The sequence below is a fragment of the Podarcis filfolensis genome, assembly GCF_964270895.1.
Source record: "Podarcis filfolensis genome assembly, chromosome: 10".
Lineage (NCBI taxonomy): Eukaryota > Metazoa > Chordata > Lepidosauria > Squamata > Lacertidae > Podarcis > Podarcis filfolensis.
The window spans coordinates 44,617,714-44,689,047 of NC_139612.1; the positions used below are offsets into that span (position 1 = coordinate 44,617,714).

A 71,334-nucleotide genomic window follows, 5' to 3' on the forward strand; every position below is an offset into this window, starting at 1 on the left:
TTTATTCCTTTTAAAACCAGATATTGAAGAAAGTATCAAAATAAGAAAGCATGAGAAAGAGCAGACATATGTAGAACAAGGATAGGTATGGAAATTCCTGCCAAATGGGAGTAAAATCTCCTGGAATTGGGAAATCTTAATACTGTATTGGTTCAATATTGCAACAGGTGCTGCGCCCTATATCAATATATTTACTGAAACCTTTAAGACAAACAAAATTCTAACTAAACTGAAGATTCCACAAAAGCTACTTGATTCTACATAGAGGCCACATTCTAGGATTTATAGTATGCTTCCTGATGGGACTCCTCAACCACATATTACAGCCTATATCCACTACGAAGCTGAGCAGAGTGCTAGTAGGAATACTAAATGAAAACTAGATGAGTCAGTCACAATCTTTATTTTGTTTTCCACAAGAACAATCATCTTCTAATGTTTTATCCTTTTGCCATCACTGAAATGATTGGGCAGAAAAATCATCAGGAAATATAAATACAAAGCAATATGGGACAACTGAAATGCACCAAACATTGGCAGCTATGGAAGCCAGAACCTGATAATGCAAAAATGAGTACTCTCATTAATGTGAGCAAGTGAGTACTGTAATAAAGGGGAAGCTAAGTTAACATTTGATCACAGACATTAATTGTCAAGAATCGTAGTGGAATTGCACTTTTATAGAGACAGTCATCAGGTCCACTGGATGTGTGTACTTGTCTAGGTTCAGTGCTTCTGCAGCTCTTTCATTCTGTTGAGTGCGCTACCAGCTTGGAACCACTCAATCTGAGTCTCGTTGAAGGTGTGATTCAGAACAATTGTTTCTTGGCTCCCGTTAGGATGCTTAATGATGCATTTCAGGGGCTATGAAGGAAAGGAGAGAAATTAGAAGTCTAGGACTAGGTTAAGCATCTCAGTTTGTTCCGTCAGACTGCTAAAGGCATCATTTATCAGTTACTCTGGTCAAAAAATGCATTTGATTTTTCTTCCAGTTTTTTTGCAAGCCGAATTGAGTCTAAGAGGTGAGATACTCAGATCTTTTGTTTTAAAGGACTTTCCATTTAGTTAACATAATTCACAACTGTCTACGTAAAACATGACTTGCCTACTTATTTGTACAGTGGTACCTTGGGTTAGGACTTAATTCGTTCTGGAAGTCTGTTCTTAACCTGAAACACCACTTTAGCTAACGGGGCCTGCTGCTGCTGTGCCGCTGCACGATTTCTGTTCTCATCCTGAAGCAAAGTTCTTAACCCGAGGTACTGTTTCTGGGTTAGCGGAGTCTGTAACCTGAAGCGTATGTAACCCGAGGTACCACTGTATTGCAGATCATGTATCCACTTAACGTCAGCTAGACGTTATGGGTAAGGATCAGAGCTCAAATGCAAGAATTCTATGCAAAAGACCCAAAAATCTGTCCCAAAATAAATTATGCATTTTCCAGATAATTTTAAAGCATTTATGAACTGCTGGATATTTCAAATCTCTAAGTGGTATACAAAACTACAATAGCGAAACAGTGTCAATAAAACAAACAGCAAAACAGCAAACATAGCATTATAAATACATAATTCGGCAATATAAGGGTCCAGTCTTATGACCCTTGCCCAGAGAAAGTCTGGGCAAAAAGGTCTGCCTTTACAAGATTTTACACTTCGATCGGCAGCAAAATATTTGCACCATTTTATGGGAAAAGAAGAAGCTGGAACCATAAGCACAGAAAAGCACTTGGATACTGTACAAAGTAAAGAAGTCCATCCATTCAATCTAGCCAAGATTCTAGATTTCTAATACAGTCGTACCTTGTTTTGCGGCCAGGATCGGTTCCGGAGCCCTGGCTGCTAGCCGAAAAGGACGCAGGGCAAAGTGCCGCGTCTGTGCACGCACATGGAGCGGTCTGTGCTTCTGTGCATGCGCAAGCGGCAAACCCGGAAGTAACCCGTTCCGGTACTTCTGGGTTTGCCATGGATGTTCACCGGAATGGACGCTAGACAAGGCGGACATTCGCAAAGGTATTACTGTATATTGCTTGTTCGGGTGCCTCTGAGAAATCCAGGATATCTGAACTGCATTGTTTTTAAAAATTAAGACCTCCTTTAGGAGTTGATCTACTCAAATGGAACAACAGCCCTGATATATACAGCTGTCTACTACAAATATGCAGCAGAAAAGCAGGGAGATGAAGGACTATTGCTGAGAAACTGTGGCCATTACCTTTCCAGGAGCAAAATCTTTCAGACCCACAATACTGAGCTTGTCCACAGGGTGGATCTTGTCGTAATCAGCTGGATCAGCAAAGGTTAGTGGCAGGAGGCCTTGCTTCTTCAGATTGGTTTCTGTTAAGAACATCGGACTTAAACAGTCAGCAGAACACTTTCAAGACACATTCTAGCAGCCTGTTGCAAGAAGTAACTGAATGATTTGTCAATGTAGTCTATATTTCATCTACAGAAGCAACAACAGATATCCTAGCAAGCAAAACTATTAAATGTGACTGAAGAAACAAAGAGAAGCAAGTCTCTATATCCCAAAGGCAAATCATTTAAGATTTTCAACTGGAACTGTTAACCCGCTTGCATGCACTACTGCAGCTTTCTAAATGTGCAGCCAATAGAAATAGTTTTGTTACTTTAACATGCCACTGAACATGTGAGCAGTTTTTCAGGGAGAAAGTATATAGAAGGAATTTAAGTCTAAAGGCCTAGGATTATAGTTTGAGGAGTTTACACCAGAATTAGGAACTCCCTGAATTGGGGACCATTTCTTTACAACAAAATAATTATGGAAGGGTCCTCTTTCATCTTAATACGTGTACACAATTATCTGCAATAAGAGTTCAACAAACTAGAGAGAAGATAAAAATATTAACTTCCTTATTGTTGGATTCCATACATGAGATCAGTGAACACAGACGGTACCATTAGCCATTTGGATATAAGCATTTAGAGGTCTAAATCTGTTACCAAATGCCATAAAAAGTAGATGACTCAGAGCATGATTAAAACAGAATCACACTGTTGCAGCATCCAACATTTTGCACTTCAACTGTAATAATAAACTACAGCAAGCTGCAAAAGAGATAAAATGCTACTACTTATAATTTAACTCAATATTTCAACACAAAATTAGTAACCCCCTATTATCTGGCACTCTTTATCCACTTTCAGTGTTCTGAATTGTGCTGGCAGTCCACCCTATGGGATTCATCCCATTCCTTTTTAGACAAAACCACAACTAGAAAATTAGCTAGATCACACATAATCCTATGGGTCTGGTTTGTCAGCAAGAAGTCCAGTACATCCCATCCTCACAGTCCGTTTCTCCCCCAACCACTTTGCTATTAAATTTTGTTTAGGGCAACTACAAAGACAGATGCCACACTACATGCGCCAGGCTTTCCACAGCTGGCTGTTCACAGTGACACCACCTCTCCTCCAGGGAATCCCTCTGAACCGTCCTGATGTAACTTAAGCACAAAAACTAAGCTGATTACTCTCCACTTTGGACATGTAAGTTTTGATATATATGGTGGAAGGATCTTGAGTACAACGGAGGTGATACACATTTACAGAAAACCACTAGTGCATAGCTGTGGATCTAAGCATGTATTCACCCACAAGTTCCTAAGGGAGCAAATGTTTGGATTTGGATAAAAACCCAACTGTAGGTATAACCTCCGTATCACTTCAGTTGGCTCTACAAAAAGTGGGGTTCTCACCATGAATCCTGGCAAAGCTCTTGACAATGATGGCTCTTCCTCCAAGATGTCGTGGTTCCAGTGCTGCATGCTCCCGACTTGAGCCTTCACCATAGTTTTCATCCCCAACCACTACCCAGTTAATACCTTCTTTCTGTGAACAAAGCAAATGCACACACACAAAACATTTAGTACTCAGAAAGAGAGAGACTGCTGTGGCAAAGCAGGAATGAAGGTTTATCCCAAGGGTTATCAGACACTCGAACTCAGGACAAAAGGGAGAAACATGCTAAGAGGAAGGCACGCTTGGTAAACCTTCACCATGATCAACTCCTGCCTGGAAACCTATGTCCCCACTGTGGAAGAATGTGTGGATCCAGAACTGGCCTCCACAGACACTTACAGACTCACTGTTAAGACCACGTTCATGAAAGACAATCTTATTCTGCTATGAGTGATCGCCGGAGAATAAGATGTCATGAAACCTTTTGAAGGAAAAGAAGACTGAAGGCCATGAATCATAGCAGCAAGTTACATGAAGGCAATCAGAATAGATAACTACTGGACAGAGTTAAGAAAGAAGAGAAGAGCTAAACATGCTTCCTTAGTTCTTGTGGTTAAAACTGGGGGCATCCAAGGACTTATAACCCCCCTTTCCTACCCAGACCTTTCCCTATGTTGCATTTATTTAATTTGGTTAATTTATTCTACTATAGTTAATTAGTTGAATTGTAACAAACAATATTTCATTAAAGAATGCTGTTGCACTCATGTCTTGCTTGCAGGCTGCCCACACACGCATCTAAGTGGCCACTGAGAACAGGATGCTGAACTAGGTGGGACCCTGGTCTGATCCAAGCAGAACTCTTCTCAGGTTCTTATTTTAATATCCCAGTTTTCAGGGTACAATGCTTCCAATAAAACGTACAAATAATTTCAGTACATTAAACACACACAAAATGAGTAAAACCAACATGTGACAAGCCATATGGAGCCATCACACAGGGCAGCAAGTAGCAGATAGCCCTGTCGAGGGGACAGTCCAGCTGGAATCTTTAATACTACTTACATTCCTATACCCTATACCCTCCCCCTCTTAAAGGAGACTCCTCTCCTTCCTCTCATGGGATCCTTCTTACAGGACAGTTGATGGTAGTTTGGCCCCGGATATAAGTTCTGACCAAACCGACTGGAGTCCTTGGCTCCAGAGCATCCTCTAGTGTCTAGAAGTGGAACAGCAGCCTTTTTTGCAGGACATTGTGCCTGAAGCACAGTAGCTACAGTATATGGTGGCTTTTATACAATTGCAGGACAGTCGAGAGGAGATTTTATTCCTGCTTTATGGTGTTTAAGTGCAGAAATGAGTTTTGAGAAGGAAGCAATGCTATTTGTGAGAATGTGGCTAGGAACTATTCACATTCATACCCCTGTGGTGCTTAGAGAAGTCTCACCTTGTAGTAACGGGCTGTGTCAGGAACAGGTCCAAACTCCTGGGTTAATGCATTCCTCACTGTGTTGGCCTTATCGTTCTCAATATTTGTGGCTCCAATCAGCAGGTTGTTTGAAATATTGTCCAGATGGCCACGGAATTTGAGCCAGGGGCCTGCTGCTGAAATGTGGTCAGTGGTGCATTTACCTTTCACCTGGAATACAAGTTAAGAGAAACTCGGTATAAAGAATGAGCATTTTGACAACATGAGGTATGTTTCAGTTTCAAGGGCTTATTGTGTATTGTATTATTTAAATATTTTAAAACTGCACTTTCATATAAAATATTGCAAGGTGGTATGCAACTTAAGAACAGAACACAACAATAAAAAACACATCAGTACAAGCGGCTTGGGCAAAGAATCTCACATTTGAAAGGCGTGCCTGAATAATAGCTTTCAGAAGATGCCTGAAAGCAAGGATGACTCTTACTGAACCTCTACTGCTAGGGGTTTCCACAGGACAGGGTGTGCTGCACTATAGGTTTGGTCCCCGGCAGAGGCTAGCTGAACTTCAGGGATATGTGGGACCACCAAATTGCCCAATCGGAAGACCTTGGTCACCATCAGAAACCAGACGGTCCTTTAAGGTATTTGAAGGCAAAGTTGTTTAGGGCTTTGTGGGTTAACACAAGAACCTTGAACCTGGCCTGGCTGCAAATTGGTAACCAGTGCAGCTATCTCATCATCAAGCGACATGTTGCCAAATAGCCTGCTCCTGTCAGCAGTCTGGCTGCTGCCTTCTGTGCTAGTATCCAACTAAGTTCTAATTGGAACAGACTCATTGAAATTAAGGGACCTAATTCATGGTCATTATTTTCAATGGTTCAACTCTGAGTAGAACTAACACTGGATACAACCTTATATGACCAAAGGGAGATATGCTTTTTTATTCCGATTTGTTTTAAGTTATATAGAGGACCACCACAAGCTTTGGGTTTTCCAATTCCCCAATTTAGTATTCTTAGCACCCTTTGATTTTCATGCCAGTGTGGAGATTCCATATGTTTAATCCCGTCCATACCCAACTTACTAAACTTTTGCCTAGATCTTCCATTAAAAGCTACTGAATTGGCAAACGGTTAAACCTCATAATCACAAGAGATTAGCTGAAAATTATCAGTGGAACTAATCCTTGTATACTGTGGTTAGGGGTCGTAGCGCTTGTGATATAAAGTTCAAGGACCCACCTTATAAATTACGGGCTGTGAGTTGCCAAGAACATTTGGATATGTAACACAATTACATTTTAAAAAAATCTTCCAATAAAAGCTCTACTGTTTAAATCTACCCTGAAGACTGATTCCGCTGGTGGGAAATTTAGGCATCACACATTGTTGGCATCTGTCTGTCCCGAGAGACAAAGGTGTATGCCTCCTGGGGTGAAGCCAAACTGCTGCGATAGCAGCACCGAAGTGACCTCCCGGGGTGCAAACCTGGGCAGTGTGTATGGAGCTCTCTAGCAGAAGAATACCTCAGAACATCCCTGAAGTGTGTGACACTGGACCCTTGGAAGCAGGCATTCCCAATTCCAGCTGTGAGTGGACAATTAATAGTTCCCATCCCTACCCAGGCTCCCTCCCCTCCTTACTTTTATGAGAATTAACATGTCTTCAAGGTCCTTGCCATTCCACTTGTCAAAGGGCTCAAGGAGCTGCAAGCGCTGACTAGTGGGGCTCACATCCACATGCTGGCTGCTGCCATCCTTGGGGGGGTGCTGATAGGTGTCCTGCCCTGGATCAAATTCCTGAAGGAAATTATTATTAAAAGCAAAGGGATGTAAGGAGGAAGCCAACCTTTTCCAGAAGAGAAAAAAACCCAAATTCATAGTATTCATGCAAGGCCACATATTTTGTATTTCAGGATCACAAAGAAAGGGTATCTCAAGGAATTCCCCCATCAGTCATCTCTCTGCTCAGCCATCTTCAGGTGTTCCTTGAATCATGTGATCTTCCCTAGTTTCAACTCTTTTCTGCCATCACTGTTGACTGCCTGCTCCCACCTCCCACATCTATCTCACTCAGATAAGACAACGGTCTCTGTCCAGTGGGATTACTACTCATGTTCTGCACACCACCTTAAGAGCATTTTCATATTTAAACAGCTATACTGAGGCAAAAACATTGTTTCCAATGCTTCCAATCCTTTAATAATATTCCTACCAACTGGTGATGTAAGATGGGAAGCAAGTTTGACAAGAAGTGGGAAGATTACCAGTTTGGGCAGCTCGTCAGCATCAGGTGGCTCAAGTTTGAACTTCTTTCCATCAGAACCTGTCAGGAAGTCTACCTCCGGGTTAAATTTCAGAGTGCCGGCGAGTGATAGGGCTGTTACAATCTGAAAAAAGTATCTATGTTATGGGTGAGAGAGAAGCCCATTTCCTAAATTTCAATCTATTCTGTCACTCTAAAAATTCCAATCTAATTTTTTTTAACCATAATTCAGACGTCTCACAAGGAAATACTTGTTAGGGAAAGCCTACTATTAGCATGAAATGTGAGGGTACAAGGAAGATTTATCTGCTCAAGATTGAAACCAACCCTGACTGCATAATCTCCTCACCTTAATTTCAAGTGAACAACTATTTGTAGTCTCATTTCAAAAAGACTTGTGGGCCACTAGGTTTTAAAGCACAAGGAAGCTATCCACAATTCTTATATTTCCCCCACTTGAGCTCTGGAGCTTTCAAAGGCCCACTTATCCTTTTCCCAAAGGAAATGCAGCAGGTCCAGTTTCTGATGCCTACCTCTCCCCTTGTAGAATAAACCTGATGCATACTATACCTCTGGCGAAGTTACAAAAGCGTGTGTTTCTGGGTTGGCATCATTGCGACCAGTGAAATTTCTGTTGTAGGAGGTAACAATTGTATTCTTTTCTCCCTTTTTCGTATCCTTTCTGCAAAGTCAAGCAAAAGAGAAAGGCTTGTCAAGATCTACAGAAAATGTGAGACCTGAAGCTATGAACAGCTAGCTGTTCACTGCCCACGTGCAAAGCTTTGTATTGCTCTGCAATCAGCGTTCCCAAAGCTGTGCTGAAAAACAATTTAAAACATCTTCTTCCTGCTAACCAGTTAATTTGAGATCTGAGAGAACGATCTCTGCTTGCAAGTTTTTGCTTTATCTGCATTCATGCATTCATTTCATTTCCAATGTAAAAGGATTCGCTTCTTATGGGAAATCAGTTTAATGCATTCCTTCTTACCGGTCCCACTGGCCTATGCACGGCCCGCAAGCATTGGCGAGAACCAGTCCACCAACATCACGCAGAATTTTCGACTAAAGAAGGTAAAGAACAGAATTAGCCAATAGAAAACTACGTGGCGGTCTTCATCTTAACTCTTCAGGAGGCATATACTGGCCATGATGCGCCATCGCAAGAGTACTCACATAGCCATCCCTCTCAATGGTGGCCCGGACCTGCTCTGATCCAGGTGTGATGGTGAACTGAGACTTGCACTTCACCCCGTGAGCAAGTGCTTGCTTTGCCACAGCGGCAGAGCGCCCCATGTCCTCATAGCTGGAGTTGGTGCAGCTACCAATCAGACCTGTGCACATGAGATGGAAAAGTCAGTAACAGACCTCCAAATGTTTAACCTCACCCACGTCCTGTTAAAAAAAGAAAGAAATTAAAGAAACGTGTAACATATCAGCACTTATTTTGCCAGAGATTTCTAAGCTAGGCTCTCTGCTTAACCTCTAGTATCTTATAGCAACACTTACAGAGAAAAACAGCCGGCTTCCCCTTGGAATTAAATTTGAGAGTGAAATAGCTCAAGCATGCTCCTTAAAGGAAGAAAGGATAAAGACTCCTAGTGGGATACTGAATGTTCATGTTTACAGAACAGGTTTGTCACAAGAAGGTTCTGCATATTCTAGACCACAGCTAATGAGGACCTTCAAGCTCTGTTATAGTCCCAACATGCAAGACTGGAGCTACCTGTATACTTGATAGACAGAGCATTCCTTCCAGGAACTGGCTTGATAGTTATGAAGAGCACGCTTAGAGGCAGCTGAAGTAATGTTACCTCAGTTTTCTAGGTGGAGAGAAAAGCTAGCTGGAGAATCATCAGCAAGGGAAAAGTGCTACTCACCTACTCTGATATCTACTGGCCAGCCCTTCTTTTCTGCAACAGCACCAACTTCTTCTACAGTGTGTGCCAGATCTGGAGTGAAGGGTCCATTGATAAGGGGCTTCAGCTTGAGGAAGGGGGAAAAAATGTCACATGTAGTTGAGAAAGTTCTGAATAATCACCACTACATTGCAAGAACACGATTTTTATACACAATGGCAAGACAGGAATTTTTCATCAACAAGAAGCACTTTAAAATGTTTGTTCTTTAGTGTTCTTTAGTGTTAAGACCAATAGATGTTTTATTGTTTGCCAAGAAAATTATGTGTCTATGGTTATTTTTGTAATTTGTGTGTAATTTGGTATTTGTGTTTTTGTGTGTGTGTTTTTTCTTGTTGTATAAATAAATATTTTAAAAAAATGTTTGTTCTTAAATAGGCACTTTTAGTTGAGAAGAGAAATCTAAATCTAGGAAGAATGGACCATGAAGAGCAGGATAAATGAAAAATTTAAGTCTAGGCTAGATTTTAGGAGTGAAAAGGTCAGCAAGATATGCAGTTTCCTTATTTCAAGTTGCTACAATAACTTGTCTTCTTTCCAAGTCAATATTCCCTACTGATATATAGACTAAACTTTAGAAAGGAATTATGTCAAATCTCTTGAGCAATGTCATTTGAATATATCATCTAAATGCCCTTGTTAGGTCTCCTACATGAACTATTTCTTTAAAAATAGCAAGTGTATCCTACCTCGTTGAGGTTAATTTCAATCAACTGGTCATAAGGACATCCAGGATCCGGCTTCAAGTGCTCTTGGAATTCATCTGCCAAACTAGCAATCGCTGAAATCAGAGAGGGAGAAAGCTGAACGCAGAGGTCAAGAGGAGATAAACCAAAAGGCAGTCAGCAGTAAAGAACAGGTCCCTACACTGGGCTTTCCAGGACTGGACTGATATTAATTATTCACCATATTTTGTACATTTAACTTATGTAAAGAGATTAAAGTTATATACATTTATACACATTGCATATTAATTTGGAAATTTATATGCTCGTACCCAATTTTGCATTTTGGTTCATCATTTGAGTTGGGCTTTGTATTTCATTGTTTTGGGTACCTTGACTGAAACAAGCTTCATGGAGCTTTTCCACAACATGGAACTACAGTTTGATCTGAGATCCCCCATGTGGTTGTAACCCTTGGACACACCTTTCAGTAGCCAACAAAACTACTTTTTAAAATTTAAGTTGAGGGCTTTTCTGGAGCTATTTGGTTGGGAGAGGGTTGCCTATTTTGGGAGAGTGTTTCCCCTTTTTTAAATCTGTTTAGGAGACTGTAGATGTTGTGCTTGTTTGAGGGGAGGGGATTCTAAGCATTTTCCTTCTGTAAAATGTGCCTCCAGGCCCAAAAGGGTTGGGGACAAGGACATTTCCATTCTCCTCATGCCAGAGGAAGCACACAAACCAGGTATATGTTATGGCTGATTTCCAATAATCTGAACCAGACTTTTCCAACCTGGTGCCCTCCAGATGTTGTTGGGACTACAATTTCCATCATCCCTGATCATTGTTCATGCTGGCTGGGACTGGTGGGAGATTTAGTTCACGAACAGCTGGAAGGCATCAGGTTGGAGAATGTAGCTCTGAGTCGTGGTTTATAAAACTGGCACAGTTATGTTTTAATCAACAATAAAGTTAATTCATTCCAGCTACATTTACTTAAGAGGATTGGAATTGCATAGCATAAGTTACGTTCTACAAGAGCCCTGACCAGTTGATGTTTGCCTAAAACAAACATGAATTGAGGAAAGCTGCAACTCTGCACCAGGTTAAACGACATGACACAGTTCCATTCTCCTTCTCTCCACCCCCCATTCCATTCTCAATAGCCTACCATCTCTGTTCAGTTAAACAATTTAAGGGAGCAACCCTTTGAATTCATGATTTGCTTTATCCCATTAACTCATGAAATGAATGTCTTCTAGAGCTTCATTTCCTTAGGTATTTCCCAGAAGTCCTCTTGGCTTTGCAGTATGTTGGAAATTAAAATCCATTTAATTAGAATAAGAGACAAACCAAATGAAAGATGTAATTTCACACAAGGCACAACAGTGAAGAAAAGGAAAAAATGCCTTCCATTTTGTATGACCCCTTGATGTCTTTCCACAAGTTCTTACCTGCTCGTCCAGTCTTGGACAAGTATGTTTTCATCCGGTTATTGTAAGGGAAGATCGAAGTGGTGGCACCGATCTCTGCTCCCATATTGCAGATAGTTGCCATTCCTGTGGTTGAAAGAAGTGATCCATACCACAAGTGAGATTGGAACCCAAGTAATTAAAGCCATTCGCAAGTCAGGATACTGACCTGTTACAGTCCACCAGTTTACTTATGAGTTTATAAACAGCCAAGAGCCAGGTATTACTGCTCATTAGATAAGAAAATCTCTCTTAAAAAGAGAGATTTGCTATGCAGTAAAAAACTGGATAGTTTGATTAATACACTAGTTTTACTGCAACCCCTTCCTCTTCTAATAACAGTAATACTGTCTTTCCCAAGAAAACAAGTCACATTTTACTACCAATGACTATTAAAAAAAAATATCTATAGATTTACATGTATTTTTAGTACAGGACCCAGGTAGTGACCAAACACAACCACCTGTGTACCGCTTCTGGATAGCACCTTTTGGGGCATGACGACATGAATTTACAGAAAAGCAAGCCTCACTTGAGCCACTTGGAGCCATCAGACCTATGAAACTGCCACTCCTGGCTAGGGCTGGGTGATATCTGGTTTTCAACATCACAATATATCACAGCTAAAAACCACAATATTTCAATAGATCCCGATACAGTATCTGAAATAATCGATTCCTGGAGCTATGTAGAGGTGAGCATGGCAATGTCCTGGCAACTGCTACTACTTATGGGTCTAATTCTGAAACTGATAAATGTTTACTTACCTTTAGCATATTGTTACAACTGCTATGTTATAGTGCTACTGTACCGATAATGTTTAATGTTTAAATTAAGGATTAATACACAGATTCTTCTGCATCACACTGCAGATCTACTTAGCCAATGGCTGCTTGTCGTGTTCTAATTCCACTCCCAAGGACCAACAATTTCTTTCCATCCTCAGTCACTGATCTGACCATTACCACCAGCTCCCAAACCTTCATGGCGCAAAATTTTCTAGATCTAATGTGCTTTTTTCCTACCTGTGCAAGAGATGGAGTCAACGCCAGGCCCATGATACTCTATAATAGCTCCTGTGCCACCTTTCACAGTAAGTATGCCAGCCACTTTCAGGATCACATCTTTAGGAGAGCTCCAGCCAGAGAGCGAACCTGTCAGTTTTACACCAATCACCTGAAGAACCAAATAAAATGAGTTAGCAGCAAGAGTCACTTCCAAAAATAAGTATGCAGATTCAGTTTCTCAGATGGTTGTTTCCTAATATCCTTATTGCAAATATAAGAGAGATTCTTGGAGCAGAGATTCACATTCATTATCTGCTATTAAGCTCAGGTATGCTTAACTAAAGTTAGTGGCATCAGCGTACCTTCCAAGCTACAAAGGGAAGAGTGGAATTTCAGAGGTTTCCACTTGCAAGCAATAGATATACATTTACACCAGCATATTTTGATATTGTAAAATCCCCCCTTTTTTTCTTTAGAAATAACCCTCTTGTTCACCTATCCCAACTGTCTGCATGGAGGCAACATTTATATGGTCCACTGTCTCACCTTTGGACATTTGAGTTCCCAGGGGATTCCCGCCATGACATCAACTGCATCAGCTCCACCAACTCCAATGCAGATTGCACCCAAGCCGCCACCATTGGGGGTATGGGAATCTGTGCCAATAAGCATAGCACCAGGATAGGAATAGTTCTCCAGGATGATCTGAGAAAGAAGGAGAGATTTATGTAGACAAACTCAGCAGGACTTTTAAGGTGATGTAATAACTACCAAAATGGTTTGGAAACTTTTCTAGTACTAAAGCAGATTCAGAAGGGTCAATCAGTTTGGGCTGGCTATGAGTCATGCTTGTCAGGGTAGGGAAGAAAGAAGCCATCAGTAAGGAACACAAGCGGAGCTTACTGACACAATCATATGAATTTAAAAGCTTCCATCTCCTAGGTTTCCCCTTGAACTCCTGCTCTCTAAAAATTCATAGTTAATTATAAGAATACAAATAGCTCAAAAAATACTGTGACCAGTTAACCTCAAGGTCAAATCTAATGGGATATATTAAAGGCCTTTCTACCAGGCCAAAGGAAAACTAATGTTATATTAAAAGAGTGAGTGAGTTCTGGCACAGAAAATGCCAGTTTAATTGTGGAGAGCACAAATCCATTGCTGCCCCTTCTCAAGTCCCTGCTTTCAACAATGAATTTCAGCAGGAAAAAAACATGCAAGTGACATGGTGCAGTGTCCAACTCTGCAATTCTAACCTGTCAACTTTCTCTTAAATTTGCGACTACAAGGGAAGAAACACTGGATTTTGGAGACACCCCCCCCCAAAAAAAACCACACATCTTCCAATGGTGTTCTAGAAAACAAAATATCAAATTACACTCTGATCAGCATGACCTTGAATGGACAGCTGGAAAATCTGTCCAGAGCAGCACACATTAGTCACCCTGCAGGACCACATGTCCAGGGGGAAAAAGAAGTTGCAAGTTCTTCTCATATGAAAGATTGAAAATCACCCACACGAAGGATGTCACAAAGTACAGAGAGTTATTTCTCAAGAAGGAGGGGATGGGCTGTGCCTAAGCATCTCCAGGTAGAGCAGGGAAATACCTCTGTCTGAACCTCTGGAGAGTCACTGCCAGTCAAGGTGGCCAATATTGAACTGAACAGACCAAGGGTCTAAAACAATGCAAGTCCGCCTCCTATGTTCCTAAACCACATGTACTAAAGTTCTGTTCTTGCTGCTAAGGAAGAAAGAGTTTACCTGGTGAATGATTCCTGATCCAGGTTTCCAGAAACCCACTCCATACTTGGCAGCTGCTGTGGCTAGGAAGTTGTATACTTCTTGATTAATGTCCTGTTTATACCCAGACAAAAATGAAGTCCATCTGTAAAGATCTTGGTATAGTTTCTACCCCAAATAGTTAAGAGGCCAGCCACCCCACTCTTCACCTTAATTCCTTGATTTTACTCTGTACAGAGATTTTATTTTGAGAATGACATCCCAGTCAAGCAGTTAGGTCTTTATTTAATTTGCTTGTTGCAATTTACAATAAGTTATAATTTTCCTAGGCATATGTTGACAGGCATGATAAATAACCAAAACCTGTCTGTTGTGTTCTAAAAAAAGGTCTGCATCCAGAGATTAATTGTATAGCTTGCATGAGTTGTATACAAATCTATTCCGTTTTCTTTTCTTTTTTGTTATGGCAAATATAAACAACTGTATAATAATCGACTCTTTTCCAAACACAGCATGCTCTTCCTGTAGAATACACATATATATGTATGTACATTCTTCTGAGGCACATGCAAAATGAGATGCTGTGTCTGATCCCACCAATGTAATAGGCTGAGCCAATTAAAAAATGAAAACAACGCCAAAGATTATAATGCATGAAGGATGATTGTCTCCGTAAATGCTGCAGTGATCTGTTTCTATGAATCAAGGGGGCACATTTGTTATATTATTCAACCTGATGTGCAACAGTCCAAATGCAGAACAAATTTTTAAAAATCACTTCTTTCCCATGCTTTTTTGGTTACTCTCCAGATATTACTTTGCTGACTTAATGAGCAAAAAGATTCTTGAGCTGGAACATTTCAAACCCAAGAAATCACATGAGGTACCTTTATCATAACTACAACATTGTCTACTACAGCAGTATTGCTCTAAGTCTTACTGTTTTGGAAACTAAGGCAAACATTTCAGAGGAAGAAGCAACAAGATGGAAAGTTATTTTAAAGGGCAAGACTGGAAAATATTAAAATATGCAGGATCATCACGGCTTGCTGGAGTCTAGGAAGGTTTTCCTTGTATTTAACAGGCTTACCTTTCATTAGTTTAATGGTAGTTTAGAGGCTCTTGCTCTGTACCACCACATCTGTTTAGTCCCAACTTCCATTTTAGATGCAACCTCATGCAAAGTGGTTGCTAGGTCTGAAACGGGAATTCTGCCAGTGACTGCTAATAAGACTGCAGCACTGTGACCCATAGGACAAAAAGGAAGAGGGGTGTTCTGAAATTTCACATAATGATTTAAACAAGCCAATTATTTGGCTGCAAGCTTCCAGTAAATAAAATGCTGGTGCAAAATATAAATAAATGACCTTTGCTCTTCGGAGATCTTTCTCGCCACCCAACTGAGCTTCAATAAGGTGATCACAGTGGATGGTCGAGGGCACTGCCACTCTGGGCAACCCGCTGCTGATGAACTGCAACATGGCCATCTGGGCAGTGGCATCCTGCATGGCTACACGGTCTGGCCGCAGACGCAGATATGTCTTGCCCCTCTCAATATCCTGCTTGGCAGGATCGTCTAAGTGGCCATATACAATCTTCTCTGACAGGGTAAGGGGACGGTCCAATCTGTTGGGAAGGAAACAGGGAACTTTATGTCTTCAGCTCCTTCATTTTAACCACGTCACATATTTCAAAATGTTAACATGAGACTCATAAAGGTCCTGTCTGCAGCGCCAGCGTAGGGAAACTACGGTCCTCCAGACAGGTTGGATTCCATTAGTCCTAGCCAGTGTTGTCAAGGGCAAAAGATGATGTGAGTTGTAGTCCCAACAACTTGAGGGCCAAAAGTTCTCCACCCCATTGTAGCCCATTACTTTAGCCCAGTTCCATCACAGGTGAAGGCTCATTGTCAGGTTCTACACGCAAGTATGTCACTAGAGGAAAGAGCTTCAGGAGCTAATGGCCAGAAATAGTCGATCCTGATGCTGCATACACTCTAATGTTAGAGCTAACAAGGGATTGTTAGAGCTAACAAGAGAAATTTGTGCTCCAGAAGATTCAGGGCATGACGGAAAGCAGAGAATCCTGCGGCCCACAATTGCTTGCTCAACCAGGGTTTAAAAAGCAGGTGTTATACCAGAACTGACTCCTAATTGTTCTATTTAGCATCTCTAATTCTCATTTGAGATGTTTCCCCTTTTGTAAAATAAATACAAATTTGTATGACTTTTGAAGCAGTTTTTCATTCACGTATTCACCTTCCATTTTGGGTTAAAATCTCAACTAGTTACATGATAATAGCTTGCATGAATTGATTAGGTTTCCTGGATGCTACAGGTAGGGTGGAATGACTTATGGGATCTATGGCGATAATTACCTCACAGCTCTGAAGGTGAGAGCACTTAATGGTCATTTTTGCTTTGATCCTAAAAGCTTCACAGCCACGACTACTCATGAGGAACCAGTTAATGCAATTATTTTCATACTCAGATTGGTTACCAAAAGCTTGGAAGATGCAAAAATGACTATCCATAATAGAAGGTATTTCTAGAAGCTTTATATTTTTAAATATATGCCCCCCACAACAGAATTCCACAAGTTCACTCACCACTTTAGAGTGCTCAGTTAAAATGGCAGCATTTAAAATGAAGTAATAGAAATAAGCAAGCACTTTTTAAAATAACCTGTGCAATTAAGACTTTAAGCCTAAATCTTTTTCCTGATATTTTGAACTGAACCACTTTTAAGGAAAAGGGGAAAGAAACTGAAATTAAAAAAAATTGCCACCACATGCATTCAAGCCTCAATACATGAAAGCTGTTCAGAAATATTCCGTATTCCACTACGACTACAAGATTTTGCATACAAATATATTTTTGTAATAACTACTTTCCTCCCAGCCATTTAATAAGACATTTTTCAAGCTCAACTCTTACCTTTTCCGGACAATGTTAATGTTTTTCTCAAGCTTTTCATAGTTCACAAATTCACTGGGTTCAAACTGACTCATGGCCACTTTGGCCCTCTGGCACAGGACACGAGAGGCATGGTACCTCCGAACACCTTTACTCAAGGCTTGCTGAAATAAACAGACAAGGGAGTGCTTAGCTGTCACCATCAATGAAATGCAGACCTTACAATGAGAAATATGAGAAATACTTGGAAGCCACAGAATGTCAAATGCAAGATAACTCCAGCAGCTTTCACCAGCTACCACCAACAGGATACTGGCTGCTTCCAAAAGGGATTCTGGAGATTAGGGAGCACCTGCAGCTACAAGAAGACTAGAAGTACCACTTTGCAAATAATTTCTTTTTTCAAGGCCCAATATGCTAAGCCATTCCCTAAACATCTCAAGCTTGCAGTAAGTACACCTCTGCACACTCTAACAGCACCTCTCCAGTTTTCCAAACAGCACTGACCAACCCAGTGCCAATCCTTCCAGAAGTCCACACTTCAAAGTTTGCAGCAAAGGCTGATAGGAGAAAGGTAGGAGAGAGAAGTGGCAGAATAGCAAAAAATAAAATAAAATAAAATAAAATGTCCCAGCAAAAAGAAAAACTGGTAAATCAGGGGAAGAAATACTCATAGCCTAGTTTTCTACTTGTGGGGAGTGTTTCTCCCACCCCTAACATGGGGAAGCATTAAGAAATATGATCCCCATCTCCAATCTGAAGTAGTACAATCCATTTTAAAGCTCTACTACTACTATCATCTTCTGCTGCATGTGTAGATAGACCACGTTAAAATCATAAATGTTCAGGCAGAATATATAGCTAGGCTGCCAGCTTTTAGTTAGTTCTCTTGAAAACTAGCCTACCTTACAGGGTCACAGTGAGGCGAAAATGCACATACAAATATAAAACAGAACAATTATAAAATTGTGAGGGGAGATGATTTCAGGGAAAAGTTAACTGATTGCACTGGAGATCTAGAAACACCGTTCACAGCAAAGAAGTGTCAGAATTTTGATTGCAACAGCACCATGCACACAAGTAAGAGATAGGCAACCACTGCATGTATAAAGGTAAAGGTACCCCTGCCCGTACAGGCCAGTCGTGTCCGACTCTAGGGTTGCGTGCTCATCTCGCTCTAGAGGCCGTGCGCCGGCGCCGTCCGAAGACACTTCCGGGTCACGTGGCCAGCATGTATAGACAAACTTTATTTGTCAAGCAAAGATTAGCACCATTGTCAGTTGCTGTCACTATCCCCGAGTAAGCTTCCAGCTTTCAAATTTTAAGACTATTTTTAATATGAGACTGACAAACACAATACTGCAATCCTAATAATGCTTATTCAGGAGTAAATCCTGTTTAGTCAAATGGTACTCCCTAATAAAGGTACTTAGGATTGTAGCCAAAGCTGTCTTTATGTCCTTGTATGACTGAAGAAGTCAGCAGATCTTTAAACAGCTTTCAGTTTCAAATCTGATCAAGTGATGGTCAGCCACCTTCACAATTTCTTGCATAAATCTGTCCTGAAAAATCTCAGTACAAAATTCTACTGAGAAAGGAAGTGACTCAAGACTCCAATCCTCAATTTGACTTCTCTGAGATTCATCACTTTGTGCGGAATATTAAAAACACTGACTCTACTTTAGATTTTCTGCCTATTGCTTTAGTTAAATGGAACTACAATTGGAAAACTGTTCACTTCATAACCCAAAATACAAATCTAGGCAACATTATGTTTGTGATTTCACTCATTTTTCTGCTCCTATTGGCATTTTGAGTGAGCAGTTCACACGTTACCTCAAAGCCATCATGACTAAAAGTACAATACATGAGGAATGCCTCTTGCACAATCCCACTGAAATTAGTGTGACATTCATGTTAACAGAATTTGCACATGAGACATTCCAGGTAGATAGCTTAATTATGAGGGGAAAGAGGTGTTTAAGCAGCACCATTACCACTGGTCACAGGATTAAGTCTCAGTTCAGTCATAGGTCCTTGGCCAACCACACTGGCATTTTTGTAAACATGTCAACATTACACCCCCACAAGTATGTGTTCTACTTTTCCTCTTCAAACTTTTCCCCTAGTTGTACATAAAGCCTCCTAAAACAGGGGTGGCTAACCTAATATTGTTGAACTCCAACTCATATCAGCTCCAGTCAACATGTCCAATAAGCCAGGGATAAGTGGAATTGTGGTCCATCAACATCTAGAAGGCCAAAGGTTGGCCACCCTTACTCTAAATACTGCTTTTAATCTTAAGATGCAACCCAAAACTTCACTGAATTTTCAGTCCCCACAGCAGTCTTTCAGAGTTGGTCTTGAAAGCCTCGTTCCATTGTTAGCTTATCGGTGTGCAATCTCTCCTTCTACCTGAAGTTAGCATATACCTCTCAAAACTCTGACACAGCTGTTACATTTCCAATTCTATTCTCTGCTTGCCACCTCCACAGTATCTTGCTTCTTAAATAAAATTGGAACTGTCCAGAACAAAACAGAAATGCTTTCCCACACACTGCTACTATATACAGTATAGTTCTGACTGTGTAGTATAGTCACAATACAGCTAGTTTCTAGCAGCTTCCCAGTACTTTTAAAGGGAACTCTGTACAGGCGGCAACCATTTTAGAAATGTCCAATTGATGCAAGATCACTGAGACACGGGTTCTTTTGAGCTTATATGTGCTCTGCTGTTGTGCATGGATTCTAGGAATTGAACTCCCATGTGAAATGGTCACCGCCTGTATCCATTAACAGTATAAGAGTGTGCTCATTGATGATCTACCACCTACAGCAGCAGGGTTTATACTTGATTGGCAGCTGATGGACCAAACAGCTAGAAGATCCAGCACAAATTCCTCCCTCAGGGCTGACTGTTCAGAAGTAGCATGCAAGCCCTCTTGAGTAGAAATAATCACAGTGTGTGTCCCCTCCATACACTCTTACTCAATGTAAGTGACTAAGGGATAAATGGAGTGGGGGGAAACAAAACATCACTGTGCAGGGAGCTAGTTTTGGTAAAGAAAATAACTGTTTTCAGTATGCTGCATACTGGATCTTCAGTGTCCCTAATATGACCTGACTTTATATCAATGGAAGATATTTGAAGATACTGTTTCAGGGAAAATGAATGTTGAATATGTGGATTGGGCAACGTTCTTTATTATGGTAAAGCAGGCAGACTTTTCAACAAGTAGAGAGAATGAAGAGGGCTATATGAAGTAGGGGTGCCGAGAAATCCATTTGTCCCACTTATACTTGGGGAAAATGAAAGCTGGTATCATACAGGCTGGTATCAGCAACAGTATCTCTTGAGTCTTCAGAACTCATTAACAAGCACCATTAAGGCCCCAATGTAAGTATTACAGTGGTACCTCGGGTTACATACGCTTCAGGTTACATACTCCACTAACCCAGAAATAGTACCTCAGGTTAAGAACTTTGCTTCAAGATGAGAACAGAAATCGTGCTCCGGCGGCGCAGCAGCAGCAGGAGGCCCCATTAGCTAAAGTGGTGTTTCAGGTTAAGAACAGTTTCAGGTTAAGAACGGACCTCCGGAACGAATTAAGTACTTAACCCGAGGTACCACTGTATTCCCTTATGCACATGGTATCTCTTTCATAAACCAACAATCTTAGCTTCAAGTTCATCCTGTCTGCAGTGTTGGTGTCCATCTTGGCTGTGAGTCCTGGAAGACCTGCTCCCTGCCCTGCAGGCCTTTACCCACCTGGCCTGGGCGGGCAGGATCCTGATTGATTCCAGCTACAAAAGTTGAGGATGCTGAACAGACTCCTGGACTGGGGTACTTTTTAGGGGGTTTTGTTGAGTGGGGTTGCTGCTGTAATCAATTTTTTTTTGGTATCTTTATTTTAAATATTATTTATGTGGAAATTGTTTTAATTTGTGAACTTTTGGTATTTATTGTTTGTGTCTACTTTTGTTATGTGTGTAATTATGTATTTTTTTTTATGTTGCAAACTGTCCTGAGCATGGTTTGAACTACGGAAAGGCAGCATACAAACGAAGTTATGCATGTCCATCTCATGCCTAAGCCTGAGCTATTTGGTTGATTGAAACAAACCAATTTTTTTTTTAACAAAAGGTATTACAAAACATTACAAAAAGTAGCAATACATCTAACATTTACAGCTTGACTATTTGGTGCTTAAGTTTTACAGCAAAATCTTCTACATTTTTACTCAGCTGGAAACCCCATTGAGTGGCTCGCCCAAATAAGAGTGTATACAGGATTGTAGGGCTAGAGAGGTTAAGTCCTACCTACCCAAAAGAAGTTCTGTGCACAATTTGTAACGTAAAATTTGGGAAACTATTTGTGTGAAACGAGCCACAGGGAAGAGGCCTATTGCTGAGAAGTGAATTCCTATGCCACCTACCGTGTGTAGGTTGTAAAAATCCATCTATCAATACGACTGCATGCATAACGGTACAATGCGTCGTTTATAAATGCCGAGTGTGGAGGGAAGCCAGCAGCGGCGCAGAACCCCAGTAACCTTGCCCTCACCTTGAGTTCGTGAGCGGGGCCCCACCAGACAGCACACCAGCCCCGGAGACAGCACGAAGCCTTCGCTAATGTACATGTGTTGGCATGCCAGGGCTTTCTACGGTACTGCCAAGCAAACATCCCTCCTCGCTTGCAGGGAGTCACAGGCGGGACCGGCATGGGGGACACATTGACCTACAGCGAGGAAGCGGAAGGCCGAGCCCGAAGAGCAGCGAGGGGCGCGCAGGCCTCGACCCCCACTGCCGACTCCGCCAGCTACACTCAGCTTCCACCGCTTGCTCTGCCCATAACCGAGTCTACGGGTACCAGACTCACCTGTAACCGACTGACTAGGACACAGTACGGCGCCATTTTGTTCACTGACAAAGATGAAGTCGCCGCGCAAGAGCGTCACACGGGGCTTTTAAAGGACGTGCCTCGTAGGCGGGGCCTAGGCCGCGCCCATCAAGTCTCCTTTTAAATAGAAGCGGGCACGTGGAAACAAAGTACTTCCGGAGGCATGACTTCTCCACAGGAAACCGGTTTCCTCGTCAATAATAGTACATAGTGATAAGAAAATGCAGAGAAGTCCACCTTTAAAAAAATTGGAAATTTCCGGGTTTACGTGGGCATACGTATTCCCTGTCCCGCTACAATAGTACCGAAATTAAGGCTTGCCTGTACAAATCAATGGGGAAGTCTATTAGCTTAGCGTAGCTGAGGAAGAGCAGCGCGTTCACTTAGAAACAAAAAAAAGTAGCAACATTAGGAGTATTATGTTATTTCTGCCTCGGGTTGCTACGCTAGCATCGTTAATTCCTCCCCAAATTTCTATGAGCAGCTCTCACTTCCGCCCTTAGAGAGGGAAAGCAAACAAAAGTTGAGGCCTCGGTAAGCGTTTCAAGTCTAACTCTACGCTGCCCGTCTGAAAAATGGGTCCAATCTCTAGCGTGCTAATGACGTCAGTCGAGAGGGCGGTACTCTGCCAGGTCCTGAAAGAGAGAGAGTTGTAAATTGCCGACATTTCCCCTCTTCTAAAAATATTCTAAGGGCTACGAAGAAACACGTTGTTGTTTATTTGCGGGATATTCGAGTGTGGTAACCCGACGCGGTAGCGCGCGAAAGGCAATTAAAAGCCGGTTTGTGTGGAGGTGGGCGAGTGTGTAGGACCTCCGCTTTCCCCGGGACCTGAAGGGGTCAAAGGTGAAAGGCCAGTAACGACAGCGGCGCGAGGCGAAGGGGTTCAGGGATGGCCAAGCACCACCCGGATTTGATCTTCTGCCGCAAGCAGGCGGGCGTAGGTGAGCCCCCCCTTCCTTCCCCCTTTCCCTCGGACCGGGAGCCTCGGGGTGCCTGGGCTGCGCGCGCGGCGGGAGGCGGGCGGAGAGCAGCGGCCGGGAAGGCCCCACCGGTCGGGTCTCCCAGGCGGGAGGCTCGACTGACTTCTGCCCTGGTCCAAACGGCAAAACGCGGCGGCGGCGCCTCACGTCTGAAACGGAATTGCGAACCGGCGCGTGCACTGAGAGCGCTTGGGCCTCACTCGTTGTGCCTCACTCGGAGCCGCCCAATAAAATCGATCGGCGGGAGATTCAGAAATGGACAGGCGAAACCTCATTCCCCGCACTCGCAAGCGGCAGTGAACTCGGGGGATTCCGTGCCCTCAGATGCAGTGATAGTCGCAGGCTTAGGTGGCTTTAGAAGGAGCTTTAAATCAGCCGAGGTCTAGTCCGTTTAACCGCTAGCCGTGGTAGCTGAATTCAGAGCATAAGTTCTGTATAAAGTAGTTGCTCCTTAATGACTCTCCCATCCTCAAGTTGCCAGCTGGCCCCTAGGATGGTTTATATTGCATACAAATGCATCTCTGGAGCCCATCACTGTTCGTCTCTCCCCCCCCCCCCGTCAGATATTCCTTAACACAGTGCAGTGTTTGTCTGCCAACCTTGCAGCTGTCATAAGCAGACCTAGATGGGAAAACAAGTACTGTATATCTGCTGCATCATTGTGGCTTGTAGATGGAAGCACTTAGGTCCTGCTTTATAATATTAGAACATGATTTGCACACTTAAGTTCTGATCAATCCCTAGCATCTAATTAAAAGGATTTCAGCTAGCTGGGCTGCAAAAGAGGAGATCCTCTTGCAACCAAATACAGTGGTACCTCGGGTTACATACGCTTCAGGTTACATATGCTTCAGGTTACAGACTCCACTAACCCAGAAATATTACCTCGGGTTAAGAACTTTGCTTCAGGATGAGAACAGAAATCGTGCTCCGGCGGCGCGGCAGCAGCGGGAGGCCCCATTAGCTAAAGTGGTGCTTCAGGTTAAGAACAGTTTCAGGTTAAGAGCGGACCTCTGGAACGAATTAAGTACTTAACCCGAGGTACCACTCTACTTGCTTAAAGTGGAATGAATGTTGTATCAGTTACAACAGTTTTACATGTTTCCTATATGAGTCACATAGTCCTAGCTAACGTCCTACATTTCTGTCCCCTTCCCTCCTGCTTTTAACTGATATTTTATTAACTGCTTCTTAGCAGCAAGGATTTTTTATTTTATTTTTAATCATACTTGCTACAAGATTTTCCTACCATATAACTACAGGTATTGGGCCTCCTGTCCTCTTATTTACCTTTGGAAGTTGTAAGTTTACATGATGCTGCGTCACTCTCGGCCTGTGACGTACATGAGACATAAGGCTTTGCTATTGTATTTTCATCAAAATAGCGCATTCTTTGCCTTCATTCCCTATGAGTATTACATTCTTACTGTTGTTTTGAAAATGACAAGCTCTAATCTTGGCAAAACACGTTAGGCAGAGTGAGGAAAGATTATTTTTGCTTTAAGTTTAATCTTGCCAATACAGTATTAACAGTGAAAGCCTAGGGTTGCATTCCTAAACATACGTGCCTGGAAGCAGGTCCCACTGTTTGAAACTGAAGGGAAAATATAAAGGCTGCTTCTTAAAATATACTCAGGTACTTTGTGCCATGTGGCCTTGCTGCCACTGCACTGTAGCTACTCACTGATTACAGTTCATTCAGTTTACCTTTGACTAAGCATGGATAGGATCAGCCCCGAATATCAGTCTGGATAGGATCTTCTTACGGAATATTAAAAGTTAAGTGTTTATTAAATGTTTTAGTTAATTGCCTTTAAAACCTATTATTCTCTCATAGTTCACCCATCCCCACCTGAATATGAGGTTAATCCTGAAGAGTAGTACAGTGGTACCTCGGGTTAAGAACTTCATTCGTTCTGGAGGTCCGTTCTTAACCTGAAACTGTTCTTAACCTGAAGCACCACTTTAGCTAATGGGGCCTCCTGCTGCCGCTGCGGCACTGCTGCACCATTTCTGTTCTCATCCTGAAGCAAAGTTCTTAACCCGAGGTACTATTTCTGGGTTAGTGGAGTCTGTTACCTGAAGCATCTATAATCCGAGGTACCACTGTACAGATTCTAGAAATAATGTGGAACTTTCAGAATTTCCAAATGAATGTTATTCATTTTTCTCCATTTTTATTGCAGCTATTGGACGACTATGTGAAAAATGTGAGTATAGCTTTTTACATACTGTGTGTCTTCTGTGATTTGGAGTCCAATATAGTGAATCAGGATTTCTTCCAAGCTGAGTAAAGTCTGTCTTCTAAAATGCAATTAAACCTATAGGTATAACCAGTGCATTTTTTCTAGAAAAATAGGTGCCAGTACTCACCGTGAAGTTGTTACAGTAAGTGCCACAATTTTTAACAACAAAATGAGGTGTTGCTAGTGCATACTCTTGAGTACCCCCTGAAAACAAGCACTGAGTATGATGCCATTTTAAGTTTAAAATTCTAGCTACACATGTAGTATAATCCTATATTTGCATATTCAGAATTTTCCCACTATGTTCACTGAAACGTACTCCCAGGCAAATTAGTATAGAACTGCAGCGTGGATGTTCAAGACTTGCCATAGACTTGAGAAACTTCACCTTTTCACCTAAACCTGAAACACTTTCGAATCTAAACCCAAGAGAAGAGAAGGAATATAAAAATTGGCAACATACCTATATGTTTACTTTAGATAATTTAAAAATAAAGTAGTCATGGTGGATCAATGCTATATAGATTATAAGGGGGGTGAAAAAAGTTGGTAAGAGAAGAAAGGAAAGGTTTGAAAAATGTATCAAAACATGGCAGCCATTCCCTCCAATCCCCTTTTAACTTCATGCTTCCTAAGACCTTTGCAGTGTTAAGCAGGGATGTCTGTGTTGCTCCAGTACTACGGTAGCTACATTTTCCTCAAACTTAGAATGTCTGAAGAGACTATGGGCTGTTTCAGATGTAACGTTAAACCATAGTTTGGCACTGGCAACTTAAGACTTCACGGAAGCAGACCAGGAAAGCAAGGCACCTGTGAAAAGAAGGAAGGTGTGCACCAGCCACATCATGCTTTGGACTTTTGTCCAATCCAGCCCACAGAAAACACTCTTAGCATTCCTGATATGCTGCAGCTGTCTTTACTGGCATTTTAAGACGTAACAGTCACACATGCATTAGCATGTGTGCTAATCAGGGGCAGTGAAATTCAGGCTCAGGGGCCAAATTCCAGGCCTTTCTGCCTGGCCCCTGGAATTCTCCCCAGTACACACCTCACTGACCATGCTTCACACCCCAGGAGCTCTTGCCTGGCTGGAATGTGTCCTTGAACTCTGATAATTCCTCTTGTAGTCATGGATGGAGGATAGAGAGGGTTGATTGAGTGTGCTAACTAAGCTATTTTACAAAGCTATTTTACAAAGGTAAAATTTAAATTTGGTGCCATGCCCACTTTTGCCCCACCTCACCCCACCCACCATTGGCATGTAGCCCCAGGAAGGCTGCCCAGAAAAGAATGCAGCCCTTGTGTTGAAAAAAGACACACATCCCTGCACTCCGGAGTCTCCAAAGCACTATTGCAGCTGTTCCTCTGGTCCTTAAAAAGCACAGGTACCTGTAAAGTGAAAGCAAAACTTCAGGCCACATAATGACCAGGCTGTCCATTTTGAGGTGAAACTAGGCAGAAGTAAAGGATGTCAGAAAGAATAAAAGGATGTCAGAAAGGATGAAGTTATGGGCAGATTATGGCTTTTCTTAATATCGCTATTGGGGTAACATATGCTGTCTCTCCTGGTCATATAAAGGACAGGATAACAGCACAAGCTATTGCAGACAGGAAAGAGATGCTTTTTCAGCCCAGCGATGCAGAGTAAGAGAGTAGAAGTTACTGCACTTGGGTGCTTCCCAGGGCTACTTGCCACACAAATGAAATGGCTCCCTACTCCTGCCCCATCCTCGAAACTAGAAATACAGCAGGACTGGGGGGAAACTATGAGATGGTCTATTGTAGTTGTCACCCAGGAGATTATCGGCATTCTTAAAAATAATTTGTTCACCTTCCAAAAGAAAGAGCAAGTTAAACAAGTCCTTAGTCAGAATAAAGATTAGATAGACGAGGGTAATGGGATATGAAGCTCTTCGTCTTTAGGTCATTTGCTTGGATATGGTCCAGGCTGGCAGTGCTTGTCATTGCCATCTGTTGGCTATTTACTTACTTGCTAACTTTGGTTCCATACCTCAAGAGCTATCTACAGCAATAATGGCTTCAATTATGTATGTGTGCACTTGCCCGTTCAGCCTTTCCTAAAGCCAAATTACGAAAAGAAGATCACTGAATATACCTTTCAAGTGTAGAAGATTGCATTGGCATTATATGATTGATGTATCTGTGATGCTGCATTCTGTGTTCATCCCTGCACAGAGATGCTGATTTGGTGTTACATATGATTAAAAAATTCAAAAAATGTGGCAGACTGGTTTATGGCGAAGTTCAATCAAATGCCAATTGCTTTGGGCTTTTATCTGTAAACAACTCAAGCCATTGTATTTGGGGTGTGGCAACTCCACCTTAATCACATCTGCCTGGAAGCAAACCCAGTTAACGCCTTGCTTTTGTAGCATGTTCTGTGGGTAATCTAATAGGCTGTGTATATTCTTTCTGTGAGTGGCTTGTCTGCATCTTTTCTTTCAGTTGAAATACGTGTATTTATTTTGCAGGTGATGGCAAGTGTGTTATTTGTGACTCTTATGTGCGGCCCTGCACACTGGTGCGCATATGTGATGAGTGCAACTATGGGTCTTATCAAGGGCGCTGTGTGATATGTGGAGGTCCTGGTGTCTCTGATGCATACTACTGTAAAGAATGCACCATCCAGGAGAAAGATGTAAGATTGTTACAGGGGTTTGCATTTTTCTGCTCTCTAAGTTGCAATTGTTTGTTCTTAAATATTATCGTTGGCCTATGTGTTGGGAAACATCTGAAGCCTGGGATGTTTATATTCTAATATCTATATGCTCTCATGTCCAGTACCTTCAATAAAGGCCTATTCATACTTGTCTCTTTCGAAAGCGCCCTAAAACGAACATAATTTATGGCTGAACACCAGTAGACAGATTTCATGCATGCCTTAGATTACAAGAGATCAAGGACAGGGGTTTAAAAAATAAAAATCAGCATTGGCAGTTGAACCTTTTACATAAAATTATAGTATCAACTACCAGCTGTTGTAGTGTAGTAATATTCTAAACAGCAATCTGGGTTAGCAGTCTTGGGGTGGGGTGGTTTGTAAGTAGCAATGGTATCAGATTTTCTCCCCAGTGACACAGTCCAACAAATTCCTTTGTAATGCCACTTGTTGAGATTCCTCTGTTGCAGGAGGTTAGACTAGATGACCCTCAGGGTCCCTTCTATGAATTTGGGACACCTTATATTTTTGTGTGAGGATGGGTATTACAGTGTTGCAACAGTAGAGCTGGTGTTCTTCTGTACCAGAAACCCTTACAGTAAGAGCAGATTCAGACTGTTTTAACAATGAATGAGTACAGGAAAAAATGCCTTGACTCTAAAGTGGCCTTGTGAAAAATAGGTCAGGGCTCATGCATCTTTAATAGTTGTAGAGAAGAGGGAAGGTACATCTGTTAAAGGTGCAGGAGCTCCTGTGCTCTCTTTTTTCACCTCGCTGCTCTAATTGTACCACAGAAATGCAATTATCTATAAAGTGAAATGCACCTGTTTTGCTGGTTACTACACAGGGACAATAGAAGTGACCTTGTTCCTACCCAGCCATCTCGCATTTGAGTTGAAAAATAAGCAGAAGTAGAGAGCATGGCTCTTGAAAATGGAGTAGCTGACAATTAGCTTCATTCTCTCTGATACTAACTGTGTAGGAAGAGCTTGGGAGGAGGAGGTTTTTAAAAAGGACAGGCTTTTTGAATTTGCATATACATTACTTGATGATTTGCAGTTGAATGTGTATTGACTACCTCCATTTAAAAGTACTGTTTGAGATGCTGTGACATTAGAGCCATCTATGGTGTGATAGATGCTTTATGAGTAAATTGACATTGGATTCCACAGTTGAGTGCATGTTGAATGTGTGCATAAACTCGTCTCAGCTGTAGACAGAAAAGAAGGCACTAGGGCTGCTAGACAGTATGAAGAAAATGGGTCAGTAACAATGGGTTCTTTTAGCATAAAGTACTGCTGCACCCAGGTTAAGATGGAATTCTATGAAGAGGATCCTCTCCAAATCAGACAGATGCTGAAATGGCGAGGCCATGAAGTGCAGTTGGAACTGGTTTTAAAGCTATTTCTATACTTGTGGGAAGTTTGTCAGGGTAGGGTAGCCAGGTGAAAAAGAGGCCAGGGCTCCTTCACCTTTAACAGTTGTGTGGGCGCCCTATCTGCTTTTGCATCTGATCACACCGTAGTGAAAGTGCCCCTCCAGAAAACGTAGCATAGGGCACGCACAAAATGTGTCTCTTCAGACTGGGGAGGTATTTATTGATTTCCTGTGTCAAAGTGTAAACTAAGGAAAATATTGCATCTGCTGAGAGGGTAGGTTGGTGAACAGAATCCAGTACTCTGCAAAAAGTTCACAGATCTATCAGCTTAAATGTAACTGAAAATTATCTGTAAGGTGGGTTCCTCCAGCTGTAACTGTACCACGCTCTGTTTCTTCATCCCTTCACAGCAGCTATTGGAACAATAGGCAGTCCCTGCCTACCCTGAATCCAAACTACCCTGGCATATTCAACAGCAAATGATCTTCTACCTGCCTAACCCTGTAGCTGCCATGCCAGTAGTGTTAGAAACTGAGATATGGAAGATAGGAGCCAAATGGCACCTTAAACCTATGTTATGGGTGCAGCAACAGAATGTCTAGGTGCGCTCTTTTTGTAACAAGCATACAAAGCTGAAAATGAATGAACTGCAGCTAAAATATTATGTTCATTTTTCACGTGCTCCAGTCCTTCCCCTGCCTATCCTCCTAATATTTTTCAGAGGGTCTCTTCTCCAGCCTTCAGAGACTAGCTGGAAGTGGGGAGGCAGAAAAGGGTCCTCCTTTCCTTCCACTCTGCAGTTTTTAATCTGAACTCTTAGGCACAGTACTGCGCCCGGAGCTCAGAAACTGCTCGTGCTAATGAAATTCCCTGTCACAAAGGGAGTTTCGAACACTGCATGCCAGTAGCAGTCTGTAAGGTGCCACAGAAATGAGAAAGAATGCAAAATGGAGAAGCTTCTCAAAAGTGCCAACTGAGATTCATTACAGCTCAGTGCATTTCAGAACATCAATTCTTTCTTCAGGAACTACCATAAGCCATCAAATTCTGTAAGTCGAACAGCGGCATGCTATTTGACTCCTTGAGGAGCTCACATATTGGCTTTCTGTTGCTTTTTCATTTTCTAGCTCTTATGGTGGTTTAGATAAATCTGAAAATATGCTGATGTGTCCGCAGAAACCTGAAGCAAAGTTTTTGAGTTGGGCTTGCAAAGTGCTTAATCTTCTTGCCCTGTACAGCTCTTAATATTTCTCACTGTCCATGCCTGCTTTCTTTGGGTAGCCATGTCATACTCAGAGTAGACCCATTAAATCAATGGACTTTCAGTAAGTCAGCCATCACTAACTTAAATATGTTGATTTTCATGGGTCTACAGAGTATGACTTTGATCTTTTAATTCCTCTGTCTTTGCAAAAACACTCCAAATTCCGCAAAGCCCCAAACACCAAGGCCAGATTAAATAAAGGAACTTTGTGCAACTTATTCTGGATGTAGAATTCATACGCCCCTGGTAGAGAAAATTGAATTGCAGCACTATCCTAAAATAGTGTACTCAGAAATAATTAAGAATATGTAGAATTGCAGCCTTTGTGGCAGAATCACTGTTGGACTTCAAATGGAAGGTTGGCATAACTATCTGTAGCCAGTACGTGTATCAGAATCAGGTCTAGTGTTGAGTGATTATTAATTTTTTCTTGCACACCTATCTGAGCTGTGAAGTAACTTGTATGATACATTTATTAGCATTACCCTTGTTCTAACCATATCCCTTTTCTGTTCCTTTTCAGCGAGATGGCTGTCCCAAGATTGTCAATCTGGGCAGCTCAAAAACAGATCTCTTCTATGAGCGAAAGAAGTATGGCTTTAAGAAAAGGTGATCCCATCTCCACCATGGTACATTTGCTGGAGACTGCAAGGATTCTTTTTTTTAAAAAGGACTGCCATCTTACTGGAAAGCAGCTCATTTGTTCTTAGTACTTAAAATTTGTTGCAGAAACTAGTATGTAAAACTCAATTTGGAGGTTGCTGTCTTCCCTGCCATTCCTCAGTGGTCCCTAATGTTACCAAGGGAGTTGAGCATTTTTATTGCATCTGTGTCTCAGAGGAAGGAGATTTACATTTCAGCCCCTGTGACTTCCAATCTACCCCTTTATAGATAAGCAACCTAAATTTCTGTTGACTGAATCCTTTCACTTAGTGTTATGATTGTGCCTATATTTTCTCTGACGTAAGCCAAGCCACAGCATCTTTGTGAATTATGCATCAATAAAGTTTTATAGTAGTCTTCTAAAGGAGGGTCCTGTCTCTAAATCTCTCCATGTTGTTCTTTCTGGGCTCCTGTTGTTAGATATGTATAAAATGATATCCTCCAACAGTGGCAAGTTTGAAGTCCACAGCACTGAAAGGTTTTAAAGAACAGCAGTTCATATTGTCTTAGCATGTGTCTTGCATCAGTGTGAAATGCTTATGCTGTAAAACCACCATTCTTGCCTACTGTTGAAAAAGTCTAGTTGCCATTTGAGATTTACCCAGTTTTGTTCTAGTGCAATTATCCACACAGAACTAGTTCAGCAGCAGGAAAATGACATCCTACTGCTGCTACAGACAAAGACCCATGAGAAGCAGACTATAAAAAGATGGGTGTTGCCCTGCCCAGATTATTCTTCCATCCCATAAATGGCATTGTTATGAGCTGTGATTACCAGATTCCAAATCACAGCCAGACATTGTGCACAAGTTGTCGTCTCTGAAGGGAAATAGTTGGTGTGGTAAAAGGTGTGGTAATAAACGTGTACTTCTAAGCACCAAGGTGCCTCTACATAGTAGAAAGCTACTCTCCACAGAACAGGTTCAGCAAGAGAAGCAGCAAGCTTTCTACATACTCGCAACCCTGGACCTCAGCCTTTGCTTCCAGGGTTTCTGAAAACAGGTCACTCTTAACTGACCTTATTCAATTCCATAGTCCACTGTGCCTGTTAGGCAAAGCATATTAACACACCACTACAGCATAGCCATGAATAACATTGTTTCTCAAATGCTATAACTAGAACAGGTCTCGATATACAGTGGTACCTCAGGTTACATACACTTCAGGTTAAGAACTTTGCTTCAGGATGAGAACAGAAATCGTGCTCCAGCGGCCTCCAGAACAAATTAAGTACTTAACCCGAGGTACCACTGTACTCTGTACTAGCTCCAAAAGCTTACTTTTGGAATTTTGTTTTTCATAGCTGGTTTTGTAATATTTCTTGCCTTTCCTATTTTTTTAATGCAGGTGAAGCTTTTTCTTCTTCCTTTTACAAAAAATGGTAATGGCTCTAGAGGGTGTTACTGAGCTAGTGCTGGGGACCAATAAGATATATTACCTTTGGGGAGCAATTGGATGGGAGGATGGGCCCAGAATAGAAAGACTCAAGACGCAAAATATTGTAAATCTATCCAGTCATGTAGCCACCAGTGCCACAATGGGGCAGTGTGTCTGGGTGTTAACCAGAAGGTTGGTGGTTTGAGCCCCCCAGGGACGGCTGTGGGCAGGATTCCTGCATCGCAGGGGCTGACTAGATGACTCTTGAAGTCCCTTCCGACTCTACAATTCTATGCTTCTATGATAAATTAATTCTCAAAATGAAGACTCTGTACTCTAGATTGGTAGTGCTTGCAACCCCAGTTTGGCACGGCCATGTCTTCATCTGTCCTACATCAGACATCATATCAGGTATAAAGCAGGTAGGCATGGCTTAGCCCAAATAACCTAATGGGCCAAATGGAGAGGACTGGTGGGCCATAGGTTCCCCACATTGGGTATATGATGTGGAATGGTTGAAAATGGCAAGAAAAAGAAGATGATGTGAAAAAGCATGAAAAGTGTTCAGAATATGACTTGTGACACGATTTGTGGATCTTGTCTTGGTCTACTCTATGTTATAGACTAAAATATTTGATAAAAAGAGAAGTGACATTCCTTTTAATGTGAGCTACTGTCTTGTTTAATGTGAGCTACTATCTTGAATCCCCGCGACGGGGTGAGCTTCCATTGCTTGGTCCCTGCTCCTGCCAGCCTAGCAGTTCAAAAGCATATCAAAGAGCAAGTAGATAAATAGGAACTGCTCTGGTGGGAAGGTAAACGGCATTTCCGTGCGCTGCTCTGGTGCGCCAGAAGCGGCTTAGTCATGCTGGCCACATGAGCTGTATGCCGGCTCCCTCGGCCAATAAAGTGAGATGAGCACTGCAACCCCAGAGTCGTCTGTGACTGGACCTAATGGTCAGGGGTCCCTTTACCTTTACTGTCTTGTTAATGAGGAGTTTTGCTTCTACTTGACACAGATATCTTAAATTTGATGTCTTTGTGTAATGTAGCCTTTCTCAAACTTGTTGGACTACGACTCCCATCATCCCTGACCACTGGTCCTGGTATCAACAACATCTGGGGACCCAGGTTTGAGAGACTGGTTTAATGCCTAAGAGTCCAACAAAAGTGACAATGTAAAGCAGGCTGCTCAGATAAGAAATTTATTCTGATTTCTTTGCAACTTTTTGTTATGAGACTAAACATCTTATCACCAAGCTGGATGAATTCCACTAGCCGCATGTGGCAGCCTCTAGGGGCTCAATAAACTTGATTTTACTTCCTTCCTGGACCTGCAAAATTGGAATGGGGGAGTGCTTGGCATGCCACAATAATGTGGCTGGTGGGCTATTTTCAACTTGAAAATTACAAATTATACAGGCCTGCATTAGTAAATCTCCAGGGAAACCAATGTTACCAAGATACAGTGTGCACTACTTTTAGCGACCTTGGCACTCAAAAGCTTGTACCACTTGATGTGTAGTCACTAATGGCATAGGCTCCTTATCCTTCAGTTACAAAATTTAAAGAGTGCTTTTAAAAGATTTAAAAACCAATGCAGCCTCTACGGAGAATAGCTTCTCCAAACCTGCATTTACCAATCCTAAATCCAGTCACTGTATTTCAGCCTGGCTTTTCCTCTGAAAATGGAGCCCAAAGCCTGCCTTGTGAGATTATTGTATAGAAAGAATGAAGCAAAGATTTATGGTATGGATGCTGTACTCATGTTGGTCCTACAATAATACAATTTGTAAAAAAAAAAACCATACACACAAAACTTGCATGAAGGTCTGTGTAAATTGTGCTCTTTGGTGTTGAGAATATATTATGTACCTTTCAACTAGCCCTGCTTAAAATGCATTGTTATGTTCATATATATGCCTTTGTGTCCCATTAGATGCACGGCTGGCCAAGTTCTATGAAAATAAAACTTGCAATGTTTTGTCTAGGCCTAGAAAGGAGTCATAACTACTAAGCTGAAATTTGGTCATGTGAGGAGACGTGGAATGGCCCATAATAGCCCATTAGTAATATGCTTTAATCATGTGTATCACATGCCTGATCATCTTCCTGAGTCTTACATGTAACCATCTTAAAATGGGTGTGATCAACTCAGTAGTTTTCTGTCTCATGGCTTCTCAGACTATTCTTGTCAAGGGAGCAATTATCTTACCTGGTCAAGTTTTCCCAAGTCAGGTGAGCACTTGAGGGAAGGCATAAAGACTGTGAAAAACAGAGTTGCCCCCAAGATTCCCAGCTTGGTAAGTCAGCTCAGGGAAATGGACATAAAGGAGGGATGAGGAATCTATGGTGTTGGATGCCTACATCCTATCATCCCCAGTGAGCACGATCAGTCATCAGGAGGGATGGAATTTGTAGTCAAATCATATCTGGATGGCCACAGGTGCCCTATTAATGCCATAAATCAAGAAGAGGATGGAGGAGAATGGCTTCTTCCTCCCCTCACAAAAGTCCACACCTCTCACCTTCCAGTCTTAAGATATAGAGAACTAAATTGGAGGATGATTTGAGATGAATAAGTCTGACTTTGTAGTATATATTGTGTTTTGCACCTTCATGGTGAGTAACTGCTTCTTGTCAAACCGTTTCTTCATTTGAAAGGCAGGAAAGAACTAATTTCCTTGGGTTGTAAGTGTCAGGTGATGCAAAGGTAAAGAATGCTGGGCAATGAGTAAGTGCTAATTACACCTAATTATAGACTGACTGGTCTTTCTTGGTATTAAAAACTCACAGCAAAGCTAGTATGGTGGAAGGAATGTTTCTCTCGCCTATGAATAGGATTTATTCAGTCATCGGCAGCAATATTAGTTTTCTGGATTATTTTTAAAGTGTATTAAATGTGTATGTTAGTTTCCACTAAAAAGTTCCAAAGCAATTTACAGATTAAAAAATACAATAATAAAATTACTAAATACTAAAAACTGATTTAATAATGTAATAAAATACCATTAGGGCTGCCCATGTGCCTGGGAAATTTTTTAAAAAGTGCAAAACAATTTCATCCAATTTAAAGTCAATTAATTAAAAAGTAATCTTAGGCTGCAATCCTATACTCACCTAGGAATAAGTCCCACTGAAGTCAGTGGAGTTTACTTCTGAGTAGACGTATAAGATATTGCACTGTTAGAAAAGCTACATAAATTGCAGTGTCAGTTTGAAACTGGACCGGTCAGTCTAATGTAAGGCTGGTTTACTAGAAGCAAAATAAATTTAATAATAAATTGTGTGTCTTTGCTGAAAACGTTTTCTATTTAGTTTGTCTTCCTAATTCTCCCTGACTGGTTCCAAATGGATATGAATGATGAAAAGATGGTGGAAATATAGATGCAATCATTGACGGATATATGTGAGAATAGATGTATGTGCTGCATTTCAATGTATTGTGGAGCAAGCCTTACTGAATATACAAGGATCTGTTTTTTTTTCATAAACATACATAGTGGTTCAGGGTGCATGTATTCCTTCAAGTATAGCATTGATGACTGGAATATTATATTTCACCTTTGTAAAAAGACCATATGAACCATAGAAAAATTAATGCTTGAGGCATCTCTACATAGTATGTCAGTGGACAGTTCTGGGTGTGTGGGGAAATTCATTGCCTTTATTTAAATATTTGGAACATTGTCTGCCTAATAAACGTCCAAATATGCTGGCAAAAAAATATGATATTACAAGTGGGGCCTGCAACAAAATGTTATTACAATTTATATAATTATTTTTCCCTACTTTTGCTTATTTTCGGGTTCTCTCAAGCATGTTGATATTTTTACTTCTTGTATTTTCAGTAGCCCCATTTTGGCTACATAGCCGTCATAACTCAGCAACTGAGTTTGCTATGAATATACATAATGATTATGATGATCATATAGCCTACATATAGAACATAACCTGTTATGCTAGATTGCATACTGGGCTGTACATTTATTACATTCTAATTATATGAGCTTCCAGGATTTAAGATACAGTAGTTCTAATAGAACTGTGCTGTAAATGAGCTTAAGGTCCATTTACTTTTATGGAACAAATGAGGTCCCACTGAATTCAATAAGATACTTCCAGGTAAATGTGTATAGAAATGCTGCTGTAATTTCATTTTACTAGATGTAGATTGAGTTGACTATATGAAATCTGAAAAACATATCCTTTTGAGCACTCCATTTAGTCTTCTGGACAATGAGATTTGAACTTAAAAAGACTTGCATTAAGTGTGTTTAGGATAGGGACATAATATTTAGTCTCATTTAAGTCAAATTGGTATAATTGTATATTAATTCTGTCCTACTTTTCTGTTGTCTGGATTAGCAGGTTTACTAACATCCTGTTGGACAAACGCATTATTTTAACTGGTGGAGCTGTTATGTTCACTCTGGGCACAATCCACCAAGTTTTCCTACTATGCATAGGAAACTACAAACGTCCTACTGAGTGGAATAGAGATGAGCAGTACAATGAACAACAGGAATAGTAATCCAGGTTTAAAACATGTCAAATTTATTTTTAATAATACAGGGCAAATTATCCTATTGATACAAGTAATATTTCATTTCATATTAATTAATCATTCATAGTATGCCCACAGCAGGTGCATTAATTTCAGTGAGGTTTACTTCCAAGCATATATATTTAAAAATGCAGCCTTACAGCTCAGTACTGAACTGTGCTTTTGAGTAAACAAGCCACATTGAAATGTGGACTTTCAAGTAAGCGCAGTTAGGATTACACTCGTTATGTGACTGGCAAAATTGTACTTATATGCTTGTTTACATCTCTGGAGCTTCTAGTAGAGGTGTAATAAATAAATATTATCATACGATAAAAATCAGTAACATGAATGCTGTAGAAGATATTTCTACTGGCTTTAGGACTATGCCAAAGCCCCTGGCTTTTGTTGTAAGTAGTAAATGCAGCTCTCGCATGCTTAACTCTGAATAGGAGGAATAAGGAGTAGAGAGACACTTTATCTACTATAAGACCTAAATGGTTCATACAGGGCAGTCTAAACCTGTCCTGCTTTCCTGCTTGTGTGCTATACAGACAGGCAAAAGAAAAACAGAGAATAATTTCCATAGCTAATAGGGGTTTAGATGCACAGAATGTGTCTCTACACCTCCCTATAAACAACCAATGAATGCTCTATGGAGACACATATTAAACAGCATATTTGTCCACGGGAGTAGATAAAATACAACACATTCCTTATTTTTAACAGCACAGCTTCACATCGTTCCTTAAGTCTTGTTTTTAACCTTCCTTTGGCAACTTCAGGCCTAGGGAACCTACAGGCAAAAAACTACACTTCCCAGCAACCTTGTTGCCTTTCCAGTTTTACACACAAAACACGCCGACCCCACCCCGCTTTTAGCCTACTGGTTAACGCAGCAGACCAATCTGCAGAACCCCCTAACGACTCCAGCCAATGGAAAGGCTGTTGCTAGCATGGTGCTGTTATTTTTAGAACAGCCTGCGCTCCTACACCTTGCAGGTTGTTCTGCCTATCTCAGTGCTTGCGTCTGAAGTTACGTCGACGAAGGCAAATGCACAGGCGCACTGCTGAAAAAGTAGTCCCTGAATCGTGCGGAGTAGCACCTGCAATTGAGAGCGGACAAACGTGCTCCATGAATAGTTAAAATGCCATCTGACATCCGTGCCTTGTGGGGTTTTGTTTAGGGGCTGTGAGCTGATTTGCATACCCTCCGGCATTTGAAGGATGAAAATAAACAGGGAAATAGAGGTGCGCTTCTGTGCAGCCTGCAGTTCGCGTGCTTTAACGCAAGGCAGCCAGTGGGGAGATCTGATGGCGCACGCCAGCCCCTTATGCCACCGTGTTACAAATACGTATATTCTACGCTCGGATTCCAACGAAAAAAATAAAATTGGGTTTGTCGATCGACGAATAGGACACGCTCGCGCACACGCAGATCTCAATAGTCTGGTTTAACCACGGGGATAACTCCCAAGAAAATTGGGGTGGACAGTATTCGGGGAATGGATCGCAGAGATCCTTCTGCTCCAGGATCTGTTTTCCGTGCCAGCAAAAGGTTTGGGTTGTTGTGAAGCGAGAGCGTATCCTGAGACTGCGCAATGTGCCTCTGAGTGCCCTCTCCATAGATTGAAGGGGAAGGGGCCAAGACTACCTCACGCATTTTAAGCGAGCTCTTAAGAAAGTTCATGCACTCAAAAAGCAGGTAGTTTTAAGCTTGCCACAGAGCTGTGAAGTCGTAGCCCACGGTTTCCAGGCAAGGGCAAACCCTCCCTTCTCTCTTTCCCTTTTAAAGAAACTAACAGCTGCCATTTTTTGAAAGATCCTATGGTCGGGGATCCAATTTCCTGCCATGACAAGACTATTTTAGCAGCGTATGGCTCCGCGAAAGAGCTACAGGAACAACAGCCAAATAGGTTTTTGTCTCCGATTCCGCACCAACACCACTTTGTCAATGCTAGATACAGACAAGTCATCCGTTGCACACCAAAGGAGTGGACTCTTGCATCTAATGAAACGGATTCTCTTTCACGAAAGCTCATGCCATAATAAATGTGTTTACCTTTAATGTGCCACAGGGTTCTTCGATGTTTTTGTAGCAACCAGCTAACATAGCTACCTGCCTGGAAAACGCTACTTTTGAGTAAGTCCCATGGAACTTAATGGGGCTTGTTTTTGAGTATACATGATGTATAGGATTTCTCTCTTGGTAAGCCTATTCTGCAGAACACCCTCAAAAGGAAATTATCTTACTGTTCTTTAAAGAAGATTCTTGTCATGCAGAGGTTTGAGAGGAACTTCATAATTAAGATCCTAGAAAAGATGGCTTGAAATTGCTCTCCCAGCCTCCTCAGAGTGGTTTCTCCTTTGGATGGCCACAAGGAATTTAAAAGCTTACCCCACTTACACCCACTTCATGTTTGGGAACAATGCTTGGAAAAGGATGAGTGAAATCTGCAGTGCAGGGTATTTAATTTGATTTACAGAGACAAGTATTATAGAGTGTCAGTTTCACCTGTCAAAATATTGTATGTTTAAAGTGCAGGTGGATTTTTCCTGAGAGGTAAACAGGTACTAAGAGCCAATTGAGTCAATAAGAACAAAATTTTGACTATAATCCTCCATTCACCGAATCAGCTCACAGAAACACTTTTATGGCGTAATTAAGCCAGCTGCTACTATCATCATTTCCTGGTTGAAAAAAGCCCATCACTTATGAAAATGAGGGAAGCAACACGATTTTGATTTAGTGGACTAAAATTATGGACATATTTTATAATAATAATTAACCTCCATTAAGCAGTTCTTAACTAAACTGAATAATGTGTTTGCAAATAGTGGTCCTACTCCGTGGTACAAGCGCTGTTGCCCTAATCTACAAATCCATCCTAAACATGTTTAGCTTGTCACTTTATAAAATGCTATTTCTGCAGCATGTTTATTTTTTTAAAAATCTAAGCACAGAACCCAATTTTTGTACAGGGCCTACGCTTACCACTAGCCATATGAGGCAACAGATGCTAGGAAGCAGCAGAGGCAGCCTCACAGGCATTCCTCCTGGCTCCAAGATTCACTCTTCGCTGTTGGATGCCAGAGCTCCACCTGCCACATGGCCTGGCCGCCCTAAATGAACCTGCTTCCCACAGGTGTGGCGGAGGCCACTGCCCCATTGCCTGTGGTGAAATAAAATCCAGCTACCAGTCCAGTTGCATTGTGTATATAAAATGGAAGTAAACCATCTTGTTCTTCACCTCAGGCTGAAAAATGTCTTGGGCTGACCCTGCAGTGAGCATATTTCTAATTCTGGACTACATCACTTATCACCCCTGTCTGTCGGCTGTGCCGTCTGAGGCTGGAGTTGGCATCTGACAGCACCAGACTGGAGGGTTACAGGACTGGGTGAACCAAAATGTTCGGTGGGAAGTGGGAGAGATTGTTCAGTTTCAGTCTAATTCAAATATCCTTCATTGGTATTATGACATACAAACATTATCAACATTTAATGGAGTAAAGTAGGAGGTAAAGCTACGGTTCTTACTGGAGAAGCACCGCTGAACATCATGGGGTTTTCTTCCAAATAAACATGCATAGATACCATCAGGCTATACAATATTTCTTGCTGCATTTGTCAGAGGCAGGAAGCTGCCTTATATCCAATCAGACTATGTGTCCATCTAGCTTAGTATTATCCACACTGCCTGGCAGCTCTCCAGGGCTTTAGTCTGAAATCTTTCTCAGCCCTAACTGAAGATAGCAGAGTAGAATCAAATATAATTACCAACCCTTGTCTCTATATTCACATTCACTAATTGGTGGTGAAAGGTGCTAACCACCCACTCACACCATTAGTGAGGCTTAAGGGTGGGAAATATGGAATTTTCCCACCTCCAGCACATCTTATGGCGCGGGGAGTATTTCTGTCTCCATAAATGATGTCTATGGAAGAAAGCTTATTGCAGATTAATTAACTCAGATTACAAGGGGCAAAGTCTTCAGTATAAAAGCTTGATCTCTCATGCAGTCTAAGCCTATATAGGTTTACTCGGAAGTAAGTAAAGGGGTCCAATCTATTTAAAATTTCCTTGGTTTGTTCTCAGGAGGGTTCTCTGAAGGGTTGAATACAAGTTGTTGCCTGTCACAGAATGAAGAGGGGAAATTCATTAAAACGTACCAAAAAAATAAATAAATATCCGTGGCAAATGACGGACTTTGTTTACGGGAGGCGTTTCCAAGCATCTGAAACAACAATATAACGCGCCCGGCGCAGAACGGGTTAATTTAAAGCCCGTGTTTGGGAAAGTAGTTCCAGCCTGCCCTCCCTCCCCTTCCTTGTCCTTTGCAGGACGCGTCACCCTGGGTGTGGAAGGGAATATCCATGCGCAGGGTTGCTAAGGGTGAAACTTTTCATTTACTTTGCTCACTTTGGGCCAGGGAGAGGGTGGCTTCAGGTTCCCTGCGCAGGGAGGGAAGGAAGGAAGTAGGGGGCGCCCCAGTCAACATCCCCCACCCCACTTCTGATTGGGCCTGTAGAAGGGGGAGAAGTTATCTAAAACAGCATCCATTTAATTTTTTTATATAAAAAAAATCGAACGCCCACCACCATATCAGCACTTTGTGAGAGAGGAACTCCCAAGAAACACCCTGGAAAGAAAAAGAAGCCACCAAACCATCTCACCTGGTGCTGAAAAAAAGAAGTAAGTGACGGCTTATTGCTAGAATTGAGGGGTGATGAGGGCAAAGGAAGAGGAACGATTTCCATAGTCACACGATTTAAATATTTTCTTGAACGATGTTTTTCTTCCGCACGCCGGCTTATCTCGTTGGGGTTTTGCTTGCGCCTCGTATATTCCTTTAAGGAACGAATTAATCGCATTGTGCTAATAAGATTTTCAGAAGCCGCCAGTCTTCCAACTCCGCTTCTGGTTCCCTCAAGGAGAGAAGGGCTGGCTTCTACTCAAATCATCGTAGGCAGATCTGCTCTGCCCCTTTAATAGAAAGGAGGAAAAAAATGAATCCCTGCCTTAGTCTTAATAGCGCTGTGTCTCTTACACGGCACTCCCCACTCCAAAAGCGATTAATGTTTTTCATTTCATCGTGATGGGAGGTTGAAAGTCATTTGGGTTGAACGATTGAAAAATGTCCCCGGTTCACCATTTTGTTTTTACTCATTTTACCGGAGTGGATTAAAAACAAACAACAACAGCCACCCCAGATCCCTCAGGCAATTCGCGAGGATCGAGTCCTTGGACCACCTATCGTGCAAAAAACCCTCCTCTCTGCCTTCCTCCCAGGTTCGTGTGAATTAGGGGAGGAAATTTGGATCCTTTTTAAGAACGTAAACGGTGGTGGAGGTAACAACAACACCAACAACAACAGGGCTGGACCCAAAGGGGTGGCCGTGGGGGATCTTTGGGATCCGAGCGAGCGAGGAAGAAGATGGTTTCTGTTTCGCTCAATCCGGATCAATACTCAAAAGCTTGGCTTTTGTCAGGAAAAAAGATGGTTCCAGCCCGTTTTGTGCTCGAACTTTCTTTCCCCCTCCCTCCTCGGAATAGAGCCCCGGGGGCCTCTTTGGGATTTCTTATGTCACAAACGCAGACCTAAAACAAAGCAAATATAGATATGTTTATATTATAGTGCGGGGTTAAAAGGGGGGGGGGGAGAAATCCAGCCTCCCGCAGCCGCACAGCTTAAGTGGGATGATGAACTTGTTCTCCTTCCCGCAGTGATTTAATAATGGGATGGAGGAGGGGAGGCTCAGGAAAACCAAACGGCAGCACTGGACTCGGTTTTGGGAGCAGCTTTCGGTGTGGGAAGGGCCTTTGGCCGTCTTCTTCCTCTCATTCATCGTGACAGCCACCCTGTGAGGTCAATTAGGCCCAGGGATCTGCCTCGGAGGGCCCTGCAGGTGCGGGCCTGGGGCGGCTTGGAGCCCAAAGCCACATTTTTGCACTGCCCTCGAATTTAATTTTGGGGTGTCACCTCCGCGCCCCCCATTATTGAGAAGGGAAGGCTCTCAGCTATGGGGCGGGGGCGCCTGTGACCCAGAAGTTTGGGCGGCCCTGAAGGGAGAGCCCAGAGCCTGGAGGTAAAGGTCAGGGCCAGATCACCTTCACTCGGCCTCCGCTTCTCCTCGGCCTCCGCCCATCTTTGGGGGGGGGGCTTCCTTTAGGAAGAGGGGGCTGCAAGCGGTTCTTTGGTGCGTGCTTCCCTCGGGAAGGGGAGGCCGGCTGCTGGTTGGGGAGGGAACAGGGGAAGCGGCCTTTCCTCCTCCTCGCCCCCCAGTGCGGGCCGCATCTCCCGGCTTGGTGCCTTGGCTGTCAGTTTCAAGGCGCACTTGTACTAGCGGGGATTTACTTTCGAGTATTGCAAGGACGCCTGGCGAAGTCTCTGTTTCGTAGGCCTAGCAGCTCTTCCTGTGTGTGTGTGTTGGTGTGTCTTTTTTTGGGGGGGGGGGTGTTGTCTACTTCTGAGCTACCCAGCAGGAACAGATGTGAGTTGCAACCGTAACAATAAGCCCTGATTGAAATTTCCTCCGCTTAATCCATCTCCCGCCCCGCAAGCCGCCTCTCCGCGCGGGGGAGAAAGAGGCCGAGAAATTAGTTATTCCACATAGAAATCCAACAATGCAAGATGGCATGTTGAGGCTGGAGGGGGGGAAGCGTTGAGCAATCGAGCACAGAGAGCGCATGCGCCTTGGAAAATTTTGTGCCGTGCTCCACTGAGCAGGCGCTCGCTGTCTGGGCCAGCTTTGGCGCAAAGCATATTGAGAAGGGTAGTTAAAAGGCAAAGTAGGTCACTCGCCCAGGCGCTGCATCTTGTGTAGGAGAAAAGCAGGGCTCGCTACGTAGTACAACTCCCGGGACACTCCAGTCGAGGCAGAGCGGAGGGGAGGGGGCTAGCTCTAATGGATGTTGAGGCTTCCTTGGCTGGGTCATTCATCCGTGGACCTTGGCACGGGCGATTATTGAAGTTGTGGGGCAGGAGGCGGGCGTGGAGCAGGTCCCCGTGCGGGACGGTAATGCCAGTTTTGCGTGCGCGAGGAGGCCTGGGAGGGAGGTGCCCTGTGCAAATAACGCCCACAGACGCAGGAGGTTTTGGCAGGAGAAGAGGGAGTGGGTTGTGCAATCGTGGATCGAGAACGTGTCTTCCTCGGGCTTGCCCCTCCCCAGGCACCGTCGCTTTGTATTGCATCTGTACGTACTTCAGATTATCCTCTGAAATTGGGTGCATTGGTGAGGTGGGGTCAACTGAATCGAAGGTTGCTCTTTTGCTTGGGTGTGGCTTGCAAGCAAATGTTAGGAGACTATTATGAGATTCTGGTTTATATTGGGATAAAGCAATGGTGGCTTTATGAAGCCAGCGTTGTACCGCTTTCCTCCCCCCAATAATTGCCTTATTTTGTGTAAGGGTCAGAAACCTAGCTGACAAGGTCATTATTTAAAGTATTTACTCAGTATGATTGGACCACTGTAGAATTTCCTCATGTGCAAGTGATGTACCTTGACAATGCCTGTATTACTGAGACATTATGCCCTAATGCCGGAGATGGTTCTTGCATCGAATCATAGGCAAATGTTGTGTAGCTCATTATTCCACATTGTGTCATGTGCTTGTAATTGTCTCGTGCAAAATAAATTGCTACTTGCCTCTGACATTTTCAGAACCATAGGCTGTCCTGAGGTAATGTGCACCTTTATTGATGAAGTTCTGCAGAGAAAACAAGGGATTCCGTATTGACTGTTATGCTTTGCCACCTGCAGTCGTCCCCTGTGTAGGTTGCCATATTAACAGCCTAGGGATTACTGAATCCTGATGGATATAAAGCTTATTTTGTTGACATGTAAGCTAGATTTATATTCCTTAGTGGACCTTTTTTCTAAAATAATTTAGACTGTTGTGCTAAATTACGTGGGGTCAGCTAGTGTTTGATTATTATTATTTGTATAGATGCTATAACACAAACATTTAATTTATCATTGTAGTGATAAATGCAGCATGGTATAGCCAAAGAGTAGAAGATTAGATATCTGTAGTTTTTCATACTATCTTTGAAGACTCACAACCATCAAAGTTCTGCTTGAAGAAAAGTAATACATTCCTTTCATTTCCCTGAGAGAGAAAGAGCCAGATGGACAAGGGAACTCCTGTGAGAGACAATCTTTCCATTCTCCAGCTGTAGATGCCTGTCTTAAAGCTATACTATGAAAGAGCACCTCTCAATCAGGACAATGCTATTTAGGTCTGAAGGTTGCAATCCTTTGTACACTTATTGGCAAGTATGTCCCTTTCAACTTGGTGGTATTTACTCCTGTGCATAATTACTCTGAAGTGAGCTGTAACTTAATATTCTGACCAAGGCATCCAGCATGTACATAAGCAAAAACAGTTTATTTCCTGAAAACATACTTGTAGACAGCTCTGTGTCCCTTTAGAAAGAAAGAAATACTATCAGATCTGAATTATAGTAGCTAGTTTCCAAAATGTGGCATCCTTATAGAAATATAAGGTCTCTTAATGCCAGTCATGTATTACCCTCTCAAGTTTGCTAAGCTTTCAGTACAGCAGACTGAAACTTTGCTATATGTGGAATAAATGCAGCCTATTTGTTTACTGAGTGTGGTGTGGGTTGAACTTGCACATGAGCTTCTGTTCCAAGCTGATTGTGTGCTTTATGGTAGGGGTTCGCAAACTGAATATCATTCAGGTGTCTCACAGCATGCTGGTGAAGGAATTCTATAGAATCCTATGAAATTCAAATTGTAGTGCAACAAAATAACAATATAAGAAAAGAAGAAGCAATAAAAATACAATTAAAAATCATACAGTATTTAGCACAGTGCATTCTGTTGTGAACTGCCCTGTGATCTTTGGATAAATGGCAGTATGCAAATGTAATAATAAAATTACAAATAATTATAATTGCTGCAAGAGGCATAAACAGAATTTAGGGGTTTGCCAAGACCCGCAGGGGCTCTGTGGGGGGAGAAATTTGAGGATCATTGCTTTAACAATAGTTCTTTAGCCAGAAATCCATTGGAAGGCTCCATCTTAAAGAGTTTGTTTGACTGCCTAGCTTGAAAATGTTCTGCTTCTAGTTGACCTTTCAGAAATTTGCCTTACTCAAATTTCTCCTGTGGCAATTTCCATTTTAAGAAGCACATTCAAATAGCTGTGATAAAACTTCTCACGGTTTAGTAACTCCTGAAAAACAAGCTCCAAGGTCTTGGGCTGTGCTGTTAGCGGTCAGGCCATGGTCAACTATATAAGACTGCATTCAGAGGAGTTTTTTTAGAGAGCTCTTCTGTTGTTTGCTGCAACTTGATAATACAGCAGGCATAGAATCGGCAGGTTTCTGTGGACATACTTAATGCAGAGTTTAGTTTTTTAAGGCTTTAGTGTGAAACGCAATAACACAAAGTCCTGCTAGTTCAAACCAAAGACCCATCAAATCCAGTTTGTTTCCTACAGTGGCCAACCAGATGCTTATGGGAACAAATACAGCATAAGTCCAATAGTCTGCTCTTGTTCCCCAGCAACTTACAGAAGCATGTTGCTTCTGATCCTGGAGAACAGCATACAGCCATCATGACTAGTAGCCATGGCTACTTTCTATGAATCTGTCTACTCTCTCAAATACTGGTGGTGGCCAGTGTTTGAAATTTGCCAGGTGCATTTTGCAGCTGGCTATCAGCCACTTGCAGCCAGGTGAAGATGCCCGGGCGCCAGGATGGTGCCTGCCATCTTCACCATCTGGAGATGCATGCCTGAAATCCTTGGGTTTTGAATGTTTTCACACACTTGCAACACATCCTGTAGAATTCTTTATATTATATTTTATTTGCACAATCAGAATGAATTTCAGGAACCAAAAAGTCATTTTGAAAAATACAACTTTCAAGCTGTCTGGCCCCAAAATGGCAACTAGGCATTCTTTTTGGCGAATGCAACCCTGGTTTTAAGGAATCACCACCTATAATCACTACATCTTCTGGTAGCAAATTCAATATCTTACCTGTGTACAGTTTGCACAGTCATTGTGTGCTAATTCCTTCTTTCACACAATTTTGTCTAATTCCAGCTGTTCATATACCAGGGCAGTTTCGAACATTGTAGGCAGATAAGCTGATACAAGTGTTCAGAAATGGTGTGTAAGATGGAAACTTATCCAGTAGCTTCCTTTGTTGTTCCTAATGCTGTAGTTAGAGGTCTCTTTGTTCCTTCTTCAGGATAAGCTTAGATTTTTTCTTAGCTCCAAACACCACACCAGAAGAAGCAGCTTGACATATATGTCAGAAGTTTGGAGTGTATCCTTTGCCCTTGCTTTTTAGTAGGCACTTGTTATAGGTGATCCTAAGGAAGCAAAAAGCTAGTCTCTATCCTGCTAAGCTGCCAAGATAATACATATAGCTTTCATTTTAAATATCCTTCATTTTCTATTATTTTTTTCTGGGGCATTTAGAGTTGTATTTAATAGAATGAGTGATGATTGGAGGTCTCCTAGAATGTTAGTTAAAAAAAAAATGGGGGATAAAGAAGAAAATTTGGTGTTTGGGAATCTAAGTCAGTCTTCCATAATCTATTGTCCTTCAGGTGTTTTGGGCTTCATCACTGGCCAGTGGTCAGTGATGATGGGAGTTGTACACCAAAACATTAAAGGTCAGCACGTTGGGAAAGCCTGACCTAAAGTTCTCTTCCAGGCCACATAGTACTAACCTTCCTGAGTCTTCCTGATGAATGTATGCCTTGTTTTTATATCACTTGGGATCAGAAGCTACTGTTAGTTCCATCCAGGATTATCTTCTGTTTATCTGAGTTGACCTTCTGAAGCTATTTTCAGAAGAAACACCTTTTCAGCTTTTTGTTATCTATTTAATATTACAATGTCAAGGATCACTGGTGTTACCACAATGGGATGAATCACCACTAAACTAGTTTCTGTCTTTTGAAATGTATTGATCTGCTTTGCTCCAGTGTCTTAAAATGAAACTTTGACTCATTAAGACAGTAGCAACTACATGAAAGCTCTGCTAGTGGTGCTATCAATGGCATTGTCCAGACAGCAACACCTCTCTTTAGTGGCACCCCAGTTATGAAAATCCTTCCCATTGGAGTTGCAGTTGGTCTCCTTAGCAATTTTAGGCACTTTAAAAAATACGTATTTATTTATTGAGGCTCTTGAAGGAAGTTCAGGCACTCCAAGAGTGTATATTTTGCTGGTTTGATTTACTTTATAACATTTAACTTACTGTGATTTTTTAAAGGATCTATCATATTTTTTATTGTGTAGTTTTACAGCTTTTTATGTTGTATATCACCTTGCAATTTTTGGCTGGTGAGTGGCCTAGAGATAAACTAATAAATAATAATGTTTGACAGCATACAAAGAACCAAAGAAATGTGTATGTGTTAAACGCATAAAGGGATATTCTTCTTTACAATCGTCAAGGTGCAAATGCACTTTGCACAGTCTTTTATTTATTATTGCCAGTTAAGATGTTGAATTTTCAGGAATCAGTTTCTGCAACTAAAAGTATAACTATTGTTCTGCAACAGTATTAAAGATACAATATTTCCACCTTACATTTCATTTCTCTTTGTCTTTTTCAGAATTGTTTGGAGCCAAAATCCGTCTATGTTTGTGTCCGCTGTCTATTTTTAATATACTGCCCTACCTTGCTTGCTGTGAAGGGAGTATGCATCTGGAGATCAAAGTTGCTCTGAACTTCATCATCTCATATCTGTACAACAAGCTTCCACGGAGGCGGGCCGACTTGTTTGGTGAAGAGTTAGAGCGGCTGCTGAAGAAAAAATATGAAGGCCATTGGTACCCAGAGAAGCCCCTGAAGGGTTCTGGCTACCGCTGTGTTCACATTGGGGAGACGGTGGACCCCGTAGTCGAGATGGCAGCCAAGCGGAGTGGGCTGGCTGTAGAGGATGTGCGGGCTAATGTTCCTGAAGAACTGAGTGTCTGGATTGACCCATTTGAAGTCTCCTACCAGATTGGTGAGAAAGGGTCTGTCAAGGTCCTATATCTAGATGACAGCGAGGGCTGCAGTGCAGCTGAGTTGGACAAGGAGATCAAGAGCAGCTTCAATCCTGACGCTCAGGTGTTCGTCCCCATTGGCAGCCAGGACAACTCCTTGTCCAATTCTCCATCCCCATCGTTTGGCCAGTCACCCAGCCCCACGTTCATCCCTCGCTCTGCCCAGCCCATTACCTTCACCACTGCCACTTTTGCTGCCACTAAGTTTGGCTCAACCAAGATGAAGAAAGGCGGAGGAGCTGGAGCAGCCACCAGTGGCACAGGGGTTCCACCACAGCAGCAGCAGCGCCTGGCCAGGTCGCCCACCAATGGCCTGCTGAAGCACAAAGGTCTCTCCCTGTCTATGCATTCTCTGAACTTCATCGGGGGCAGTTCGGCCCCTCAATCTCAGCTCTCCCCCAATGCCAAGGAGTTTGTTTACAATGGTGGATCGCCAGGAGCTAGCAGCCTCTTCTTTGATGGTGTAGCCACCGAAAACCAGGCCGGCGGCATGCCTCCTGCATCCCAATTCAGTGCCAGTGGCGGCGGCAATTTTGACATGGCTCAGGTCTTTGGGGGCAGCACCAACAGCCTCTTTCTGGAGAAGACACCCTTCGTGGAAGGACTCAGCTACAATCTGAACGCCATGCAGTATCCCAGCCAGTCGTTCCAGCCAGTGGTTTTGGCCAACTGACCACCATGAGAGTATTCTGGGGAAAATAACTTCCAAAAAAAGAGAAAAAATAATTAGAAATATTTGAAATCTTATAAATATAGCTTCTTGGAAAGAGACAAATCCTGATTCGTTGTGTCATGCCAGGAAGCGCTGCTGAAGCACTGATTATTTTTTTAAACTTGTTTCCTGTGCTCTTTCCTAGCCGTTGTTGTACACTTAATGAGGAAGGTTATTGTTCCAGCCCAGCAGTGGTGGGAACCAGAGCCACTTTATATTATGTCCCATGCTGCTTCTTGGAACTGGTTCTCAAATATGCTTACTGCAAGGATGGCATTTTTCAGGGTGCTGTCATGTCCCTTGCAGCCAGATACCTTGATTTCCCCCCCTCCCTGTTTTGGAGTGATGGGGGATGATTTAGACGGCTTCTGGATGTGTGAAGTCTCAAGCACTTCCTAGGGTAGGCCTGGGCTTCTCAATGTGTAATGAGAGGCCCAGACAGTGGAGCAAATGTATTCATTTCTCATAACTCAGTTTTTGTATTCCTATTGCAAAATGGGAGTAGAACAAAGTTCTCAGCTTCTGTTTCTTCCTGCGCTAACTGGTGATGGCAAGGCCTTAGCCCCTCTAGCTTCAGGGGAATGCTGGAAGGGGCAGCATTGTAGCATCTGGGACAGGTTTTTCCCCCCTACAGTTTTCCATTGTAAGCACCTCCTCTCCCCTTAGCCCCCTTAAGAATCTGGAGTTAGATGTACTCTTTGGGAAGCTTAGATCCCATGTCAGCTGCTAATGCTATGATGTATAAATAGGACTCTAGATGCAAACACTTCTGACTTGTGAGAAAAATTGATCCATGTATATTGCACTCTCTTTCAAGGGTAGGAGTGAGAGCTGGCCTTCCAGGGTTTTTTTGTGCCTGAGCAGCCCCCATTGATGTTCCTCTGGACCAATTGCCTTGGTTTATGGGGTTCTGAGCTCTTCTGTTGACAGCTGAGCATTCGGTTACTAATTCTCATGGAAAGGATGGTTTCCTGCTCTTGACTATGATAGCACTACTTTTTGGCAGGGAAGAGGGAGTTACAGTGCAGACTGCTTTCTGGATGAATAGCATGAGGGTTTGCACTTTGAATCTCATGTCTCTTAAGACTTCTGACCAAAAACCTTATGATTTTTCATTTGAAAGGAAGCAGGCATTCCTGTACGGAAGAGCGCCCCACATATCAGGTCCAGTCTGGACTTGTTCCATTTCGAGACTCTGTATGAGGAATGAAGTGGGCTTGCTGTAGAATGTTGCTCAACATGTGGTGAGAAGAAAGTGTTCTCTGATAAGAATGTAGAGTCTCTCCTTCCTTATTGTTGCTATTGAACTAGGAATCCTAATGGTATTCCCTGCATCTCCCTTTTCTGTCATGAGAGGACAGCCTGGAAGACAGGGACAGTAGTGGCCTTCAAGAGTGAGTTTTTCTTTTTCTTTTGGCAGATGATTGGCAAACCTTTCCCCATCTATGCCTTGTGAGATAATTACTGAGTCCAAAAGTTGACTTATCTATGGCGATAAGGGGGGAGAGAGAACTTCAGGGGAGATAACATAGATGTGGCTGTGGATTACATACTCTAGGCATATTCTCTCCACCATCACTATCTGCTCCCCACCCCCAAACAGCATGGTTTGGACCGTGTATAAAGTGTTGCTTTTGCACCTTCTCTGGCAAAGTCATATTGAATAAATAAGCTACAATTCTAGAGCTCTCCGGTGACTTGACCTGGAGACTTGCGTTTCCACTTAAGCTAAACTGAGGATTCCCTGTAGGACTGTATATGAGCCTTAACTGCTACAAGCATCTGTCCTCCTGTGAAGGATGCCTAACTCTGCACTAGAGATCATTCGGTGAAATGGATGGGAAATGTCTCCTGCCCAGGCCACAGTGATGTGGCTTATGCATGAGATCTTCTCTAGGTATCCCCAAGTTGAGCCCTTTTTTGTTTCTTTGTACCCCCTTCTTACCCCTGCCTCTTTACTGGGCTGAGGAAAAGGACACTAAAAAAGAAAAAACTTATTTGCATTCTGCCTGTTTTCTGTGAGCCACTAAGGGGTTGAGGAGGGAAGATAACTATTGGGCAGTAATGTGATGGGTGAAGTTTCATGAAGCTAGAAGTCTTCAACCTGAACAAGACACGTTAGACCTCTTCAGTAAACACATTTGTTTGTCTTCCCCCCACCCCACCCCCACTCCCAACATTACCACTGCCACCCACTTCTTTCCCCTCAACATGTACTGTAGACTGCCATGCTTTTACACTGGACTTCCTCCCTAGGAGAGCTGCTGGCTCCCTATCTGCCCAGCATAATCTCCGCCGAGAACTTCCACATGCAGCAGAACGCTGCCCTGAGCCACTGCCTTGGGTTGGGGTTATGTACCCTTCTCAGGCTTAAGTATATTGAAGGGAGGGAGAGAACCTCACTAGCACCTGCGACATGTGATGTTTCACACTGCTTTACCCTGTTAACTGCTTTTTGAAAAGAAGTCTGCGTTCATAAGGAGGAAAAGGGGAAGGACCAACCTCTGTATTTCCTAAAGGAACACATACCGTGCTTCAGAAGCATTTCCAGTGCTGGCGACAATGAAACTCACGGCCTCTTTTTTGGTCTTGTTGTCTCAAGAGTTAGACGTTCAGCTTCAATTTTATTTTTAAAACCTGCACTAATTTACCTGGTTTCTTAGGAAGAAAAAGAGATTTTTTTTAACTTTTATTTTTATGGGTTTGTGTTAATTTTTTTGTTGTCCGTTTATATTGAATAATTTGCTACATTTGTAAAATGTAAGAGGTATATATAATATATGTATATTTCTAACGTAAAAAAAAAATTGAACTTTTTTCTTTTCAAGATTTTTTCTTAGAGGAGAGAGAAAAAAATATTTTTTCAGGAAAATTTTAAAAAAGCAGCAGTGAAAGCTCCTTTTCTCCCCTCGCTTCCCTCCTTCCTGACCCTTTTTGAAGAGCGAATCAGCAACGTGTGATCTTGGAGTATGGATGGACACAAAGAGGACAGAATTATGTATGTTTTTTAATGCAGAGGTCCATGCTGTTCTTGTTTGGTTTTTTGGTTCTTACATGCAGGGGGCCATTGAGTAGGGATCCAGAGGGGGTTTCGTTCTTTTTCTTTCTTTTTTCTCTAGCGAAGGAGGAATACAATCAGAGTTTTGTATTCAGAATGTTGTGCAATATTTTGGAACAGGACATTGGCGTGTCTAGAGATTTAGTTAAAAAACAACAAAGGTTGATCAAATCTGTACAGTTTCTATTGTTCCAGATTTTTTTAAGTTTGTATTAAAAGCATGATATATAATAGCCTCTTGTCCCTGTTGTTTGTGCAAGGGCACTAAGGGTTTGAAGGGTGGGAAATAGATTTTGGGGGGATTGGGAGGAACATTTCTCCAGATGGGTGCAGTAGTGTAAAGCCAGAAAGTAAATGTCCTGAAGACAGGCTCAGCTCTTTGGAGACATCCCCAGGGTGAGCGAGGAGCTCACTGCAGAAATAGCACAGACCAGACGTGACTGATACCTGCTGAAAGCCACCTGGATGATAACGGGAAATGTTGCAGCAATGAAATCGCCCAAAGTATGGTTGGAAGCCACTGAATGCCGTATATAAAGCAGAAAATGCTGTTTAGCACCATGACCCTTTCCTGGCTATTACATCTTTAATTGGACTACATTTCTACCACAGTGTTTCTATGTGGAAGTAAATTTGACTGAATTCAGTGAGATTTGACTTAACATTTGTGTATTAGAAGTAAGTCGGGGTGTATGAGACAACACCTAGCTTAAAGGATACCAACATTTTCTAAAATTTCTGCCTTATATAAGAAAACCCTTAAGTGTATTGGTTATTCCAAATGCTATTGGTAAATGCAATCGGAGGGCTTTGCGAAAATACTCGCTTTGCTTCCAAATAGTGTTTAAAACATGGCAGCATGACAAGTGCTAGTGATTGTCGGAGCATGCAAAGTTAACCGTAACAAAATTACGAAAAGTGCCCTAATTATATGAATAAAATGAAAGCATGTTACTACATAATGCTATACCAACCAAGAACTCAGAAAATAATGTTGCACTGGAGTTTTGTAATACTACTACCCCTGCTAGCCTGTAAGGTCAGACATGTCCAGAAATCAACTAGGATCCGCAACACACTGCCCTTATTCCTGGATTAAACAAAATAGGTTTTTTGGGTAGCAGTAGCAATCGCCACTAGGGGCTTCTTGTGGCAGACCGTTTTAAGTGTTCAGTTGGTTCAGTGCTTCAGGATTTGGTGTCCTGACATGTGCAAAGAGTATTATGATGGTTTCAACGTTGCTTGAGTGTTGATTGTAGCTGCATGCAATGGTTAGAAAGCCAGTATTTTGGAAAGAATGTACAGTATTTGTCATGCAGCACTTAAGAAGCCGCCATTATGAGACCTAAAAAAGGAAAAGTGTTTTCTTCAAGTTAAGTGCCTTCCTCTAAGTAACAAACTATACCAAGTTTGGTCACAATAGTGCTTTGGTAGCCTAGCCAGAGCACCAAGTTCTAACATGTCTCCAGAAACTCCTGGATAGTTTCTCCCAAGCTAGGGTGTGGGGTGGTGGTTAGACATTCATCACAGGGGACTCCCATGTTAAGAGAATTTGAAATATTGAGTCATTTGAGAGGGAGGGATCCTACCTGAACATGGGTTATAATGTCAACAGCACTGGTATTTCTGCTTGCTGTCATTCCCTCTTAGGGCAACAGCAACTTACAGCATGAGTCATCCATGAAGGGCAAGGGAGGGCTGTCGGAGAACTGAAAAGAAGGCTGATCTTGCAATGCTTAAGATGTGAAGACAGAGCAACAGGCCTGGAAAAAGTGGATTGGAATGTAGGACTGCCGAAGCCTCAATTGTTTAGATTATTGGATTTAAATAGGAGATACATGCTTCCCACACACAAAAGCAACTGGAAAATCACAGCTTCACAGAGGGCCTTGCATTCTACAGCACTGCAAGCCCAGATTTTGCTAAATAATCCATAGTAGCTAGAAGAGTTTGATGTGGTAATATGTCTTAAGGTTTTTGAGCTGTTCCCCAACAGTACAGGGGCTGGTGTAAAAAACCCAGAGAAATAGTAAATACTGGTTTTACTTTTTAAGTTTGCTGGCTTTTACATTATGTGTTCAGAGTTTATGTACATATTAGCAGTATCAGTCATGTTAAAACTTTCAATTTACAAAACAACAAGATCCAAACCAAATTCCAAGTTAGCTACCACTAATTAAAAACCAGAGTAAAAATGTCAGTTACCCTGTTAAGGAAGAGGCTCAGGTTTTAACTTTGAGCTTCCACAATGTGGAGTTTTTGCAACTGTAAAGTAGCCATCTAGAATGCTTTCCTACAGGCTTCATTGATAGACAGAACATGGCTTTCTGAGAATTTCATGTACGTCATGGTGGAATCCAAATATAAGAAAATGAAATATTTTTAGGGAAGATGTGTTTAGAAATTCACCTATTGTGTAGAAAACAGTCAAGAATGTATACTTAAATATGAATTGGTACAGTTTCATAATTTGCATAGTAATGCAAAAAAGGGGTGGAACAGAGTTGCGTATGTGAAACTGACACAGATCAGAATCGGACTGATCCCTCCCTTTACATCATTGTAACAGCAGGCAGGCACTAGAAAGGTGGTGTGGCTTCCACAAAGTAAACCTTTGCATCTCTCCAATTCAAAATGTACCAGTGCCAACTTTGCTGGCTGGACTTGTTGGAAGTATGGAGTGGGCAAAGGCAGAACAATTAACTGAGGGGGGGAAAGCAGGCTTCCTAGGTGTGCAAGACCCCCAACCAATTCAGTCTACATGCTGGGATGCTGATCTAATGTTTCTTTTCCCTTTCCCTATTGCAGAGCTGGTCTCCTGGCACCTCTAGGTTAGTTTTGTCTTTCCTGAATGCCATGGCATGTCATAGGCTGGATGAGTGGCAGAATACACATGATCCCTCTGAATCAGGCCCCACCTTCAAGGGTTATGGTTCAGGCTAATGCACACATTTCATGACTCTTGTATAAATGAACAGTTAATAAGATATGTTCCATAACATCCTTCCTCTTCCCCACTGTACATTATGTTTCTTACTCAGGAGTGTGATAATTCTATACCCTACAATGCAGGTTTGCGTTTGGGGATGTTAAGTCTGCCAACAAAAACACAGGCAAGTAGGAAAGGCCTGGGCCAAGGATAGCCAGCCTTAAAACCTTAAGTGCCTGTCTGTGCTCTTACCTCTGCTTTTCTGGCTGCCCTCCAACTTAAGCTGAATGAGTCTCGTTCACCCTGACCCCTCCACTAATTCGCTGGAGGGGTTACGCTTCCAGGCCTCCTGCTCCTCCCCACCTCTGCTGTGCTGACCTCACAGTGTGGTCACCTTAGACAACCTTTTGTGCTTATCAGAAACAATTTCGTCTAGTTTTTCTCTCTCCTTTAACTTCATTGACTTCCGTAATGAATGGCTAGCATTAATTAATATTGCAGTCATTCCCAGTGAGAACAAAACCTGGGCTGTAAATAAGGCAAAAACACTCAGCTGTAGGTTCAGGGGCAATTGCATGTTTAAAAAATTGCTGATTATTATTTGCAAATGCACAGAGTCACTTGCAGGGCTCATTGCCTTTGAAAGGATCAGCATATTTGAAAAGCAGGCCAATGTGTTCCTTTGCTGAGATGGCTTGCTCTACTTTAGCTTTAGGAACCATGTGAAATTATGTCACTGATTTAACACAGTTGCAGCAAGGTTCTATTTTTCTTTATCCCAGCATTGTGAGGATGCCGTAAAGGTAAAGGGACCCCTGACCATTAAGTCCAGTCGTGGACAACTCTGGGATTGCAGCGCTCATCTCGCTTTATTGACCAAGGGAGCCAGCGTACAGCTTCCGGGTCATGTGGCTAGCATGACTAAGCCGCTTCTGGCAAACCAGAGCAGTGCACGGAAATGCCGTTTACCTTCCTGCCAGAGCGGTACCTATTTATCTACTTGCACTTTGACGTGCTTTCGAACTGCTAGGTTGGCAGGAGCAGGGACCAAGCAACGGGAGCTCACCCCATCGCAGGGATTCAAACAGCTGACCTTCTGATCGGCAGGCCCTAGGCTCTGTGGTTTAACCCACGGCACCACCCGCGTCCCATGAGGATGGGGTACTCATGTCCAAAGAGTAATGTTCTCATTAAGGCCTGCTTCCATAAAGCCCCCTGTTTTTAGCAAGAGCTGGTGTGTTTGCTCCCACAAGAGGCAGTTGATGGCCACCAACGTGGATGGTTTTTGAAGAGATACACTTATGGAGAATAAAGCTGGCCACCAGTGGCCACTAACCCTGATGACTATGCTCTACCTCCACTGCCAGAGGCGGTATGTTTCTGAATACCCAGTTGCTGGAAACCGCAGGAGCTGCACTCAGAACCCACTTGCAGGCTGCCCATAGATATCTGGTTGGCCACACTGAGAACACAGTGCAGAACTAGGTGGGACACTGCTCTGGCCCAGCGGGCTTTTCTTGTGGTGTAATGGTTATGATGCTGGACTAGGACTAGGACAGTCCACTGGTGCTGAACTAGGTTCAAATCCTTACTTGGCCGTGAAACACTAGGGCTGGTGGTCTCTCAGCCTGACCTACAGCACAGAGTGGTTGCAAGGCTAAATTGCCTGGGGGGTGGGGGGACAGGTAAGAGAAATCATGTATTCTGCCTTGAGCTCCTTGGAGGAATGGTGGGATATAACCGTTAATTTTAAAAGGCCAAGCTTTGCCCCCCGCCCCAGGAGATCAACAAGTGACAGAATGGGAAGTGTGCGGCAGGAGAGACAAAACAAGAGCTAATAAGCAAAGTTCAATTCAACCTTCAGGTTTCTGTATCTGACTCCAGAAAAAGTATCATTGCTTGTTACTGTCCTCACAGCATGGCAAGTGTGATTTAAGTTTTTCAAAGTAAATGAGACTTGATTCATGAGCAATACAGATGGGCATCTTTATCTACAAAAGGAAGGATTTTATGTTCGTTTAAAGAAGAGCCTTTGAGTCAGTGAAGATAAAAGCTATTTGGCCTATTTATGTTGTGTTAATATTTAAAACTTCAATCCATAAATCATGAGTAGGAGAAGTGCTTTATATCCCGGCAAGCAATACTATTACGTTTAACTTGTGCTCAGCAAACGCAACCACAAATGGGATAGAAGCTGCTGGGTTGTTCCAATTCTTTTGGTTAATGATTGGAATGATGCGTCTCGACAGCTGCCATGTAGTCTTTCAGCATCACAATTCCCTACAGCACAATCAGTCCATCCCTTCCCAGGGAATGGTAGCTCTGTGGGGGTAATGTGGCTCTTCTGATGACTCTTTGCATCCTTAACAAACTGTACTTCCCAGGATTCTTTGTTTGCAGGAAGCCATGACTGTTTAAAGTGGCATAATATCACTACAAATATGTGGTGTGCATGTGGCCTCTGACTGCCATCTACAATATGTGTCTCCAGAGTTCCAAGGAAAGTCACATTTCTACCTCTCTTATGCAGGAGGCAGAGGATGAACAACCCACAGGAATCTGTCTCAGCTTGCTGTTGCCATCACATCACAATGCCAAACACATGCAGCAGCAGTGTTTAGATCAGTATGTAAGTGGAGGCATACAATCCACTCCCTTGATAAAATGTTTTGTATCTTAAATAAATGGGCTCTGCTGCACAAAGTCTTGTAGAAAGGAATCAAGAAAGGCTCCAAAATAGCCCCCAAATAGATCCTGATTTTAACACAACAGGTCTACTTAGCAAAGAGAAGCTTTCCTTGTGAATTTTAGGGAGCATATAGAAGAATGGATCTCTTACATATTTTTCTGATTACATCTGATCTTTGTTTCCGATCTATTGTGTACTCCTCATTCTTTCAGGAGGATAGGCATGTTTTGCAGGAAAGCTAACAAAGAATTGCTTGGCATAATGTCTTTATAAATTTGTTAGTCCTTGAGGAAGGGGTGGGGAACCTGTGTTCCTTCAAATGTTGGACTGCAACATCCATCACCCCTGCCTATTGGCCAACATGGATGGGCTTCATTACAGTGTGCATTTCCTGTCCCCACCATCCAACGATGTGATCTACACAATGAGGTGGGTATTCACACATTGTGATGACATTGGACCCTGGCTAAGCTGAAAACTATGGGGATGCTGGTTTTGGTGTCAATTTGAGTTTTGTAATGTGTATTGACTGTACTGCAGGAAGTAAAGGGAGATGCCATCAACCATGACTGATTGACAAGGGTGCCTATAGGATTCATGGTTTTGCAACCATTTTACGCTCATTCACAAATTAGACTGACATCACAAATGCTGCTGCATGTGCCCCAAATCCAGCCCCAGATGCTGGTATTACAGATTGCTGCAGAGATTATAAGCTCCCGTGTGTGTGTCTGTGTGTGTGTGTGTGTGTGTGTGTGTGTAAAGGCTAGACATGCTATGTTCCAGTTAAAAGATACTACAATCTCTAGGTGGAAACGAAGATCACAACACACATTTCTGTTTCATACGTCAGATAACTAGGAGAGAAGAAAGACTTCTTTGTTCCATTGCCAAAAAGCACAAAAGGGAATGCAACAACAGAACTCCGCAATGATTATGCATACTCAAAATGCTGCAGAGGAGAGACTGAAAGTAGCACAGTGATTATTCCTAGATTAGAGAATTAAATACATCTTTAGGATTGGAACTTTGTGGGAAAAAATATCAAAGGAGCATTGTGTTCAAGCTAGGACATTTTGCAGTTGTGCCATCCTCCACGATAGGACTGAAAGCTTGGAAGTAAATGGCAACAGTGGTATCACAGGGCACAGGACTCTGTGTTTTGCTTTTGCATAAATCTTATAACCTGGAGAGAAGACTGGTTGCACAGATGTTATGCCTGAGGGCTCCTCCGCCCCTTTTTTTCCTTTTCTTTTTTAGCAATCCTTTCCCATGGAGACAAGGAAACAGATAACATGGCAACAACATTCAATCAGGTAATTTAAGTTCCCAAAAGAATTTGCAATTCTTTCCTGGGAATATGAGCAAATATTGACATGAGTCAAGACCGGGATGGATTTACCTGCAAGTATCTGTTTTCAGTACCAGATCACAGCCTCAGAACATGTAAGGCACACCTCGGATTCCACACAGAGTACCTTTCATTCACCACTGCCAGCCCCCATGCATTTGGGAAAAGGGTTAAAGACTTGTAGGTCACAGGATAAAATACTAGGAATTATTCACTGAATATGAGCCTAGCAAAAGAGATTTATCATATACTGAAAGTACCGGTACTGCATTTGGACACTAAATGAATTATATTAGGAGGATGTGTAACCATTCTATGAGGTTGTGTAGGAAAGGAATGGGGAGGACATACAGACCAAATGTGGCCAGTGGAGAGAGCCCATTTCCCTCCCAACAAGGCAGCTGTGCCAGCTAGTGGGGCAGCTGCCTGCACTGTTAAGAACAGAGAAAACAACCCTGCAAGCACAAGCCAGTGAACAATCTCTCTGTCTGTGCGTCTCCCATTCCCTTTGGAACAGCCCTATAAATAGAGTCTTCTATTCTGGCCCTCTTGACGTCAGACTCCCAGCTCCTTAACTCTCTGCTAGTCTCCAGGAGCTGGCAGGCAGAGAGAGGAGAGCCCTTTGCTGCATGTGGCTGCTGCTGAGAGTTAACCCTTCACCTGTCGTCTTCTCAACAGAGATATACCGGTATTTCCTGGCCACGGTTTGAATCTCTAGAAAACATACCTGCCCAATGGATCAGATTCAATTGGTGTCATTTTGCCCAAATATTGGCTGAGTCCTGTGGCCTCTATTCTGCACACTTGGCCAACTGAAAGGTCATGTTGGCTTACAGAGGTGAAGATTTAGCAGCCGATTTACTTCTTCTGCCTCTTCCCCCACCTGCTCTCCTGCCCACCCCAAAAAAAGACCATTCAGAAGCTTTTTAAGAGGGTCACACATACTGGATAAAGACAATTCCTCAGCAGAAGTGTTCCATGTAATAGAAGCAAGACAAGGTGTTCAAATTAAAAACAGCCTGTGGATTCCCAAGCGAAAATACTTTTGCCACATAGAAGAGATGCTCTTTTCCAGTTTGAAACATTAGCTAGCCAGGATGCCAAAGCACATACATCAAGGGGATAAGAAATACACTTGTTTTACATTAAGGTTGCAATCCAATGCCCATCTTTCTGGCTCCAAGAGGGCCTTTGGTTCTAAGGTAAGCACGCCTAAGATTGCACAGTAAGAGGAGCAGTCACTCAAAGGGCACTTTGAGATTGTTGCTATTTAGGTGAGTGGGTTTGTGGATGGGGAAAGGCAATAGGAAGGTTTGTAACTAATGATGCAAATGTGACCAGGTCCAAAGTTGGAATAAATGCCATCAAATTCACCCTTTCCTCCCGCCCCCAACCCTAAATGAAAGCTGTCTCCTGCCAAAATGTCCTCTTCTATACAACTACTATTGATGTTACAGGAGTATCCTAACTGAGGTGCAAGTTTTGTGAACAAGGCGGGGCAGGTAAGGAAGAGAAAAAAAATCTAGAGTACTAAGCAGCAACAGTTCACCAGATGCAGTCTGAAAGAGCCATCATGAGATTATCTGTAACAGATCATGCAAAAGAAAAAAGAAAAAGTAGTTTGGAAGAGCTCATAACAGGATTGTGCGCAGCACATACTTGAAGGAACTCATTCCCTGCATGTCATCTGCTTTGTGTTTCTACCCTTACTTGATCCCTATCCAGAGAGGCAGCTCAGCCTTCTTGGAAATCTGGATAGACCCGTCTTACTGGGTCATCCAAGGACCACAACAAAGCCACAGCTAGCACAGACTGCCGCCTAGGAAGTAAAACATGTATGAAACACGCTGCATTCACACTACACCTTTAAATCACATTTGAAACCAGAGCCAGCCCACCCATGAGGCAAGGTGAAGGAGCCGCCTCAGGCAGCGGAAATACAAGAGGCGGTGCCCCCACTGGTGCTCCACCTCCCCATTACTCTCACCACTGCTGGAGAAGCAATCCAGGTAAGGGATGCCTCTGTGGTGGCAGAGCTGCTCAGCTTTCCTGCTGATCTCCCCCCACCCCAGGGGCGGAGAGAGCCAAGCGGTAAAAGAATGGGAGACCTATCAAAATCAGTAGTCTGCTAAGCTTTAGTAATACAGTGGTACCTTGGGTTACATACGCTTCAGGTTACAGTCGCTTCAGGTTACTGTAACCTGAAGCGTAACCCAGAAATAGTACCTTGGGTTAAGAACTTTGCTTCAGGATGAGAACAGAAATCGTGCTCCGGCGGCGCGGCAGCAGCGGGAGGCCCCGTTAGCTAAAGTGGTACCTCAGGTTAAGAACAGTTTCAGGTTAAGAACGGACCTCTGGAACAAATTAAGTACTTAACCTGAGGTACCACTGTACATGTTAGTCTTTCCTTAAACATTTGAGGAATAGCTAATGAAAATAGAGCTTCTTTTTACTTCCAACCCCTCTATTTTAGCCTGCTTTTATTCTCATGTTGGTTTCTCTTGAATAGCACAGCATAGGGTGGCTTGTGCATAACTTCAATCGTGTTGTTACTGGAGCATGGAAAGGGAAAAGATAACTGGAGGACAGGTGGGTCTACAGATATTGAGACTTGTTGGTATCTTTGTTATGTGCTGAAGTTTTTAAGCCACTGGCTCTTAACATATTGAATTAATAATAAAACATTAACCTGGAGGAAAAAGGAGGAGGAGGAGATTTCCTAATACTGTATCTCCATACTAGGAAAAGGCTGAAATGTTTCCATACTAGGAAAAGGCTGAATTTATGTCTTTAATGCATCTGATAAAGGCTGAAAAACCTTGCTGGAAAAAGAGGCTGGCAACCTCACTGCTGAATTAATGGGGAATTGCCAGGTTGACTGTTGCATTTGACACCCCAACGCCATATCTTACTACCCTTCTTTCCTGGAGACATTCCAGTAACTGCAGCCTCTCTGCCATGCACAGTTGCTGATTGGGGTCACTGTTCCCAAGCATTTGAAACTACCTATGAGGAGCACCTCATATCATATCCATGGCACTACTTAAGATTGTAAATGCCTATTTTTCTTCTTAGGCACAGAGAGAGGATCTTGGACAATTAATAAAAATTACTGGAAATGTAGAGAACAACAGGCATGTGGAAGGAGAAAAGGCTTCCATAGCAAACTATCTCCCTTGCCAATGATGATAGTTATTGGAAATTGCTTCATTCTTTCTGGAAATACTTAACAAACAATTAGCAACCAAGGTATTGAGAATGTTATTTATAAATCCAATGAGGCAACAATATTCAGGAGGGACAAACCATCCTACATCACCCACACTTCCCTTCTCTGGGGCCTCATCAAAGTCCTCTCAGAGGCAGCTGTTTCTGTAAAGCAATATTTGAACATAAGAAAACTTAAGTAGCTGCTCATAATCCAACTTGCTCAGGAAAGTTTCTCCAGTCATGTGAGTCTCTCCTTGTCATAACCAATGAGAACAGAGCAGAGCAAAGGTTCCTGTAAAGCACTACACCAGGGTAATTTAACTATGTCACTAAATAATATTTACTCTAGAAGGGCTGAAACATCCTTATAGAGTCACCAGTCCTCATCCTTTAAGCCTTCTAGAACAGAGACGGGAAAGCTACGACCCTCCAGATGTTGTCAGACTCTGCAGCTCCCCATCATCCACAGCCAGCATGGCCAATGGACAGGGATGCAGTCCAACAACAACTCTTACCTATTTCAGAAGCTAGGGCTGCAACTCCAACCCAATTACCTAACTATATGCACACTGGACTCACTTCTGTTGACTAATCGATATATATTATTCCAATGGAACAATGAGAAAATCTACAGTCACTGTTGATCTCAGACAAGGCAGTCAGGACAAAGTAAACACTCAGCATTTGGTCCTTTGATTGCCATCGACAGAGCCCTGCTGTTTCTCCTTGTATAGTATGCGTGCAGGTCTGATTCCACAGATGTTGTTCAAACACATGCATATTAAATTTTAAAATAAAATGATTCATCACTGCAGGCCCAAGAGAGTCTGGCCGTAGACATTTACGTGCAACCCAAACTGGATTACCTTTTGCCAACAAAACATTAGTTGCAACTGCATGGGAAGAGGCCAGTGTTTAGCAGGTCATTTGGGTTGTTCCTAATAAAGGAATTGCCCTACTGTGAATATTGGAGTGCTCACCAATTGCCCTTTTCATACTACTCTGGTACTGTTCTTCTATATATTAATTGACCAAATATTCCATGATCCATGGTTGGAGAGTTTCTGGACTCAACCCCATCTCTCCACCCCATATGGACTTCTGGAACTTCCTTGCTGGCCTGTTTTTTACTCAGTACTTACCAGTTCCAGATCCTTCTTCAAAGGATGAATTAGGACGAGTGGCTCAATAAAAACTTCCAGGAGAGAAACACAGAAGAGGGAGCCCCTTTTGTTGCAGCTGAGTATTCCTGGCAGGAAGCCTCACAGAAGTTTGTGCTGCTTGACATTGGGAGGCAATAGCAGCCAAAAGTGAAGCTGAGAAGCAGTATTTTTTCTTTTTCTTTTTTGGTATTCCACTCTGCTGAAAACCATATGGCAAAATGTGAGGAGACAGAAGGCTTGGGCTGTGAGAGTGTGTGTATTTGTGTGTGCGTGTTTGAGTGAGTGAGTGAGTGAGTGAGTGAGTGTGTAAGACAGGACTCTCTGCAGATCACTGGCCAGTTGTTCTAACCCAGGAAAGACCCAATATTACACCACACATTTAAAACACACACTCCAGGAATCCTAAGAACTATACTCCTTACAGAGCTATAATTCACAGCACCCTCAACAAACCACAGTTTTCTGGTTTCTCAGGGGGAAGTCATGTGCTTTAAATGTGTGGTATGTACACAGCCCTAACTCCTTTGGGGGTGCACGCAAACCTCCCCACACGAGCAAATCCCCATGTATTATTCCAACTAAGCCCTCCCTTTCCAAACACTGAAACCTATATTGGGCATGTGGCAGTTAGTACTATATTTTATAGACTATAAAATGGCTTGTTCATTCAAAGCAACCTAGTCCCTGGACACTTGCCAATGGCTTAATCTTTCCACAGCAAATACTCCTAACTGGACACCTTAGAGCTTTTTTCCTTTTTCTTTGACTCTCTTCCTGCTCCCTCAAATTATATTCATTCTCGAACAAGGCATTCTACTGCCCCTACCCACGTCAACCGCCGCTGCCCTCTGGTGCAAAATGGAAATGCTTTATTTTCACGCTCTCTGGGTGCCTATCAACCCCTCTGAAAGCAGCTCAGCATTGACATGCTTTGGAAAGCCCAGCTGGAGGAACATATTGGGAAGCGCAAGCGGTGTAAATGTCACGTCACTCTTTCCCTTTCCCTTTTCTGAGGCTGAAGTGATGCCTGAGTGTCTCCCATTATGTAACACACAGTGCACATGGGAGCCAGGATGCCACAGGGTGGATTACAGGCAGTGAGTGGAACAGCCGCAGCCATCGGACAAAGCTATTTTTATAGCTCATCTCTTGCCGCCGCCCCCCTTCTCCTTTAGCTCTTCTCATAGTGCCAAGCAGAGGAATAAGATATTGCAAAGTTTTGTTGAAAGGAGTACAAGAATTCCTTCACTGTAACTTCGTTAGACAACCAGCAACACTAAAAAGCTGAGGTAAATCTGGAGATTCTGACGTCCAGGCCAGACTCTGGAGGTGCCTCATCATCCTAGAAGCAAGTATGGTCGCCTGAGCTGGCACTTATCTCTGCTGGGGAAGATTTTTCCTCAAACACCAAAGGTTGTACACCTCCTCATTTCAGCCACCACCCATCCCCCTTTCCTGACCCTGGTGTGTCTCCGTAATCCCCATTCCCCGCAGTACTGGCAGTCCCCTCTCTCTCGTAGTAATATTAGAAAGGTCACTCCACTGCCATTCCCACCCAGGGCGACCAGAGCAGGATGTTGGTGGAAACTGCACCATAGTGAATAGGGAATCTAACACCCCTAGAATCGCCCCATCAGCTGAACAGAGAGGGAGAGACAGATGGTCAGGAGCAAGAGAATGCCTGCAAAAAGAGGCTACATGTGACCAGCTTTCTCTCAAAAGCCCTGCTCATCCACTCCACTCCCTGGGCTGGCTGTTGCTGAATCAACCAGCACCAAGGCAAATAGCTCTAGCTCCTGTCTGCAGATCAACCTGGTCAATGCAGAAGAGGGCAGGGGACTTTTCGTTGTCATCAGAGACCAAAAGTGGTCTACAGCAATCAAACAGCCTAATGTCTGAAGTAGAAATTTTGACAAAAGTTCAGAACATCCTGCCCCTGTGCTGGGTGCAGTTTCAGGCATAAATCTTAATTTCACTTAATTCCCAAAGGAGTAATGTTTTAGGGGAGGGGGATGCTTCATAAATAGAACTACAGTATATATTAATTTACTGGCTTTCTTTGCAAAATGAAAGAGATTTAGGGCATCCGGTAACGCTCTGGGAAACTATAGGTATTGTTCTGCATGCCAAGCAGTTGTGGAAGTAGAAAGGGCCTCCCTTTTCACTCCAGTTGGTAGGGCAGTGAACTCCTTCTCTCCTCTGGGGGACAGATAACTGGCATGGTTGGTTTCCCGCTGGCCTCTTGGTTTACTTTCCTCATTTTTCTAGCACTGGATATCATTTTCATTTGTGGAGAGGGAAATACAGTGGTACCTCTGGTTACGAACTTAATTCATTCCGGAGGTCCGTTCTTAACCTGAAACCTTTCTTAACCTGAGGTACCACTTTAGCTAATGGGGCCTCCTACTGCCGCCACACGATTTCTGTTCTCATCCTGAGGTAAAGTTCTTAACCCGAGGTACTACTTCCGAGTTAGCGGAGTATATAACCCGAAGTGTTTGTAACCCGAGGTGTTTGTAACCTGAGGTACCACTGTACATGCTGAGGGTGCGCTCCCCCCCCCATTTTCTTGCCCTGGATGGCATGGGGTGGGGAGTGAAGCAGGGATGGCTCTACCTTCCTTCTTTTCCTCGCTCAGGAGGACATTTTGATGGGGTGGAAAGAAGAAGGGAGAGGGCTGGCTTTCCTTTGTTTCTTGTATTTTGATCGAGTGTTGGGGAGGAAGAGGCAAAGGGGATGCCATCCCCACTTGCCTTAAGGCTTGTCTCATTTCTTTTCTGCCCAGAAGGGCATATTTATTTTTTAGTGTAATAATAATAATAATAATAATAATAATAATAATAATAATATCCTCCATGCAGCTCAAGGTGCTATACATGGTTCTTCCTGCATGTCATTATATCCTCATAGGTTGGGCTGAGAGAATGGCTGGCTGAAAATTGCCCAGCAAACTCCATCACTGAGTGGGAATTGAAACCTTCGTTTCCCAAGTCAACCAATCAGTTAGTTGATGCTTTGCTACATAGGAATAAAAGTATTCCCAGTTTTGTGTCAAGCCATGCCCTCATGACAGCCATTTTGCATCAAGCCACGGCGCCTTGTGGCAGCCATTTTGTGGCTGGTGGCTTCAACATTCTCTCAAAATTCCAAAAATGTTGACGACCGCTGCTTAAGTAGCACACTCAATGAGAATTGCTCCTCAGTCCTAACCCAGCTCTATTTCAGATGCAGTCTGATGTTGCATTGTTAACAGTTTCCATTTCTTTGCTATAAAATTGGTCCCTCATGGTTGGAAGCGCTGTCCAGTAAAGGTACTTCAGTTACATTCATTAGCAGTTTAGCTTACAGCCTCAACCGATTGGTTGAAAGCTCAACAAAACAATGTTAAAATCACATAGTAGCAACCATGACCCTGGAATGCAAAGCACCTTAGATCTATGAGATTAATGGGCATTTTACTATAAATCAAGGTATAAAAATAACTTAAAAATCAGGTTCACATGGGGAAGTCACACCTTTGGATGCATTCACGTAATGCATTTAAAGCACGTGGCCAGCGCCAAGTAGTTAATACTTGCTTTTTTAGTGTTAATGACTCAAAATGTCAGGTACACACTTAAGGGGCAGTGGCCAATGGAGTTTGTGGTACAAAACTGACTGAGGTTTTGAGAGGATACCAGATTTTAGGGTTGGTAGCTAATGGCAGGCAGACATTTTCATTATTTATTTGTATTTATATCCTACACTTTCAGCACAAAATAATCCCAGGGCAGCTGTTACAACATTTTGAAAACAATCCGACTATAAAAAGGAAGCACACGCACTGAAAACACAACAATGGTAACAGCAGCAGCATTGAATTAATGCAGCAACCACAAGAGGTTGGTCAAACACAATACAGTATTTTTAAATGTCTAAGGAAAATAAGAGGGGTTCATGAAGCACCAAAAGACACAGAGTGCCAGGCTAAGCTTCCTGGGGAAAGTAGAGTTGTTACAGTTGAACAGGTAACTCCCATGTCCCCTGATGCACCTCAGGTAGCAGAGACACCTGGAGAAGAGCTGTTTACAAAGATCTTAACACATCAGCTGGTAGATGTGAGAAAAGGCAGCTCTAGAGGTAACCAGACCTAAAGCCCCATAGATCATTAAACAGCAAGTATCAGCACTTGCAATTATGCTTGGAAACAGGCAGCCATGATATGTTTGCTAGGCCTGGTGCCAGTTGGTGACTGTATGACGTGCTTTTATTTACAGTGGTACCTCTGGTTATGAATGCTTCAGGTTACGAGCTCCGCTAACCCAAAAGTAGCTGCTCCAGGTTGTGAACTTTGCCCCTGGATGCGAACGGAAATTATGTGCTGGAGGCGCGCACAGTGGGAGGCCCTGTTAGCGAAAACGTGCCTCAGGATAAGAACTGTTTCAGTTTAAGAACAGATTTCCGGAACGAATTAAATTCGTAACCAGAGGTACCACTGTAATTTTTAATTCTTTTGTTTTACTACTTTTGTTGTTTTCCACTTTGGGTTCCTTTGGGAGGCAGGGCAGGATAGGAATTTAATAAATATATATATTCCGAACCAAATGAAGTTTGAGAAATCTGCAACATATTCACACATATTGTATATACACAGGTAACGCAGGTGTGTAATCTACACACCAAACATGTTGCAGTGATCTCGTCTGGAAATGACCAGAGCTGGATCACTGTGGCTAAGCTCTCTCTGTCCAAGAAGGCCATGGCTGGCATGGCAACACCAGGTGGTGAAAAGACACTGCAAAGCACATCATGAAGGCCTCCAGTAACAAAGCTAAATTAAGTACCACCCCAAGACTGTAGGTGTAATCCTCATCTTTTAGTTTGTATTGAATTTTTAAAATGCCACAAGGTTAGGTAAAAGTTAAGGTAAAGGTAAAGGTAAAGGTAAAGGCAGTTAGGAAAGTTATTTTATTTTATTTTGTTTGCCTTCTTTCTGCTGTTCATTCTCTTCCACCATATGAATCCAACTAGGCGGGATGTGTGAGCGGATTGCTCCAAGTCCTGACTGCATGTTCAGAAACTTTTACCATTATTTTGTAACCTGGCTTTCTTTGCTGCTGTATGGAAAAACACATGAATATGACTGTTGATGATTTTGTAAGTATACTTATTTTAAAATTACCAAACTGTGTAATCTATTCAATTCTAAGAGGGTAGAAAGGGAAAGTCGCCGTAAACAACTTAGAATGAGATATTTAAAATGTCTAAGAGCCTATATTTCCATGCTTCACTTTGCTGTGTGTTTTGCATTTTAAAATCTCTGCTGAGGCTCTCTCTTTCCAGAAAGTATTCTACCCCGTGTTTGGATCTAGGAATCTGGCATTCTTTTCTTTAAATCAATCATAAACCAGCACCAACATATGGCAAACCACAGGTTGCCCATCTCTGCTGCAGAGGAAAGGGGTAGCCTTGGAACGATTTTCCTTCTTTTTATAGGGCTACAAGAGCACTTGCGTGATAAATTGGATAAAGGTCCCTTTCACTGCACTTTAAATGAACACACAATACAGGAGAAAAGAGCACTTAAGCTTCTGTGACTTAGTACTATCTGTCAAAACACTCATTTATATAATTTGGGCTAAATGCAGAACACTTTCTGCATGGGAGAGTGAAGAATAATCTCCTTTTGGGCAGGGAAGTAGATCCTTTGCCAATGCAGTTTGCAGTTGTCGCCATGGGCGTAGCCGGGGAGGGGAGAGGGGGGCAGCTGCCCCCCATCAATAAAAATAAATTAAAACACATAGCTAACTTAAGTTCTGCCCCCCCAACAAAAGGCCTACCCCCCAACAAAAATCCTGGCTACGCCCAATGTTGCCGCTACATATCTCTCTGAAAAAAATATTTTGCTCCCCATGCAGATTGGTTTTGACAAGCCTAGATCCTTCTTATCCAGACTGGCAGTCCCTGGGGTTGCAATCCTTTTCACTTGTGGCACAAAGACTTTTTTCTATAATTCATTATCCTTGAAACTGCTCAGTCATCCATACTAAACAAACTTGAGAAGAAGTGGACCAGAATGTAGAGTCTTAAGACTCTAGCCTGATCATCCATCATGCTGGTTCAACTGGCATATAAAAGGAAAGAAAGTGTGATTGTTTGCTAATGGGAGGTTTATTTATTTACAATCATTTTTTTACTGCCTTTCAGTTAAAGAAAATAAAAACCATTCCAAGACAGCTGGTTGCAAAGCTTTGGCTGGATTAGTGTCAAAACAGTATGCTTCTCTCTCTCTCTTTCATTTCATATCAATAACCTTTAGTTTCTTGTGCAATCCCATCGGGAGGGTTATTTATTTTTAAAGGGACAAGGTCACAGCACTTGCTATGCTGCAACAGCGCCATCTGGTGGTGAGTCATTAGAAAAGCAGAACGTTTCTTAACCAAATTAGAAGACTGGACAAGGAGTAAGATGAACGTGATGAGGGCACATGCATAAATGTGGGGGGACCTGCATGCTGAAAGGGATGATGAGTCCTCCCTCCCCTGATTTCCCTGGACTCCTTTGCCCCAGTTTCAGACCTTGGCCAGGATCTAACAAGGCCTCATGTGAAGAGCCCAATGCCGGGGCAAGCAGCCAAGGTTCATAATGGCCAGAAGTAATATATGGTTGAAAACATGAGACAAGGAGAGAGAGAGATTGCATGGTTACTTGGTAAGTTGTTCAGACTAAGAAGCTCAGTTGGACACAAGGGCTAGAAAGGTGAATAGAGAACAGAGAGGGTCAAAGCAGAGCAGAAAACGAAATCTAAACCCCTTCCCTCAAAATCAGAAGGGATGGAAGTTGTTCAGTAACCCTGAACTTCACTGGCCCCATTGGTGAGGGAAGCTGCTTTCAGGTCAGTCTTGCTGACTGTGCTCTCCTCTCCCAAAGCAAAGTTCAAAACCAGAAAATCAGTGTCGCCTCCAGCATTGTAACTCCAAGTGTATCCCAGGTAAATTGTACATAAGGTCACCTATTGCAATGCCTGGAGTACTGCCAGTACTTTTACTC

At 42.6% G+C, this 71,334-nt stretch overlaps 3 protein-coding genes and 1 long non-coding RNA gene across 5 annotated transcripts; 2 read left to right on the forward strand and 2 right to left on the reverse strand.

Annotated features, from left to right (window-relative positions):
* Positions 1 to 384: 384 nt before the first annotated feature.
* Positions 385 to 22,612, reverse strand: ACO2 (aconitase 2). Its single transcript, XM_083573776.1, has 18 exons — positions 21,990 to 22,612; positions 17,132 to 17,274; positions 15,563 to 15,821; positions 14,217 to 14,309; positions 13,001 to 13,159; positions 12,473 to 12,623; positions 11,430 to 11,534; positions 10,003 to 10,094; positions 9,275 to 9,380; positions 8,571 to 8,728; positions 8,386 to 8,459; positions 7,968 to 8,079; positions 7,399 to 7,521; positions 6,776 to 6,931; positions 5,149 to 5,340; positions 3,719 to 3,851; positions 2,215 to 2,336; positions 385 to 864 (listed from the first exon to the last, which is right to left on the reverse strand). Exons 1-18 carry the CDS (start codon positions 22,023 to 22,025, stop codon positions 727 to 729), a joined length of 2,352 nt encoding a protein of 783 aa, XP_083429902.1. The 5' UTR covers positions 22,026 to 22,612; the 3' UTR covers positions 385 to 726.
* Positions 22,613 to 22,729: 117 nt separating this feature from the next.
* On the forward strand, positions 22,730 to 31,588 carry PHF5A (PHD finger protein 5A). Of its 2 annotated transcripts, none has more exons than XM_083573878.1 (4): positions 22,730 to 22,954; positions 25,180 to 25,203; positions 27,732 to 27,898; positions 31,085 to 31,588. In XM_083573878.1, exons 1-4 carry the CDS (start codon positions 22,903 to 22,905, stop codon positions 31,172 to 31,174), a joined length of 333 nt encoding a protein of 110 aa, XP_083430004.1. In that variant the 5' UTR covers positions 22,730 to 22,902; the 3' UTR covers positions 31,175 to 31,588. The 2 variants fall into 2 exon arrangements, with proteins under 2 accessions (XP_083430004.1, XP_083430003.1); XM_083573877.1 differs by lacking the exon at positions 22,730 to 22,954 and adding an exon at positions 24,217 to 24,873 and having other exon boundaries at positions 25,102 to 25,203.
* Positions 31,589 to 41,497: 9,909 nt separating this feature from the next.
* Positions 41,498 to 53,196, forward strand: TOB2 (transducer of ERBB2, 2). The gene is made up of 2 exons (XM_083574263.1): positions 41,498 to 41,841; positions 48,758 to 53,196. The coding sequence occupies exon 2, from the start codon at positions 48,844 to 48,846 to the stop codon at positions 49,864 to 49,866; it is 1,023 nt and encodes a 340-aa protein (XP_083430389.1). The 5' UTR covers positions 41,498 to 41,841; positions 48,758 to 48,843; the 3' UTR covers positions 49,867 to 53,196.
* Positions 41,699 to 48,761, reverse strand: LOC310743798. The gene is made up of 2 exons (XR_014539234.1): positions 43,258 to 48,761; positions 41,699 to 42,747 (listed from the first exon to the last, which is right to left on the reverse strand). It is a non-coding gene; the product is annotated as an uncharacterized lncRNA (long non-coding RNA).
* Positions 53,197 to 71,334: the final 18,138 nt, after the last annotated feature.

Excerpts from the sequence above, each read along its gene's own strand:
- ACO2 (XM_083573776.1), bottom strand. The coding sequence starts at position 22,025 with ATGGCGCCGTACTGTGTCCTAGTCAGTCGGTTACAG. Across the intron at positions 15,822-17,131 it reads ATTAACATTGTCCGGAAAAG|ATTGGACCGTCCCCTTACCC; the intron begins GTAAGAGTTGAG and ends CCTTCCCAACAG. Across the intron at positions 8,729-9,274 it reads GCCAGTAGATATCAGAGTAG|GTCTGATTGGTAGCTGCACC; the intron begins GTGAGTAGCACT and ends TCATGTGCACAG.
- PHF5A (XM_083573877.1), top strand. The coding sequence starts at position 24,852 with ATGAGGTTAATCCTGAAGAGTA. Across the intron at positions 24,874-25,101 it reads GAGGTTAATCCTGAAGAGTA|GTACAGATTCTAGAAATAAT; the intron begins GTACAGTGGTAC and ends CGAGGTACCACT. Across the intron at positions 27,899-31,084 it reads GCACCATCCAGGAGAAAGAT|CGAGATGGCTGTCCCAAGAT; the intron begins GTAAGATTGTTA and ends GTTCCTTTTCAG.
- TOB2 (XM_083574263.1), top strand. The coding sequence starts at position 48,844 with ATGCATCTGGAGATCAAAGTTGCTCTGAACTTCATCATCTCATATCTG.